The sequence below is a fragment of the Felis catus genome, chromosome B2 (genome assembly GCF_018350175.1).
Source record: "Felis catus isolate Fca126 chromosome B2, F.catus_Fca126_mat1.0, whole genome shotgun sequence".
In the NCBI taxonomy this organism is placed as follows: Eukaryota; Metazoa; Chordata; class Mammalia; order Carnivora; family Felidae; genus Felis; species Felis catus.
This window is the reverse complement of record NC_058372.1, coordinates 149,722,463-149,793,982: the sequence shown is the minus strand read 5'-3', so window position 1 is coordinate 149,793,982 and position 71,520 is coordinate 149,722,463.

The window sequence follows — 71,520 nt, the reverse complement described above, 5'->3', positions numbered from 1 at the left end:
GAAATATATTCCTGGGTTGTGCAGACGGTCTCCACCGTTGCAGACTGCCACGCGCAGTGGGAGGGCCCCCGAGTGTGCGCTCGGATGAGAGGAGGCACCGGCAGAGGCTGGGAAGCAGGCCTGAGTCAGAGCAGACGAGCCATTTACTCCCTAACAAGACATGAAAAAATGTCAGGGTGCGAGCCACGAGACGGAGCCCTCCAGGCAGCCACCCCTGCCTCCCCACTGCTGAACAAAAGATCTTCAAGTCACAGCACGTGATTTCCGTTTAAGGACCCTCATTCGCCCTTGACCCAGGAAATCCGGTGGTGGTTTAGCGATCAGTGAAGGTCAGGTCTGCAAAAATGCCCGCGTCTGGTGACAGCAGCCGTGAGTGAGGCCCGCAGACCACCCCCCCGTCTGTAGCTACATCCTTGCGGTCCTTGTGCAAAGTGATCCCACTAATGGGGCGGACACTCCCGGTGCCCGGTCACGGCTTTTCCCATTTTCTGACCGGTGGGGTCAGGAGTTGGGGCTGCATGTGAGGACACGTGGCCGAGGGGCTGTCGGGCAGAGGGCTCTGCCTCCGCCTTCGGGGCCTCTGCAGACCGGTGCCCCTTCCACAGAGAGGGAGGCCGGGAAGGCAGACTTCATCTTGTGCACGTTGCCCAGAGACTCCGAAGGCGACGCTCCCTGCCCTCCGTGCCCCATGGGGCCCTCCACGCGGCTCCCTGCTCCCGGGCTGTTGGCCTGAGCCCGTGGGGGTTTGCCCAGACTGGCCGTCTTGCCCTTCCACAGAGTGTCGGGTCAGCTCGGGCTCGGTCACGGCGCTGTCTCCCTGGAGCCCGGTGGAAGCAGGACGTAGAGGCCTGGCCCCGTTGCCTATAAAATCTTCACACGCTCGAGAGCCCGGGGCACTGCCTGCTGTCCTTCTGGAAGCGCCTGCACCGCCACCGATGCTGTGGAGACGCCAGCCGCCCCGGTGAGAACCGCCCGCCCCTGCTGGAGGTCGTCAGGGCCCCGGGGGGCGGAGGCCTCAGACACACGGAAGGGCTCCTCGGAGCTGCCGGGCTCATGGGGAAAGGTTCTTCCCCAAGAGGACATGTCTCTGTAACGAGGATTCGTGATGCGGAGGAGGTGCACATTCACACACGCATGTGCACACACGTGAACACACACTCACATGTCGACAAGTGTGGACGCAGGCACACTTACACGTATACAGTCATAGGTCCGCACGCCTGAATGCACACACACACACACACACACACACACACGCACACACATCACGCACGGCTCCACGTTATTTCCCAGATCGGCGACTGCACTTTCCCTGCCCTTGGAAGTACTTACCCTGTGGAGCTGCCTGGAGGCCTCCTTCCCCCTCGGGTCTGACCGTCCTGCAACTGGGGTGACGAGGGACGGACGCAGCGGGGAGGCGGGAAGCCCCCGTGCAACGCCGTGGTCCTTGTGGGCCTGGGGGTGGGACGGAGCAGCCTGTGAGCCTCCCTCCTCCCGGAGCGGCGCCCGGCTCGGGGTAAGTGGTGGGCGTCACACATACTCCTCCCTCCCCCGGCGTTGGCCGTCGTCTGGAAGATCCGGCTTCTGCCCTCAGGAAGGCGACGTTCCAGAGCCGGGACTGGGGCGAGCCTCTCTCGCCAACCAGACTGGACGGCGGAGAGCTTCTCCTGCTGAACGAGACCTCAACACCAAGTTGTTCCTGAAGCTCCCGGCCCACCCACGAAGCCCACCCCTTCTTTGCCACCTCGTCCTGGCGAAGGGGAAGCAAGGAAGCGCCGTGGCCGGGCAGAAACGCCAGCGGGAATCGCGCCGCGTGGATCGGCGGTGAGGGGTGACCTTCGGGAACGGTGATGGGGATGGAGAAAGCCAGGGAATTCACACGTAAAGTTGTCACGCCAACCCGGTAGGGGGAGAGCAGAGAGGGGCTTGAAGCCAGGCCTCCCGAGGAAGCCGGACGTCCAGGCTCGGACCAGAGGTAAAGCACTGAGAAGTCCAGTAACGAAGCAGACAGGTTCTCAGAGGCATGGCGTGAGCGCGGTCGGTCGCTGGCCGTGGCGCGGTCGGTCGCTGGCCGTGGCCAGCGGTCGCATGGCGTGGCCGCGGACGGGCTGGCAGGCGGCGGGCAGGGGCAGGGATGGCTCTGGGGGCCCAGGTGCCCACCCCGAGCTCACGCCCTCCCCACCTCCTGGAGACGGCGCCGTGCTGAGCATCAGACGCAGGTTGGGAGGGCGGAGCAGGCCGGGGGCACACCCCCGACCTGGGGGCCCTGTCACAGTGGTTTCTGCGTGGCCCCTTGGGGTCCCCCGTTCACAGTCATCACATCTGCCCCTTTTACCTGGCGAGCGTGAGCCCTCGGTGAGAGCCAGCGCGGCCCTTGCCTCCGGTTCCCGCCCACCGCTGCAGGGTGGGGTAAAGGGTTTGTGTTTCCTCTGTAAGGACCTCACGTTCCCATTTTCTCGGGTGTTTCCACTTTTTCCGGGTGTGGGGCTAATGTCCCCCACGCACCCATGGGCAGGTGCGTTCTTGAGTTCCCAGACAAGACTCACTTACTACAAAGACGCAGATGTGACTTCTGCTGATTGCTCAGTGGCAGTGACAGTGTGGTTTAGTCCAAACAGGAGGAGCAGTTATTCGGGTTTGGGATTTGGCCCGGATTTGCTTCAACACGCGCTTTATAACCCAGGGCTACTCTCTACCTGCCGTGAGAACTGACCTTCGCTCAGGAGGGCAGTGGCCTGCGGTGTGGGCGTTAGGCTGGTGGCTCCTGGCTGTCTCTGACTCCGGGGTTTTCCGCGTGCACAGCAGAGAGGTGACCGTCCCCTCCTCCCCCGCGGGCCCGCTCTCGCCAGCCACGAATGTTTCCAACTGTATCACGCGCCGCGGACCAGGCGGCCAGCGTGCGTGGACGCCCTCTCAGGACGGAGGGACGGTGCGTGCTCCGTGTGTATCTTGTCGGGCAAGAGCGGCCGGTGGTGTCCCCTTAGCACAGTGACACGCACGCCTGGTTTTCCACGTTCAGAAGCGTCCTGCCAGCAGGGGACACACGCCTGCGCAGGGGTTGTCTCTGGGGCTGGGAGAGGCCCAGAGGCCCCTCCTCCCGAGGGCGGCTCGTCCACGGTGACGGCAGGACACACGTCCCCACCCACGGCGATGCCTGGAGGGAGGGTCCGCGCCGGGCGCCGGAGGAACTCGCGTGGGAGAGTTGTGCCAGAAGGGAACCCCCGCGGTGGACCTTGACCTCCTGGGCAAACAAGACACAAGGCTCTCTTGTCCTCAGTCCCGCCAGGCGGCCTCGTGGACACACCCCCATTGTAAGTTTGCTGCTGCCCAGTGCAAACCGCTGCTGGGCCCCGAAGAGAGGACCTTCCGTCTGGCTGTGGTCAGCGGGAATGCTGGGCTGCACCCCTGAGTCCCTCCCCACCTGGGGCTGCTGCCGAGGGTGCTGGACTCCGTACCCGTCCAAGGTACTGCTCTGAATGATCACTAAGTGTCTTGTTAATCCACCCAGGTATCTAATAAAACAAAATCATTAGGAATTTGCTTTTCCCGGACAACTTTGGAGGGTCTTGGCGGATTTTGAGCAAACTTGTCACCGGGAACACCTTTAGTCTGACACAGCGTGGCCAGGAAATCGTCGTGCTTTACCTTTGCTCTGGGCGCGGGCTGAGCAGTTTGCTCCCACCCAGCTCGAGCTGCGGACCGGCACCGCGGCCCCTCGCTGCCACCGGGGTCCCTCCCGAGCTCCCCTGAAGCCCCTGGAAAGAACTCACCTGCACCGCAAAGACACGGGTGAGGGAGCAGCTCCGACTCCGACTGACGGATCCGCCGAATCCGCGTGCACACGCCTCCGAGCCCGTGGCTCACCCTGTCCCTGGGAACCCGTACCTGGGCCTGAGCCCCGTCTTCTCTACGTGGGGACCCTAGTGCCCTTGCAAGTGTTTCTGAGGATTTGTGTGTTTAAAGGGGGCTGGTGTGGGGGTGGGGGGAGGCAATAGGCTTGTGTTCTAGATGCCTCCTGATCGACCTCCAGCCTCTTGGTTTCTTGGTCCTGGAAACCTGGGCCCGTAGGCTCCACAGGTGACATCTGTTTCCTTGTCCCCCCAGGGCACCCCCAGGGCAGGGCTACACCTGCAGCAGGTGCTCGGTGGGGGTGTGTGTGAGGAGCCGGACCCGCTTCTATTTGCTGCCTTCTCTTTACTTCCCGGCTCCTCCCCCGCTCCCGCACTCCTGCCCCTGGGGTCACCCCCTCTCCACGCCTCTGCCCGGTCCGCGTTGGGGGCTGCTGACTCAGTCTCCCCGGAAGCCGCTGGGGGACGGGGTCCTGCATTCTCGCACGGAGCAGATGGGGTTGGTCTCTGAAGGGGCGCTCCTCCTGGGCCGGCCTGCCCGCTCGTGTGCATGACCCACAGCTGCGTCCCGACTGAAGGTGCCGCGTTTCTCGAGTTCCCCGCAGAAGCACGCAGACAGCTGAATGCCGAGGTCACGGCTTTCCTTCAGGACTTTCTCACATCCTGAGTCTCTCTGGTCAGTGGCCCTGACAGAGCGACGACCTTGCTCTCCTGACGTTCCCGCCGTGCGGGCTTCAGTCGCTGTGACGTCAAACCAACAGGCAGCCCCCCGGGACCCTCCCTCATCCCGGAGACCGTGACCCTGACCCTGACCTCACCCAGGACAGGTTGCTCCGTGGACCCCTGGCACCTGGCCTGGCCGCCAAGCTTGGTGGTCCCATTTCTAACCTGCTCCAGCTCACTAGGACTTTCCCAACGGGGGCCAAGAAGACCACCCACTCCTTACGAGGTCATGTATCAGCGGCTCAGGGCCAGGGTGCTAGGAGGCAGGGGAAAGGAAAGCTGACGTCGCGACGCATCTTGAGGGTCTCCCTCGCTCTCTCTTCCCCGCCGTGTGGAAGGCAGTGTCCCCTAGGACGCTGGCCGAGTCGCCACCGGGACTTCGCTTCTCACTCTGCGTTAGCCTTGCCCAGATCGTTCAGACGGGGTCCCCGGCCTGTTACTTCTGATCCCTCTGCTTCTGCCTGGGGACTTTCTGCCCCGATCGTGGACACGGTCTCCAGAGCTGGTGCGGGGCTCACCGCGGTGGCCTCGCTGATCTACTCGGACCTCTTGGGCTTCCGTGGACACAGCTGGAAACACCAGCTCTGGCGTCCAAAGGGCGCTGTGGGTCAGCGTAGGATACGGCAGGGGCAGGGACTGCGAGGCACCCCTGAGTGGAGCGGTCCCCCCCCTTCGGAGACTGTAGCCCTCAGAAAGAGGAGAGGAGGGGCCCCGGCCTCCGGCTACACTGGCCGACCCCCCTGTCCTCCTGCAGAAGGTGCCAGACCTCAGCAGCAGCATCCCTGTGGTGTCTGCTCTCCTTGGACAGACAGGAGGCGTTTAGGTCACCGGAGAGGACTTCTGGGTTACTCGGGGTGCACTGTGGGGCCGCTCAGAGCAAAGCTGGTTATCCGCCAAGCGAACGGTATGTGAGGCTGACAGAGGGCTCGGCTTAGACTCCGGGCACCTCAAGGTTCCCACAAAGGGCTTTCTGATCCCCACTTCCTGGTGGAGTGACGACTTGCCCGTAGAAGCCGAGGCTCGCTTCATCGGTCCCTGGCAGGCGGGCACTGCTCGTGTCCGAGGTGCACGTACCAGGCCAGGGGGTGGGGCCGTGGTGCTAATTCGTGGTTGGGACACCCTCTGCCAGTCCGCAGACTCGACCACAGAAAGCCTCAGTCCTGTCTGCTCGGTGCTTCTTCAAAAGGAGGCCATTAGAGACTGGTAAAGGGTCAGCTTACAGGAGAATAATCTGGTGGCACACACAAGCCACCTGTGCCTTGTCTGTCGCTGCTCCTGATGTACATCCTGGTACACCGCCCGAGGGCCAGGCTTCCTGCCAAGTAGCGTCAGGCTTTCCTACCCCGCAGGCGCCTTCTTGTTTCATTTCAGGACACAATCATTTTATTCAACATTATCCACAGCGTATGTACTCACAGAGCAACAGCAAAGGACGAGTTTTCTTAATCTCCCAAAGTAATGACACCAAGAAGCCCCAGCTATGGGGTTTTCAGCAGGAAAGGGACACCCCAGGGGCACTGCGTTCAAAAGAAAGTTCCTCCAGCCTCGCGACCCTCCATGAATCTCCAGTCCTTTCTCGCGTCCTCTCTAGCTTTGAATCTGAGGTGCCAGGGATGGGGCAAGGCCCTGCATGTTTCGGATTTTCCATCAAAAACATCTTGCTCCTGGCTGGTGTGGATCACGGGCCCCCTGTGGATCGTGCGTGATTGCCGTCCTCGGTGACCCTGACCCAACAGAAGGTCATCCTGCGTCGCCTCCTGGCCACGGCCCGCCTCTTAGAACCCCGGATGCTGGAGATCCCCAGGCCTGGGGGCAAGGAGCAGTCCCCCCGCCTGGGCCTCAGGGCTCTGGGGGCAGGGGACCACGGGGTGCACAGACCGGCTGGTGGGGCCCAGCCTGTTCTGCTGAGGCCTTGATTCATATGCTAAGGACATAGAATCCGGTTTTAATTGGCGTGAGAGGAGACGATGCAGCTGCCTCAGCCGCCCTGCTCCAAGCATGAATAGCTGTTTAAAAATAATCCCTGCAGGGAGAAGGCTGCGCCCACTCAGTCCAGGGACCCCGGCAGGGACCGGTGGCGGGCAGTGCGGGGCTGCGGGTGGACACAGACACGGGGAGTTCGCTGGCCCGGGGAAGAGTCCTGACGCCCAAACCTGCCACGCGCGGGAGCCTCAGTGTCCTCTGTGCCCAGGATGCCTCTCAGCCGGTGGTTGACGTGGGTCGGTGGGTCTACGCGTGAGGCGGGACACGCACTAGGTGCAAGGCGCTTACCGGCACCTGCTGCTACTGCATTGTGGGCTCCTGCCAGGGGGAAGGGGCTCAGTGGGAACGGGGGGGGGGGTGGCGGGAAGGTGCTCCGGCCTTGCTTCCCCTCTGCCTGGGGCCCCAGCAGGCTCTCCAGACCAGGGGCTCTGCGTCGGCCTGCAGGGGAGAGGGAAGACGTAGGCCTTCAACTCGCAACTTTTCTCCTAGAGACACTGAAGGATGGGGCAGGAGGGATGGGACAGGAGGGCCCTTTACCCGCTCTTCCCAGTTCAGGCCATGCTTGGGCGCGGGGCCAAGTCAAATTAGCTTACCGTCTGTTTACAGGTGGAAAGTGATGGGCGTGGGTGCAGGGGAGACGTGCGGGGAGTCCTGACAGACACTGCTGTGCTCTGTGTGTGTGCGTGTGTGTGAGAGTCTAAGTAACAGGAATCTTGTTCATAAACGGGGCACATAATCTGATTTATCAAACATGTCCTCAGCAGGATTAGAATTTCTCCGCAATCTTTGCTTCGAGGAAAAGTCTGGGAATAACTATAGCGAAAAAGTCACCTCTGGCAGGTGCTCATGAAGGAGAATTACTGAGAGAGTTCTGGGAGGCGAGGGTGGGGGCGCACAGGCGGGCTCGCAGTCCGGAGCAGGTGCACAGCCTGGTCACCAGAGCGCGGGCCTCGCTGTACCCATTGTTTGCATGTTTGCGCAGCTTCGATACGCAGAAGAATTCTCTTTGTTTATTGAGCCACGTTCCTACCAACGTGACGAATGACAGGTGGATGCATTGTGACCACGTCGGTCCGTCAGCGGAGGGTGTGGTCCCGTCATACTTGGGCAGGGCCACGCCATCCCAAGGCCCGGCTGCCCCTTATACTCCTGGTCACGACATGCGACAAGCCGCAAGTTCGGTTTCAGAACAATCAGGGCTGGGCTGGAGCAGCCCCGGTACACGCAGTTGGCAGGGATGTGGTTAAATAGGGCCGCGGGTGCCCGCGCACAGGTGGCGAGGACTTTCAGGTCGCTGGGTCTGGATGTGGTCCCGTGGGACCTCGCGGCGCACGTCGCTGCCGTGAATTATTTGCAGACGGTTCGGGGCAAAGCTGGTCCTCCTGTGATGACGTGGGGGCGAGCCTTTGTGTTTCCGCCTCGGTGAGCAGGCCGCTCTTTGTCCCTCGCTGCCGCCATGGAGCAGGGGGCGTTCGGACGCTGCGTGTCAGCCACCGGAGGGGACAAGAACGGGAAGACACAGGACGCCGGGCCTCGCTTGGCCGCGTGCCGGCCTGAAGGGGTGACGTGGCCCGGCGCTCTCCCAGGGCCCTGCCTGCATTTCGGGACAAGGCCCCAGCCTCCATCTAGGCCACGGTGCCACATCTTAAATGACTTCCTTTGTGCAAAACTCACACACACTGTGAAGCCGTAGGGGGACGGCAGCTCCGAGGCACCGAGGTTGTGTAATAAATACATTTGGAGCCAGAGGGTCCTTATTGTCTGCTTACGGTTTGCAAATGAGGTCCCCAGGGCAGGGGTCACCCACTCAGCAGTAGCAGCTGGCTTGCCAGACCCCAGGCTCCCTGTTTCCTCCCCGTGACCCGCGGCCGCCTCCTCTGCCCATTTCTAGCTGAAATACGGTGAAAACTTGAGCAAAGCCTGCAGTCCTGCGGCCATCGGGACGGCGGGAACATGGGAGACGCGGACCTAGGTGAGCAGGACATAGTCCAAGGATGCTGGTTAGCGGGCAGAAGACATCCCGGGTGCGTCCGGGCAGCGCACGCCGAGTGCTTTCTGTGGACAAAAAAGGGATTGTGCTGGAAACACATAGTGTCCTTGACGGACAAGGGACCCGGCTGTCGGTGAATCCTGGGAGCAGGTACCTGGTGCGGCTCGACGCGCCCCGGGGGAAGGGAGCAGGGCTGGGGGAGGCGCTGGCTCGGTCGGCAGAGGGTCTCAGCTCTGACCGCATGTCAGCATCACCCGGCAGCTTTGTGAACGTCCAGGTCCCATGAATCAGAATCTCCTCGTGGGCCCCGAGCACCAGTGGCTTTCTATTGGTAACCGTCAGGTGGTTCCAGTGGCCGGCCACGTTTGAGAACATTGCCGTGGAGAAGTGTCATCCGATAGAACCTTCCGTCGTCCTGTTCAGTGCTGTCACTCCCTGTGTTGCCTCGTCTGTAAGATGCCCTGAGACGTAGAACGTAGCACTTAATACGCATTTTCCAGAGGGAGGAACACTCTGCCCGCTGTACCCTTTCCCTGAAACATTACAATGTGGAAAAGTACGTGTAAGTGTCAGGGAAATATAATATTTAAATAAAGGTGGATAGCCATGCTTTTCGGTTAGGTGTGGCTTCCAGGCAGAGCCGATACTTGAACGGCCAATCCAGACTGAACATCAAGTTCAAGACTAAGCCACGCGGTGATACCAACGAGATGAAATTAAATGCGGGTTTGGGCGGTGGAGTTCAGAACACCAACTGACAGTGAAGCACAGGACCTGGGGATCCGAACTGATGGAGATTCAGAGGGACCTTGTGCGAGAACCGTGACAGCAAGAGTCTGTGGAATGTTTACTGTTGACAAAGCACTTACGCAAGCGTGAAATATGTGTGTGGGTGTGTATGTGCAATAAAAACACACACACGTATATATATATATCGAACACACACAGACACACACAACTCGTTTAATTCTTCCGAAAGAATAAGCTCAGGCTTGGAGAGAATAAGGAATTTGCTGCAGGTGACACACGGGGCTTTGAACTCGGGCAACACGACTCCACCGCCCGCCCTGGGGTCATTAAAAACACTGCTTAACACTAGTGCAAACATACCTTTCTGTAGGGTCAGTACAAGGCCAACCCTTGTAGAGCAATCGGGCGACATCTGGAGTGTTAGATGGGATCCTCACCTCCTTTTCAAGGAGTGATTCTCAAAGGCCACGGGCCTCATTAAGTAAGGCTTTCCCGGAAAAGGTCCGTAAGCAAATGCGCACAGTATTTTTTTTTTTAATTTTTTTTTCAACGTTTTTATTTATTTTTGGGACAGAGAGAGACAGAGCATGAACGGGGGAGGGGCAGAGAGAGAGGGAGACACAGAATCGGAAACAGGCTCCAGGCTCCGAGCCATCAGCCCAGAGCCTGATGCGGGGCTCGAACTCACGGACCGCGAGATCGTGACCTGGCTGAAGTCGGACGCTTAACCGACTGCGCCACCCAGGCGCCCCAATGCACACAGTATTTAACGGGTGCTTCGCTGCCTCCCCCAAAGTAGCCATGGACCAAGTTCATAACCGTGTTTTACAGGAACATCACTGACTTCAAGTTCATCCTCAGGGGCTGGTCAGGCTGATAAACAGCCTGACGCCACTTCTCAGAAGAAAGGGGGCGGGCACGTCTGATGTAGATCATGGAGAAGAAATGAGAGGGTGCGTAAGAAATCTCCGAACCATTTCCAAAGGTTTCCGCGGTTGTCATACGAAAGACGGAAATTTCACTTTCACCGAAAGGATGAATTTTTTTCCCAATCGCATTTGCCCCCAAATGGATAACTCTAATTGTTTTCTTTCTCTCTCTCTCTTTCTTCCAAGATTTTATGTAAATTCAAGTTACTTAACATACAGGGTAGTCTTGGCTTCAGGAGTAGAATTTAGTGGTTCATCACTCACATATAACACCCAGTGCTCATCCCCACAAGTGCCCTCCTTTAAAAGTAATGTGCATACTTTATTTTTATTATTTAAAAATTTTTTTTAATGTTTATTTATTTTTGAGAGACAGAGAGAGACAGCATGAGTGGGAGAGGGCAGAGAGAGAGAGAGGGAGACCCAGAATATGCAGCAGGCTCCAGGCTCCGAGCTGTCAGCACAGAGCCCAGCGCGGGGCTCAAACTCACGAACCGTGAGATCATGACCTGAGCCGAAGTCAGATGCTCCACCAACTGAGCCACCCTGGCGCCCCATCACCCATCCATCCCCCACCCACCTCCCTCCATCAACCCTCAGTTTGTTTTCTATGATTAAGAGTCTCTTAGGGTTTTTCTCGCTCTCTGTTTTTATCTTATTTTATTTTCCCTTCCCGTCTGCCGTGTTTATATGTTTTGTTTCTTAAACTCCACATATGAGGGAAATCATGTAGTATTTGTTTTTCTCTGATAAGTCTAAGTGTGAGTGATAGGAGCCTGTCCTAAACCCCAAATCTTCTAAATGTCAACAGAGTCAAGTGGAGGCTTGGCATGTGACCCAGGCAGTGTTAGAGGGCGTTCTGATGAAGGCGGAACCTTGGTCCTCTTCTAGGATGCACGCCCTCGTCTCCGGAAGTTCTTTAGATCACGGTTGTAAGCAAACTGAGGCCAGTTTGGGACCAGGGCTCTTTCATGCGTCCCCGCACCACACAGAGTTCAATAAGTCACCTGAGAATGATCCTATTGAGAAATGTACCTGCTGTGTAGACAGGATGCTGTGGGGGAAGAAGTCAGGTGCTGGATCCAGGAAATCTGGGGTTGAATTCAGCCCCATGAGCCCTGGAAATGCAACGGAGGTCTAGTCACTGCATCTCGCTGTACTTGTTCCGCACTGTATGGGGTGTTCAGTGATACCTCCCACCTTATGAAGATTAAAGGAGGTATTCGAAATAAAGTCCTTCAGATAGAGCCGGGAGCAAACTCTACAGCTCAATAAGCTTTTATTACTATTTTATTTAGAATCACAAATGTCTATGTGCCTGTCTGTCCCTCCTGAGCCCTCAGACTGTCCCCGTAGGGAGAGCAAGCCTTCTGCCTCGCCCATCTTGTTTCCATGGTCCTGATATATGGAAGGTATTTCGTTAGGGCTTCTGAGTACATGCAGGAAAAAATGGTTGGATGGATGGATGGATGGATGGATGAAAAGAAGAGAAACTGCCTTGCTGTTTTCCAGGTCCTTTTCCAGTCCAGTCGGAACCTCCGTGTCCGGGATTCTTGCATTTTCTTCTCCATGAAAATCTGAGACAGGGCAGATTCATTTATTTTCATTGTTAATTTTATTCCACTACCTGTAGTATAGGCAGGACGGAACACTCACTGTAACGTAACTCTACCCTCGGGATCTAGGTCTGTAATGCCAGAACACGCCGTGATGCTGGGGCTTCCAGAGGGCTGTATAAACAGACTCTGATCTGAATGTCATGGTTGATTTCCAATAATGGGCTATTCCCTCACTGGCCAGTTGTAAATTAGCTTCTCCGTGTTACATTGGACGCTAACCCCAGAAGAATGGTCAATGCTGAATATCGCCTGTTGAATGGGCTTCCCTTCAGTTACTGAGTGCTTCGAGGCTCTCAGAAGTGAGAGCCAGTACATCGTATCTGCTGAGGCTTGTTTTTCTTCTTCTTCTTCTATTTTTTTTTTTTTTTTTTTTTGAAGTAGAGATGCAGCGTGAGAGCCTCATTCGTGTACGAAGGCTGCATGGCATAGAAGGGAACATGAGATACGGTGAGTGAGAGGGCATTGGAAAGTCTTACGTGGCTTCTCAAGGGATGATGATGATGGTGGTGACGGTGATGACAATAGCAGAGTACGTTGCCTGAAATTTGAATAGCGCGTCACAACTCCACGCTAAATGGCGAACGAGATGCATGCACTCTATGTTAGGCTTCGTGACGGAATGGAGATGGAAAGCCTCTAAAACTCTGGCCAGCGGGCCACGTGTCTGTGAGGTTGTTTTGACCTGCACTGGGATACCTGAGCAGGCCCGTGACTGCCGTGATCCCCCACATCTGGATTTTCTGCGACTTTGAGCAGCAACTTGGATTTTTTACCTCTGAAGAGCAGTGGATGACTGGGCTGATCAACTTGGGATCGTAAATGCCGAGCAGCCTGTCCTTTTGCAGCCACCTCCATGTGGCTCTGGGTCGTTGTCATTGACTTCAGACATGGAGTGCGTTCGTGTGCTCACGGGGACCACAGGACACACGTCCCTTTGTTGCACACAGTTTCTGTAGAGAATGTCTGATGCATTCATGGGGCTACTTAAATGTTTACTAGAAACTCTGCATAGTTCTCTCATTGGATTAGACTCGTGTTTCCGATCCTTCCAGGCCTCCGTGGCAAACTTGGAAGGTTCTTGTACTTTTAGAGGCTGCTTGACCAGGAGGGTGGCCTTCCCCTTTTTCCTGGTCTAGGCAGCTGGCGCAGTTCAGAGCCCCTGGCTTTGCCCGAGGGCGCTAGGATGAGCATTTGCAGCCTGGATCGGAGGGGAGGGTCCCTCACAACAAACCTTTCTTGGGATGTGGCCTGTCTGTGCCCCTGAAGTGGGACCCAGACGCGTCAGGTGCAGTGTTCTGGCTGATCCGGGTACATGAGAGAAAGTACAGGGATCCTGAGTGTGGGGTCTCTGGCGTTCAGCCCCGCAGACGGCACCCCTTGTGTGCGGAGTGCCCTTGGGGGCTGCTGCGTGGCTCCATTTCTTCTGGATGAGAACAGCTCACCCCCAAGGCCTCCTGGGGATCCTTCCTGGCCTGTTCAGAGCTTGGGGTCACGTTTCAGGCTGGAGCCAAGCCAGGGCTGGGGCGAAAGGTCATGGCTCAGGGCCACCTGTGCTTGTGGGTTTCTGCCCTGAGGACAGTGAGCGGGGCGATATGACATTCCTCAGGGCTGGGGGGCCCAGAGCGGGGGAGCCACGTTTCAGCGGGGTGAAGTCCATTGCCCATCTACATGCTGCCCGGTTTGTCCCCGGGGAAGAGCCACAGCAGTAGGTGAGGCTGCAACTCTGAGGGTTTCTTCCATCTCAAGGTGGGGTGAGGGCTGGGGTCCCCAAGGACCGTGGGCTCTAGAACAGGCTCCTCATCTGTGCCTTTTAACAGTACGATTAGAAGGCCATGGGTGCAGAGAGACTGGCGGTTGATCCCGGGGCATGGGAGTGAGTCGTGCATGGTCACGGCCCCGTGGAGCACGTCTGGGTGTTCAGGCATCCCAGAGGCAGCCCCAGGACCTGCGGATCTTAAACCCCTAAGGCATCTGTGGCCGGTGTCTTCACTCCGTCCCTTGGGAGAGGGCCGAGGTCAGCCTCCTGCACCTGGGGCTGTGGTCACTGCGTCTCTTCCTGCCACGTCCACGGGAGAGGGCCACGTCCACGGGAGAGGGCCACGTCCACGGGAGAGAGGGTCATGTCCATTGGCAGACAAGATTAAGGGGAAATGGCCTGGGATTTCTAGCCAGGCAGCCCTCATGGATCAGTCCCTGGTGCACACGTGTCTCAGGCTGGGGGACCCAGACAGCTCGCTGGACCCCGAGTGACGGGACTCCCCGCTGGTACCAGCAAGGGGGCTCAGCGTGCCTTCGCAGCAGTTAGCGAGGCCGGGTGCTGGCTCCTTCGGAGGGGGTGGGGGCCTCCCGGCCTCCTGGTCTATTGTACCGTCAGGCCTGTGCTCAGTGAGGGTGGGTCCCCGGCTCTGCCCGTCCCTGCCTGCCCTTTCTCTGAGCCTCCAGGGTCCTCCCCCGGATGACCCCGCTGCAGGGGAGCAAGCTGTGCGCCGTCCAGCCGAGAGGGAGGGTAGCTCTGCGGGGTCCACGATCTGACTGTGGCCCTCACTCTGCCTCCTTCACAGTTGTCATGACAACACATTCGCTTGAAAACGGTCTCTGGAAAACATGCCATTTTTGAAAAATATGCCCAGGAGAGCGACTTCTCGTCTGACCAAGCTTCAGGCTCCTCCATCCGGCCCGGCGAGGGGACGCGGCAGGGGCAGCTGAGCCCGGGGACAGCGGGGATGTTTGTCCACACTCGGCCTTGTCGGGGCCTCGGGTCAGCCAGACGGTCGTCCGCTTGTGTTTGGAAATTCAGCTGGGCGCGTGCGGCCCCGGGACAGGCGGTCAGCTTCTCCTGATGGACGTCGCGCCTGCTTTCCCTGGGGGCCGCGTGGCCGCAGAGCACTGCTCTCTGTGCCCTTGACTTGCGGCTGCTCCAGGGTCTCCCCGCCTCCCACAAACGCCGAGGCCGGGACCCGGCCCTCCTCCAGGTCTGCGTCATCCTCAGTGCTGTGTGGGCGGCCCCGCGGGACAGCGGGGCTCAGCACACCAGCAAGCCGACCGGAGAAGCCCAGAGCTCCTGCGTTAGGTTTTGCCTGAAGTAGGGGTGGGGAGGGAGGGGTGGGGAAAGGCCACACAAGAAGCACAAACAGAAATGCAGTATTCTGGGAAAGGCTGCGTCTCTGGAACCAGTAAGAAGGGCCAAGTATGCGTGAACAGGACCCAAGAGGCCCTTTCCCCAGGGCTGTGGCTCATGCTGTCCACTCCTTCCGCGCAGAAGCAATAAAGGTGGCTGGGCCTAAACATTCAGTGACGGCGGCAGTCCAGGGGCCGAGGGCAAAAGCGCGCTGGTCTTTGACCAAATCCGCTGAAGCAAGACAGCGATTCACCCCCGGTGGATGAGATAAACAGTTGTTTCCAAAATAAACACGAGGATACGGTTTAAGTCTCCTTCTGCTAAAACAACACCCACCAGTGCCCTTTGCAGCCGCTGAGCAGATGTTTGCATGTTAATCAAGTCACTGAGCATAAAACTCAAGCCCCGCCCCCCGCTCCCAGTCACAACAAGGAGGTCTGGGGAGGGGTCGGAAAGGCCTGAGGGACAATGGCGTCTGCAGTTTCTGTGTCTCTGGTGCTGTGCCCAGTGCGAGTGAGTAAACGCCAGGGCCAGGATGCCATGGAAACAGCAGCGTGCGCACGTGATCCTGGCCAGACACGGGCCCCGAGAGCCTGTTCTAGAACATGCACACATGCTCCTGGCCAGACATGGGCCCTGACACCCTATTCTAGAATATGCACACGTGCTCCTGGCCAGACATGGGCCCCGAGAGCCTGTTCCAGGACATGCACACGTGCTCCTGGCCACACACGGGCCCTGATGGCTGTTCTAGGACATGCACACGTGCTCCTGGCCAGACACAGGCCCTGAGAGCCTGTTCTAGAACATGCACACGTGCTCCTGGCCAGACACGGGCCCCGAGAGCCTGTTCCAGAACATGTGCACATGATTCTGGGGAGACATTGGCCCCGATGGCTGTTCTAGGACATGCGCATGTGCTCCTGGCTAGACACAGGCCCCGATGGTTGTTCTAGGACATGTGCACGTGGTCCTGGCCAGACACAGTCCCTGATGGCTGTTCTAGGACATGCGCACCTGCTCCTGGCCAGACACAGTCCCTGATGGCTGTTCTAGGACATGCACACGTGCTCCTGGCCACACACGGGCCCCGATGGCTGTTCTAGGACATGCGCACGTGCTCCTGGCCAGACACAGGCCCTGAGAGCCTGTTCCAGGACATGTGCACGTGCTCCTGGCCAGACACGGGCCCCGAGAGCCTGTTCCAGGACATGTGCATGTGATCCTGGCCAGACACGGGCCCTGAGAGCCTGTTCTAGAACATGCACACGTGCTCCTGGCCAGACACGGGCCCCGAGAGCCTGTTCCAGAACATGTGCACGTGATTCTGGCAGACACAGGCTCTGAGAGCCTGTTCTAGAACATGCACACGTGCTGCTGGCCAGACACGGGCCCCGAGAGCCTGTTCCAGAACATGTGCACATGATTCTGGCCAGACACAGGCTCTGAAAGCCTGTTCTAGAACATGCGCACCTGCTCCTGGCCAGACACGGGTCCCGAGAGCCTGTTCCAGGACATGTGCATGTGATCCTGGCCAGACAAGGGCTCTGATGGCTGTTCTAGGACATGTGCATGTGATCCTGGCCAGACAAGGACCCTGATGGCTGTTCTAGGACATGCACATGTGCTCCTGGCCAGACACGGGCCCCGATGGTTGTTCTAGGACATGTGCACATGGTCCTGGCCAGACACAGTCCCTGATGGCTATTCTAGGACATGCGCACCTGCTCCTGGCCAGACACGGACCCCGAGAGCCTGTTCCAGGACATGCACACGTGCTCCTGGCCACACATGGGCCCCGATGGCTGTTCTAGAACATGCACACGTGCTCCTGGCCAGACACGGGCCCCGAGAGCCTGTTCCAGAACATGTGCATGTGATCCTGGCCAGACACGGGCCCTAAGAGCCTGTTCTAGAACATGCTCACGTAATCCTGGCCAGACATGGGCCCCGATGGCTATTCTAGGACATGCACACGTGCTCCTGGCCACACACGGGCCCCGATGGCTGTTCTAGGACATGCACACGTGCTCCTGGCCAGACACGGGCCCCGAGAGCCTGTTCCAGGACAGCAGAGCAAGACTCCCGCTTCAGGAGAGGTAGAACTTACTTAGAGATGGAGCTTATCCCAGATGGTGGGCGTGGATGAGAGGAAGCAATGCCATCGCTCCACGGGCGGCAGGGACCGTGCAGGACTTGACAGAGGGAGTAGGCGGGCCCAGGGCCTGCCCAGCGTGCGTGGGTGCCTGTGGTTACTCTGCTGTGGGAAGGTGCACACGACACCGAGTTCCCGCTGTGACGTTCTCACATGTGCCCCTGGGCGGCCCTAAGTCCATTCATGCGGCCGTGCAGCTGTCCCTCCACAGAACGTTTCCTTCCTCCCGAAGTGAAACGCTGTCACCCGTGAGTACTGACTCCCCTTCCCCCTCCCCAGCCCTGACCCGCACTATTCTTTCCGTGTCTCCAGCCCTGACTCCTCCGGGTCCTTCATCTGAGTGGAGTCAGACAGCATTTGTCCCTTTGTGTCTGGCTTATTTGTTCTGGAACAATGTCCTCAAGGTTCAGGCTGCAGAATATCAGTGTGTGGATGGTCCTAGGGTGATTAAAAAAAATTGTTTTTTTAATTTTTATTAATGTTTGTTTATTTTTGAGAGAGAGACAGAGCATGAGCAGGGGGTGGGGCAGAGAGAGAGGAAAACACAGAATCTGAAGCCGACTCCAGGCTCCGAGCTGTCAGCACAGAGCCCGATGTGGGGCTCGAACTCACGGACCGTGAGATCGTGACCTGAGCGGAAGTCGGACGCTTAACTGACTGAGCTCCCCAGGCACCCCGCGATGATATTTGGATACCAGCCTGGGTCCTCCAGTCTCTGGCGTTGCTTTGTCCCTGACCGGCAAGACCTAAGAGCAGAGCACGATGGGGACAGTGGCCCTGGAGAGGAGGAGCCCTTTGAGCCGAGACCTGTGTGGTGACCAGGAACTGGTGTGACGGTCCAGAGGATGAGACCCTCAGGAGGGACCCGAGGGGCCGGTGTGACAATCCAGGGGACGTGACTCTTAGGAGGGACCCGTAGGCACAGCTGCATGAGGCAGGAACACTGTGTTGTGCTCAAGCAAGGACGTGTGGTGTGGACGTGCTGTGTGGGGCGGGACCGGGGGAGCGGGCGGCGAGGGCAGCGGCCTACCCCGAGGGGATCGGAAACCCTCGCTGTCAAGCAGGGGAATGACAGCATCTGATCCGTATTTCCAGACTCTGGTCGCTGCACGGTGAGTATTCTGTGCACGGAGAGCAGCGACAGGGCAGTGTGGTCGTCCAGCAGATGATGGAGTTCGGGCGTGGCCGCGGTGTGGGGCAGAGGAGAGGGGCTGGGCACCCGGGAGTGGAGGTCAGGCTTGGGCCAGAGAAGGGGTGCAGGGTGCCCGCGGGCTCTAACCCAAGTCGGAAGGAGCGAGAGGACAACTGGGGGGGCGGGGCGGGGGTTGGCTGCTGGCGAAACACGCCTGTCGGGTGGGGTTAGGAGTCCAACTTCTGCAGACGCGTCAGGGAGGCAGTGTGGAGGCCACGAGAGAGGTGTGGACCGCAGGGGTGGTTTGGGACGAAATCAGCCCGCAGACGGCACGGGAGCCATGACGTGGACGGGGCCTCGAGAAGCCCACGGGGGTGGAGGGTGTGGGACAGGGGAGGTCTGAGTCTCTGATCAGGCTCCCGGAAGAAGCAGTATGGCTTTGACAAGGCCGAGGACCTGGTGGGGCCTGGTGGCCCATCCACGGCCCTGGGTGCTCGCCGTGGCCACGCCCGTGCGGCCTGAGATGAACCGAAGGACGTGGGCTCCAGCAGGTGCCCCGTGAACCGTTTTCACTTGAGCCGCTCCGGCCTGTCAGTGGGGCCGTGTTGTCTCATCCTTCGGGAATGCGGTAGGAATTTGGAGTGTTCAAGCCACCGTTTTAGAAAAAGCCCTTTGTTAATCAGGAAGCTGGCACTTTTCCGGCCAGGCCCTGGGAAGGCGGGCGGAGGCGCCCGGCCGTGCAGGGGGGAGACCGAAAAGCAGGTGGAGGTGAAGGGCAGAAGCCTCCCCCACGCCGGGTGGCTCTGGGATCAGGGCTCACAAGCAGCTCACAGAACTGAGACCGAGTCCCCCCGGGGGTAGCAACCGCAGAACCTCAGCCTATGACCCCGCATGACGTCAGTGGGGGCTCCAGGCCCAGAGCGGCATCGTAGGTCAGCTGCGGGGTCAGAGGGCACCGTGGGTGCCAAAGGGCCAGGGAAGACTGCGTTTTGCCCTCTGTCAGATGGCGGCTGGGATGCTCCTGGCGGGCGGGCCCCGCGCGGAGAAGGAGGACGTGGCACGGCCAGGCCGAGGGTCACCCTGTCCTGTCCGTGTTTGCTGGTCCTCGCTGCTCCCAGCACCACCCACCGGCGCTCCGCCCAGGGGTCATTCCCCCCACCCCCGGGGCTCCCTGCTATAGTCAGCACCTGACCCTGGGTGCTCCCCACCGGAGTCCACGCAGAGGACGCAGGAGAGAGTCAGCCCTTTGCCTGGGAGGTCCCGTGACCAAGACGAGGTCGTCAAGCCGGAGAGAGTAGAGAAGGGGCATGGGAAGCTGTGGAACCCACACCTTCCCCTGCAGGGCGCTGCGGGAGGGGGCCTGATGGACCCGCATCCCTGCCGGACCCCCGGGCCTCCTCGGGCCCCAGGCTGGGAGGCACCATGGGAGGATCAGAGCGGCGGCAGCTTCAGAACCGCCCCCAAACCACCCATCACCTCGCGAGGCCACACACTCGTCGGGACGATCGGGACTCAGCTCAAAAACGTTTGCAGACTCTTTTGAAATTTCCCCCAGCGTTTGTCTTCTTTCGGCCGTGGGGCCAGGGCACTGCGTCCTAGACACGAGTCGCCTTCTTTCCCGCCACCCTCCCGCCGCACTGTGACTCCGAAAATGGGTTTCCCTTCTACAAACGGGCAGAGGTTATTTGGAACATTTTGGGTAAAGTGAATGATGACGCCGGACTATGTAATTTTGGGGGAAAATCCGGAAATTTGGGGGTTACTTGTGTCTCACGGCCGCCCTGAAGGCAGGCCCAGAAAGGGGATTCCAAAGCGTTTCGAGCTTCGGAAACACGACTGGCGCCCATGAGCCACTCCCTGAGGCGAGCATTTGAAAAGAAGGCATTTGCTTGGACGTAGAAGGTGCGAGAGCTGATTAGACAAACACGGCCGCGGTCCCTGTGGACAGCCCCACACCCACGACCGCAGAAATACGCTCCTCTCTGAAATTTTAATAAAGCGTCGCGGCCAGCAGCCGGCGAGCCCTGGCCCAGGCACGCTGGGAGAAAAGTCAATAGGTGTGCTTCTGTCTCTGGAAGATTTCCAAGGCCAGACAATGGCTCCTTCACCCGAGGTCCTCGAAACTGGGGTAGGATTTCTCCCTGCTCTGATACCAGGAAATGTATTTTTAGATATGGGGAAGAGCGTGTGGGAGGAGGGGGGAGCTGGGAGTGCCGGCGACTGTTGAACAGCTGGCTCTCAGATACGTGCCTGTGTGTGTGCACGTGTGTGTGCCTGTGTGTGCGTGTGTGTGCCTGTTTTTGTATGCATTCCTGTGTCTGTGTGGGCACCTTTGTGGGCCTGTCTATGTCTGTGTATGTGTGCACCTGTGTGTGCCTGCCTGTGTCTCTGTGTGTGTGTGTGTGTGTGTGCGTAAGATAAACCTTTCTGGCGAAGGGATGTGAAGCGCAGGTACAAGCCATGAAATACCCAGTACCCTTTACCGCGTGGTCACCGATTCCCCGGATGCGTTGTGACTCCCGCCCGGCTCTGGCGTCTGCAGGCAGCCTGGGGGTGCGGCTCCCCCAGGATGTGACAGACGGAGCTGCCTGCCGGGCTCGCGTCACCCAATAAATGCACCGCTGTCGTAGGTGACACGTGGCCCACTTTCAGATTGTTTTTCGGGCTCGCCTGTGGCACAAACTGCGTTGGTTACAGCGAAAGCCCGCTCCGCTCTAACATTACCGACGTCAGAATTTTCGGGGTTTATGGGAATCTGCCGCCGCATCAAGGCTGTCGAGCTCACCCCTGGCCCTGGTTTGGGCAGCTGAGGGAGGCACGTGTGGGTGGCCCGCGAAATGTGGGGACAAACTTGGGACAGCCAGGAAGAGATTTGCTTTGTCGTTCCCCATCTCGTTTACCTCTCGGTGATTCAGTGAAAGAGAAAATTCGTGTTCTTGCCGTTTACAGAGAAGAGAGATCTCGTCGGGACGGAGCTCCCTGGGAGCACGTTGCTCTCCACTTTAATGAATATTCCTACCAGAACCAGCTCGTCTCCCATTTGCTCTAATCCTTCTGTATCAAAGAAAATCCTACGGCACTCAGAATGAGAAAGGAATTTCAATATTTCTCTTTCCACGCCACCCAAATTCATCTGACTAGCAGACCGTTTCACGAGTTTAGAATATGCCCTGAGCGCATACGGTTATTTTAAGCCTCTGCCTTCTCTTTCTCTGTAGACGCTTCGTCCTGGTTAAAACTGGGAAGTCTCAGGGTACCACAGTTCGCTTCTGACGCTTAGTGAGAATTCGTTAGTTACGAAATCTGGTCCCTTGCAACGCGTGGGCGTTCGTCACCTTCGTGCTTAAGGTCCACGACGACTCGGGGTAAAGAGCCACACACGTGCATACACACGTGTGTGCGTGTCCACATGTATGTGTGTTCGTGCGCATCTATGTGGCTTCGCGTGCGTGTGATCACGTGTGTGCCCCGCCTTCGCACATATGTGCTCACACGCGCGCTTTTGTGTTCGCACGTGTGTATGGTGCCTTCGCGTGTGTGTTCACACACATACGTGCATCTGGGCCCGTTTGCCAGGCTGCTGTGTCCTGGAAATCTCGCGCCCAGGAGCGAGGAGAGGGTCCCTGCTTGGAGTCCCGGGCCCTTTCCCATGGGAAGCGGGGGGGGGGGGGGGCGGGCTGGTCAGGAATCGGGTATGTTCCAGGGCTCAGTCGTGTGTTGGGGTCGGGTGTGGCTGCAGTTGGTGCTCACGCACGCACACGCGCACACACACACACTGACAGATAAGCGGCCCGGGGCTGCCGTGTTGGGGAAGAAACGAAGAGGGTGGGGGGTTGTGCGTCCCCCCTGCAGGGAGGCCCCGAGGATGTTTCCCACCGGCTTACAATCCACACCACCGTCCTCGGCTGCAAGGGAGCTGCGACGGCGGCCTTCCTCCCCAGGGAGCCGCGGGCTCCACTCAAACACTGTCACCGGGTGGTCCTGTTACTGAGGAAGAAGGGGGCCCCGCCGGGACCTGAAATCCTGGCTGACTGCTGTCCTTCCCCTGCTCCTCGGCCAACCCTCCCCCGAGGCCCCCACGCACGGTCCTGATGTCCCTGCCCTTCCGTGGCCACACTTTCCATTCCCCGTGCTCCAACCCAAATACTTTCCCATATGTATTTCCACTCGCTGGAGGTCCCCCCCCACCCCAGTTTAAACGTGTGGTTTCTAAAGGGAACCTACTGAGGTGGATCGGAGGTTCGGTATCTGAGACCCTGATGCAACTATGCTGATTACCATTAATTACAGGTGACTGGATTGTTTAGCAGAATTGTTCTCCTATTTTCCTTTATCCATTTTGTAAAACGTGTCAAAGACTCCCACTTTCTAGGTCTGTGTTTAACATAAGCACGAACGGCAGTGAAGACCAGTGGTGCATCTGGGCCCCTGGGGGGCTCGGTCAGTTCAGCGTCTGACACTGGGTTTCGGCTCAGGTCGTGACCTCACGGTTCGTGGGTTCAAGCCCATGCTGGGCTCTGGGCAGACGGTGTGGAGCCTGCTTGGGATTCTCTGTGTCTCCCTCTTTCTCTCTCAAAATAAACATTCGAAAAAATAATGGCGCATCACATAATATTTTGCGTTTCCTATTTAAAAACAACCATAACCAAGATGAAAATCCGACCAGAAAAGAGTTTCAATAATGGAAAAGTTCACATAGAATAAACATTATTCTCATTGTGTGAAAGATTCGAAATAACCTGTCTTTGTAATCACTTATTTTTTTTTTTACTACAAATTGTCTACTGTTTATTTATTTTTGAGAGAGAGAGAGAGACAGAGCATGAGTGGGGGAGGGGCAGAGAGAGAGGGAGACACGGAATCCGAAGCAGCTCCAGGCTCCGAGCCGTCAGCCCAGAGCCCGACGTGGGGCTCGAACCCATGAACCGTCAGATCATGACCTGAGCCGAAGTCGGACGCTCAACCGCCTGGGTCACCCAGGCGCCCCATGTAATCACTTATTTCTAAATAATCAGAAACAATAGCTGCAAAGGTATTGCTAAGGGAAATGAAACCGTCTGAATTAAGGTTACGGGGTAAACACCACTGACTATAATTAGGCCCTGGTGTTTTATTTTCGAATTGCACCTTCGCGCTGCAACATAGTCCGTCTCAAGGTCCGTGGGGTCCCGCTCAGCTTTAAGAATGCCCGAGCGTCGCAGTTGGTCCTTCTCAGTCTCGAGCAAAAACACTCTTTTTAGCTACTCGTTGGCAGACATTCTAGCTTTTCACACTATCTTTATTATATAGAATTATTTCTGCTCTGAGCAGAGGAAAGTGTCGGCAATGACGGTCAGAACGGAACGAAATGTCTTGAAGCAGAATGAGTGTTCAGAAAGGAAGACACGCGGACAGGAGCCGGGCCGTGCCCACAGGGCAAAGGCAGCTTTGGGATGAAGACATGCCTAAGGAGGGTATCGACGGACTTTCTGGAACAAAGACAGTGGCTGGTTGAAAGTATCTGAACGTTTCTTGCTTGGCTGTGTCTGATGCAAGGCGTTCTACTTGCTGGTTGTGGGGAACACGGGCCGTGTCTGCAAACTTCAAGGTCACTGGTTCCTCCCTCCCACTGTTTATTTATGTATTTATTTTTCAAAGCGTTTATTTATTTATTGAGAGAGAGAGAGAGAGAGAGAGAGCGCGGGCACATGCAAGTGGGGGAGGGGCAGAGAGAAAGAGAGACAGAATCCCACGCAGGGTCCATACCATCAGCACAGAGCCCGATGTGGGGCTTGAACTCACAGACTGTGAGATCAGGAGCTGAGCCAAGATCGAGAGTTGCAGGCTTAACCGACCGAGCCTCCCAAGGCCCCTTCCCTCCCACTATTAAAATAATAATGTAAACACGACGTCCTGGCCCAGTTTCTCCTCCTCTCACTTAATGATTCCATCTCCGCTTAGTAAGTCAAGCCAGGCACCTCTCACTGTTCTTGTTTCTGACTCCTACCTGCAGAGTTAATTGACAGTTTATCCATCCATCCACCCACCCATTCAACGCTCCGTCTGTCCATCTGTCCATCCATCTGACCATCTATCTGTTCGTTCATCTATCTGTCTGCCCACCTATCCACCCGCAGGCACTTTTCGGCACCTACTATGTGCAGCTGTGGTCGGTATTGGGGCGCACCTGTGAACAGAAGCCGATGTCCCCGATGACCCACACGGTGTGCCGTCTGGTGCAGGAGGCAGCCAATCCCATAGTCACACGTAGTAATACTCAATTATGAGCTGTGGAAGGCATTTGGAAGGGAAGGAACACAGCTCTGTGTCACATGTAACAGGAGGTCTAACTTTGCCCCGCTCCTTGGAGGAAAGGACGGGGCACCTGGGGGGTGATGGCTGAGTGAGAGTGTCCCAGACCAAGAATTAGGTGACCAGATGTTACCGCACGAAGGAGTGTGATAAGGGACCTGAAATACGTTCCGTGTGGTCGGAGAGCAGAGAGCAAGGCGCGGAGACATTTGAGATGTGACCGGAAGGGCAAACGGGTGAGATCAGTCAAGGCCGTGGAGACCCTGTTAAAACTGTGTTTTATCCTAAGAACAAAACCCAACGGGTCCCTCCTAGCCAATCCTTGCCAAGAGCGGAACGGTAACTGTAACAGTGAGGACATTTTTGCTTTATTTTACAGAAAACCTGAATTGGTAGGAAGACAAAGCGGGTGAGAGTACTGGCCCGTGTCACCAAATAAACTTGAGGGAGGCTCGATCCAGGCTGAAACACTGTGACCTGCTTTGTGTCCCCAGCTCCGGGCTCTGGTTCCTGGAGTGGGTTCTGTTATCAGACAGGCTCTCCCTTCCTGATGGAGGCAGGAGGCGGGAGGCTTGTTCCAAAATGGCCATCTGGGTACAGCTCTGTTTTCTTGGCCAGTGGGAAAGAAAGTCTGTTTCCTTGAGAGGTTTTTAAAAGTCTCAGAATTTGGTTTAAATAATCTTGATTGGTTTGTCTTGGGATACGTTCCTACCTTGAAAGAATCCCTGTGGCCATTGCAATTTGGTGTCTGGGGCCGTCCCGCCCAAGAGCGCGGCTGGGCGTCTGGGTCAGAGTTAGGAAGGGACGCCCCGTCGTCACTCTGGCTGGAGCACCCCACGTGGTTTGGAAGACAGCAGGGCCATGTGCAGTCAGGAGGGGGGTCGGTGTCCTGGAGGAGGCGCGATGGGCAAGGAGCTTGGACGAGAGGGGCGGCAGTCAGATGGAGAGAAATGGGTGAATCCAGGGGCACCCGGGGGATACCAAGCACATGCCGAGCACGGACCGGTGATGCGGCTTCGGAGTCCGCCTGGCGTGGCTTATAGAACTGGCTCATGGCGGACCAGCACAGAGAACCCAGAAGGTGACTGTAAGGGGGGGCGGAGCGTATTACTTTTGTCTTGAGCAGGTTGAATTTGAGTTGTGAGGTCCCAGTGGAAATACCGAGCAGCTCTCGCAGGAACGGATCCTGAGCGCATCCAGGAGGCGTGGCTGGAGGCGAGATTTCTCCCGGAGGGGGTACAGGGTGTGAACAGGAGGATTAGTGGGAACCAGCTTTAGGAATTCCAGCATTTAATAGACAGGCAAAGGGAGGTGACTCAGGGAGGAAGCAAACAGTGGGTGGCCAGAGAGGTCTCTGAGGTCAAAGGGAGAGAGTGAGGAGGGGCGCCAGATCCTCGTCCCTGTGCGGCACACGTCCCCATGGTGTTTCATAAGTGCGTCGTTGCTCAGAGTCGCCGTCTGGACAATTCCGCCTTTCCGCGTGGCCATGGCCCCTTCGCTGCTCGCTCAGCCTCCCGCCACGGCGGCACCGTTGCCTTCTGGGCCCAGACCTGTGGGCTGTTGCCATTATCCCTTTCCTTCCCGCCGTCGGTCATGGCTCCGCCTTGCTGCTCTCTCCCGTCACTGCCGCCAAGCCTCTTAAATTAGGAAGCCCACGCGGGGGTGGGGGGATTTTGCTTCTGTTCCTGGAGATTTGCATCTCCCAGACCTGGAGCTAATCGAGCTTTCTGTGCCGTGCTTCCTTCTCTCCCGTTTGTGGGTCTGGTTTTCCCAGTCTCCACGTTATTTCCTATCTGCTCTGGGCAGCCCTTCTGGCTGTTCCGACACAGTACAGATGACACTGCTCATCCTACTTAGGACGGTTGGTGTTTCCTCTGAGCTGCAGCTTAAGCGCGGGGTGTTTCCTGTTTTTCCTCTTTCATGTAGTCTGAAGTCATGGAGTGCGTGGTGGGCGGGGGGCGGCGGGCGTCCTCCATTGTCCCGGCGGTTGTTGTGTGTGTGTGGGGGGGGGTGGCCATCATGAGGTCCTTCCCCCAATTTTCCCATCCCACCTCAACTTCCGCTCTCCCCCTCGAGTGAGAGGTTCGATGAGCCCTTCTCCCCACTGCCCTCCACCCGGTGAAACTCGTGAGCTGCCGGTTAACTTGGGGACGTCTGAACATCGGCATTCGTATCCTGGCCCTTGTGCACGCGTATGTGCACTTTCCAGGGGAGGGGTGGGTAGCTCTTATCCAGTTCGGAGAGGGCCAGACCTCACCCCGTGTTTTCACACTGACCTTGACGGTAGCATGACGGTCCACCAAGGTGACGGGCGACGTTCCTGCGGCTTGACCTTCGCCCTCTTCTCCACCTCGCTTTCTACTCCTTTCCATCTAGCGTTATGCACGTGGGCGACGCCCATCACTCGCAGCCCGGCCTACACGCGTGCGTGTGTGCGTGCACGCACGTGCTCCCCCACGTCTCCACGGCTTTGCTCAGACTGCGTCCTCCCCCAGGAACTGGTTTTCTCTCCTGACACAGGGATTTTACTGCACGCTTGGTTGCTTGTGCTGATTTCTCAGGCCAGAAGAACATCTTCTCCGCCTTCCTGGCTGTGCGCTCACGTGCTTTACGGACACATTTTCTCTCCCCGGAAAGTGTTGACAGTCACCTGCTGTAGTGAGGAGCCTTCACACGTTGGCCAACTTGTATGTTTCCAAATAATGAAAAATGCCAAATACTTCATGATGCCTTTGCAATGATAAGTTTTAAGAGGCAGGGAGCTCTTTCTTCCTTTTGTCCCTCTGTCTTCCTCCCTCACTTCTTCCTTTTCTCCTTGCTTCCTTCCTTTCTTTTTTCTTTCCCTTTTTAAAAAAAATTTTTTTTTTCAACATTTATTTATTTTTGGGACAGAGAGAGACAGAGCATGAACGGGGGAGGGGCAGAGAGAGAGGGAGACACAGAATCGGAAACAGGCTCCAGGCTCCGAGCCATCAGCCCAGAGCCTGACGCAGGGCTGGAACTCACGGAGCGCGAGATCGTGACCTGGCTGAAGTCGGACGCCTAACCGACTGTGCCACCCAGGCGCCCCATTTTCTTTCCCTTTTTTAACAACAGCGCCTGTTCCCCAGCAACTGTGCCTACCGTGCGCGTGCAGAGGCGGCTGGCGGGAGAAGGGAGCACAGAGAAGGCTGGGAGGGGTCGTCACTACGTGTGTATAGACGGGAGCTTGAGTGTCACATTTTGTCTCTGCAGCACCCGATGCTTCTTAAAGTGTCACCAAGCACGCGAGTTCACGCCCCGCTGTGCAGGAGCCGTTTGAGTATAGTTAATTATATCCCTTCAGTGCATGATAATTTTTTGTACAAATATTATATTCTTCTGAGTTCTTATCCTTCTCTTCTTATGTAATCTATAGTAGATTCCAGAACAGGCAGAAGTGTCATCCAAAATGTGTGGCCTGTGTTAGTTCGGCACGTGTGCTTAATTTACTCGTGTGAACTTTACTACAATTAGGTAACCTAAACTAATACATAAGATTGTAAAGAGACTAAATACAACTTCAAATGCAGCCGGATGCATTTGATGGCCCTGTAATCTTGATAGGGATACCTGTCCTCACTGGAAGGCTCTCCACGCTACGGATTATGTTAGCTTTGGACATATTACCTCTCTTGCTGGTTTGGGTGAGGAGTGGGTGAGGGAACTGAGCCACGGAGAGTTCGATAATGCGCCGACTGTCACAGACACACTGCATTTGAACCTAAATCCCCTGGTCTCAGAGCCCAAGCCCCGAACCTCTATTCAGAAAGCCCTCATTACCCGCTTAATGTGAATTTGCTTAACGTTGGCACCCAAAATTTAAAATAAATAATATAAACAGTTTGGGCTTGGGACATCCTCTTGAAAAATAAAACCAGAAGAGAGGCAAGTACATTTATTTTTCTCACATCATTAGCAAACTTTAGGTTTTCACTGCAATTGTGACTAATCCTTCTTTTATTTTTGAAAAAAAATTTTTTTGAAAAATGTTTTAATGTTTTATTTATTCTTGAGAGAGAGCGCGAGAGAGAGAGAGTGCACACAAGTGGGGGAAGGGCAAAGTGAGAGAGGGGCACAGAATCGGAAGCAGGCTCCCGGCTCTGAGCTGTCAGCGTAGAGCCCGACACGGGGCTCGAACTCACCAGCCGTGAGATCGTGACCTGAGCCGAAGTCAGAGGCTTTACCGACTGAGCCACCCAGGTGCCCCGTGACTAATCCTTCTTAAAATCGAGGAAAGGATCAAATGCTACGTGGGGGGGTTCTGGTGTGACTTCTCTGGGTGGAATATGATTGGAGGCATGACCGTAGAGAAGGCGAGTTTCGTGGATGTGCACATCCAGTTTCCCAGAGGCCCCTCTGATCGTCAAAAGCTTCCTCTTAATTTGTGCTTGCTCTGGGGTCTCTGTTCGTGTCTCTTCAGCCAGCAGCTGAAGATGCTGTCCACATACTTGTGTGGGACATGAATGGCTCTCACATTCTTTTTGCCGATTCCGTGGGGTAATGCCCCTGCGTGGACACGCTCGACGTTCGGTGATGGGTGGAGAGCTTCTGCACCAGACAGAGAGACCTCCGGGGATGGACGGACAGATCTCCGGTGACAGACGGAGCGGCTTCAGCAGATGCCCCCACCTTGGGGCAGCATGCGGCACCCCCCCCACCCCAGACTTTGGGTTTGGTCACGTGACTTGTTTTGGCCACTGGAACGGGTGTGGTCATGGTGTCCTCACAAGCTTTAAATGTGCTGTGTGTTTGGCTTGCCCAGCAGCCCCTGCCGTCCCAGTGTGGTGGACACCGTGTGGTGGACACTCGAGGCACAGCTCTTTGTCAAGATAAATTCTTCGACTTGGCCAACGTGTCTCCAAAGCAGCCGAGTCCCTGGTCTAACCCTTCCTCCCTCTGCCCCACGAGGACAAGTTGAACCGTCCAGTCCCTGGGAGACAAAGACGGAGATGGGAAGGGAGAGGCGGACGAGGTGCGGGTGGGACCCTGCTCCGGGTGCTGGTGGCTGTGGCGTCTGTGTCCTTTCCCGGAAGACCAGTGACCTTCACGGAGGTCATCGCGGAAAGGCTGGGGTGCCCTCCTCTTCCACGAATTCAGGAGCTAAATGAAAAATAAGCCAATGAAAAGTCTGAATCGCTCCAAGACAGTGGCCCCGAAGCAAGCCGTGTGTGCACATTGGGGTGGCAGGGCCACTGCTGGCCACTGAACATCCACCGGTCCCCCAAATAGGGCCCAAGAAAAGAGCAGTGACGGATGGGCCCGTTCGAATTTTGGCAAAACCACACCCTCCGTGGGGGCTTCGTTAACATCTCTTCCCCACGCCACCTGGAAGACCGTGACCGTTTCCTGAGCTCTTTGTGACGTGATCACAAAACAGAAGGGGTCGAGGCGTCACGGCTTGCCTGAACAAACTCAGTCAAAATGGGCATTTTTTCTCTAAATTATTTTGTAGCTATTGTTTATTGAATTACTGGTGAATTATGGGGCGATGTAAGAGCCTGGACCGAAAATGCCTGGGAATCACTGTAGGGACAGGGGGGATAGAAACATCAGGTGGGTGTGGGACCCCCTTGACTTGAGGGGACAGTCTAGCCACGTGGGGGTCTTCACCAGCTGGTTCTGCCAGTGTGTCAACAATGTTGTGAACATTTTCTTTTTTTTTTTAAAAATTTTAAATGTTTATTTCTGAGACAGAGAGAGACAGACTGTGAGCGGGGGAGGGGCAGAGAGAGAGGGAGACACAGAATCCGAAGCAGGCTCCAGGCTCCGAGCTGTCAGCACAGAGCCAGATGCGGGGCTCGAACTCACAAACCGTGAGGTCATGGCCTGAGCCGAACTCGGACGCTCAACCGACTGAGCCACCCAGGCGTCCCAAGTTGTGAACATTTTCTGACCCAAAGGAACGTTCGACTTGAAATCCAGGGAAAATATTTAAATACCCATATGGATAATTCTGATTATTCATCCGATCAAATTCTCTAACGTTCGTAGTTGGCTTACGGGAAGTTACGCGTACATGATCTGGAGGCAATGAAACAGTATTGAGATTTATTGATCAAACAGCCCTGACGAAATTGTGGTTCGATGCTAAAGTTTTCTGTGATAGAAAAATGGATGATGACCCAAATATCTGGAAAGTGAGATATCGAAAAACCTTATAGCAACCTTAACACATTCTTGTAATTGTCCTGCCCCTTTGCTGACTTTTCTCTGTGAATTATGTGGACTCTCTCTCAGATGCAGATGTTCCACCTGTATTTACTGTTTTCTTTTAAAATTTATTCTAGAAAAATACAATATGACGGTGAACGACTGTGTTATCACCACCCAGCTCAACAAACAGCAGGTGGCCGGCCCTGGGGAACCTTTCCCCCAGCCCCTCCCTGGTCCTGGTCCTCAGGATAGTTATTTCTGGCTTTTCTCTAGAACATCCTGCATATGCTGTGCGTCCTGACCCATCTGGTCCCGTCTATAATGGGAGACCTGCTCTGTGCATTTCGGGGACGTGCTTCTGTTATTCGGTGTTATGCTTTTGTAATTCATCTGTTTTCTGCTTGTGGGTGCGATTGGCTCATGTTCATTGGTACACATATATCTTCTTCTCATAGAACATGTGTCTGTCAGCATTCCTTTGGGTCGAGTTTAGAATTCCCTTTTGGTTCTGCTTCGGTTCCACTTGCTTGGATGCTCGGATGCTGCCTTTAGGGCATCGTACGGACCCGCGCACTTTGGAACCAACCCTGGGGAGTTTGAACTGGGGCAGAAAAAAGGACAAAGAAGAGAGCATGGTGATCTCTAACAATCTTGGGGGGAGTTCTGTAGGCTGGGCAGACTGTTAATAAGATAATATTCACCAGGGCATCTCAAAACGAGTGGAAAAATGAAAACTAACGTGTTCTCGTACTTGAGCGAAGTTAACAAGACCCAGATGGGTTGGGGTGGGCCAGGGCCGGGCTGTCCCCCTCGCGGGCTGGTGGCTGGTCCCCCTGCTCCCGAGTGTCCACTGCATTGGTGTGGAGTGGCCTGTCCTTACGTGGCAGTGCTAGGAGCAGACGAGGCCGGTGGCGACCACGCCACGTTAGTGCCGTGATCCCCAGACAGCGAGGCCGTTGTTTCTCATTTCCTTCTTTCGAAGTTACGTGAGCGTGTCTCCGTGTGCACGCCAGAATAGCTCTTGAAAGACGTGTCAGAAGCTGGTTCCACTGGTTGTGTCCAGAGAAGGAAATTGCACTGGGACCCCTCCGTAGCTCGAATTTTTTTTTAACGTTTATTTATCTTTGAGAGAAAGAGACAGAGCGTGTGAGGCAAATGGGGAGAGAGAGAGGGAGACACAGTCCGCAACGGGCTCCAGGCTCCGAGCTGCCCGCACAGAGTAGCTCTAAAGTTTGAACCATGTTAGTTAAAAAAAAAAAAAATTCCATTAGTGGCACCTGGGTGGCTCAGTTGGTTAAACCACGGACTTCGGCTCAGGTCACGATCTCAGGTTTCTCGGGTTCGAGCCTCACGTCAGGCTGTGCGCTGACAGTGCGGAACCTGCTTGGGGTTCTCTCTCTCCCTCTCTCTCTCTCCCTCTCTCTCTCTGCCTCTCCCCTGCTCGTGCTTTCTCTTTCTCTCACTGTCAAAATAAATAAATAAACTTAAAAAAATTCAAATAAAAAATTGTTGGCAGAGGAACAAGGCTTATGCTTCACGCACCGTAAGCATGGGATATCTTTATAATCAGAAACATAACCCCACAGTTCACTTGGGAAAAAACGGAATTCATCCTACCTGGCCAGAGATCATTCTACTTTGAGCAGCGGGTGTTTTATTTGTTTGGGGACCTATGAGGCTGCCTCAGGAAGGGGCTCGGGGAGCCAGGGCTCCTGGGACATGGGGGAAAGAGAACAGACCCCAGAGGAAACCAGGACCCCCCTCCCTCCCAGAGGGACACACACCACACAGGACATGGGCTTCAGAGTCTGAAGGCCTTGCTGCAAATAAAAAACGCTGAGAGAACATTTTTGTGGCTTCAAATAACTGTGATGCATGATAATTTTTCCTGTTATTTAGGGCTGTGATGAAAAGCTATGAATAACTTGAAGTGTGAAGTTTTTAAGCGACGTTGATGCCCAGTCCCAGCGCAGGTGACGCTTAGGACACATTTCAGGGTCTGAGAAGGAGGCGGGGAAAGAGCGGTGGTGGAGGTGAGCCCGAGCCCTGGCCCTGCTCCCTGGGGCTTGGCCAGGATGCTGCCAGCGGTGAGGCTCTCCGGGCAGCCTGGGCGGGACTGGCCCTGGCCGGGGAGAGGCCTGGGGTGGGGGTGTGGGCAGGAGGGCTCCTGAGGGGCTTTGGCCCCCAGCCCAGCAGGTCCACAGACCCCATCCCGATCCCTGGAGTTTCCACCCCCTGCCCCCTTCCTCTCTTCCCTCTAGAGACCTACGCCTTTGTCACGTTTGACCTCATGCCGCGGAGGCAGGGCGCAAAGCCCTCTGTCCTGACCTGCTCGCAACCTGGGTCTCAGTGGAGAGGAGACGATGCTCCCTCCCGAGTTCCATTTCTGTCCTGGTGCAGACACCCCTTCCCGCCCTTTGGGAGGTGCCTCTTCCTTTGCAGAGAGGTCAGAGCAATTACAAGAGTCTCCCGAAGTGACCCAGTCTGCTAGCCCAGCGGACGCCCCGCATCCGGATCTCCCCGCCCTGGCGGTGCACAAGGTAAGCAGCTCGAAGGACTGAGACATGGGACTTAAGATGTGTGTGTTTAATATATACCACAGAGATGTGTACGATACAACTGTATTAGCTATCTGGTACATACTTCAGGTAATACACAAAATGGGATTTTAATATAAACACATGCTATATATTCAATACACATACACGATACAAATATGCTGCGTGTGTGTGTGTGTGTGTGTGTGCGTGTGTATCATACAAAACAGGAGCTGGAGGCTTGCCCTTGGAGTGAACCGTCCACTTGGAAAGGAAGGTCTAATTCTTATTTTCTGGCTAAAGTTGCTTACAAGTGGCCTAAATTGGTCCCCTGGGGGCCCATCAGATCAAATCATAACCTGTTAATTTTTGATTCCTAGCAAGAAGGTTGAGCTGGGAGCTCCCTGGTAAGGTGGTTTGTGATCAGGGAACAGGAATCCCATCCAAATGCAGGGGCTTCCTGAGAGCGGCAGGGGAGGGGGGTCCTGTGCACAGGGACATGAACCTGGGCTGTGGTGCAGGCCTGGGCTTGGGAGCGTCTTGTTCTTTTAGGCAGAACCTCACAGCGGGAAGCAAAAGTGGAAGCTTCCCACGGGGTGCTGGGACTCTCGCTATCTGTTGTGACGCTGTGAACTGAGCTGCGTGACCAGCGGTGTAATCCGGGGGCTCCCGGGGGGTCTGACGGGCACCGCGTTCAGGTCCATTCATTTCGGCCGCGTGGACACATTCACGTTTGCGAAGCATCGGAAAGCGCCTGACCTCAAGACGAGAGAGATGAATTTTCAGACAGGCTGAAGGGTTTGGTGAAGAAGCCTCATCACCAGACATTACACACCAGCCCCCACATAGCAGGTCAGCTTTGTTGTTCCTTCCGGGGTGTTTCACATCCAATGTAGCCAACTGTCCTCGATAAGTGTGTCTAATGCACCACTTTACAAGAGGCTGGGGCCGTCTCCTGGAGCCCACCCCCCACCTGGATACTCAGACGAGGCAGCTCCGAGCAGCATCTCAGTGGGCATCGAGGGTGGGAGATACCGTGGAGTCCCAGGTGGGGAAGAGAGTAACTCTGTTTCCTACATTCTGAGGCTGACGTCACGATAAAAGTCTGTGGTGCGGGACTCTGGGAACCGTGTCATTCTGCTTGATCTATACAAATACTGTTCGATCACACTGTCGTTAACAGAAAAGGACAAGAAGTCTCAGCCTTAAGTGATGTTGATTTAAAAAAAAACACTTTTGGGGGCGCCTGGGTGGCTCAGTTGGCTAAGCGTCCGACTTCGGCTCGGGTCATGATCTTGTGGTTCGTGATTTCGAGCCTTGCGTGGGGCTCTGTGCTGACAGCTCAGAGCCTGGAGCCTGCCTCTGATTCTGTGTCTCCCTCTCTCTCTGCCCCTCCCCTGCTCATGCTCTGTCTCTGTCTCAAAAATAAATAAACGTTAAAAAAAATAATAAAAACCACTTTCTAGATACATACATGTATCAATTTCAAAACAAAAAATTCAAGTCCTACCAATCGTTGAATATTTATTACATGGTAGCAAACTTCTCATTTAATCCTAACATAAATCGGTTATGCTATTTCCATTTCTAAGTCGAGACGATCAAGGTTCAGAGTGTGACTGTATTAGAACAAATCTAGTAGCATCAGAACAAGGATTCGAACTCTGGTTATTCTGACCCCAAATCCTATACTGTTAAGAGTCATCGAACAGGAATTCCCCCTCCCCGCACCCAATTCTCATCCACCAAGACAGCTACCGTCAACATTTTATTGAACTTCCTTCCAGTTTCTTCCTGTACACACACACACACACACACACACACACACACACACGCTCAGTCTTATGTAGATACCTTCAGACAATTCATGCCTTCCTACAACTGGTTTTTCTCACTCAACCACCTATCCTGGAGATCTAAACACGTCTGTTTTGCAATGTAGCGTCGAGGGTTTGGTGTGGGAAACGTTTTAAGAGCTTGGTTTCATCACCTAGAGAGATAAGCTCTAATTTCCTGGCACCTGCTGTGTCATGACCATTGCTTGGGAACATTACAGCTTTTCGAGACTGTTCTTAGCCAGTTGTGAAAGTTTCACAGTGCTTCTCAGTGTGCAGTGACCCCACGCAATTGCAGAAAGACAGCTGAGCCTAGGGTGTGCAGCGGTTTCAATAAAAGGCAAAGCATTATCGACCAACCATGCAAAAGGAGACGCTCTTTTTTGAAGAAGTTTACGCAACTAACACATACTCTCCCTCTAAGTTGCTGACACTGGAGACCGGCCTGCAGGTCCATTTCCAGTGTCTCTGCGACAGCCTGATTTAAGAACTCATGGAGCTCTCTCCCCTGCAGCCATGAGGGCTGGTGCCGGGAGGCTGAGTGCGCTCAAGACGCTGGTATTTCGTGCTGATAAGGTTAGACTAAAGTATTTCATTAGCTCCTGGGGGCGTGTGTCATAAGCTACATGCCGTTTGTTGTTGGAGATTCTGTAAGCCTCCCGGGACCTGGTGGCCAGTCCTGGTGACAAGCAGCACTTTGCACACCCCTCCTTCTGAGGAGCCCACGTGGGTCAGCACTGATCTCATGTGCACCTTCCCTGTGATAAGACCTCCCCGCCACGCGTGTCCTGTGGAGGCACCGGAATCCGTGTTGGAGCCAGGGTGGTGGTGAGGGGGGTTCCTCACTTTGCTGGCTTTGCTTCCCCTCGGTCAGTCGGCCTCACTCCTCATCTAAACACCAAAGCTCTTTTGTAGACATCTCTTAGGCACCCTGCTTTGTAGAATCCGACTTGTGGAAGAGATCTCATTTGCGGGGTAAGGCAAAGTTTATTTTTATGTGTCCCATATGGTCTGTGAGACCCTTGGGACAGGGATTATGGATTACTTATTTCTGTCTCTTCAGGGCCTAGAAAAGTGACGAATACACACAGGCACTGCTTAGTTGATAATGAATGAATGAATGAATGAATGAATGGAGAAGGCCAGTGTGCTTAAGGAAGAATTTAATCAGGGCTGGTGTGTGTGTGTGTGTGCGTGTGTGTGCATGCCATGGAGGCCTTCTGGGAGACATCGTGTGGGAGGGTGCTGTGTGGTCTACTGGCCGCACATGGCACACGGGCCCAGCACACAGGAAGAGCGACTAGTTTCAGTCTCCCATGGGGCTTGGGACCGTGGAGATGGAAAATTCTCCTTTACTCCGATGTCTATGACTGTTTGCACTTGAAAATCGGTTGAGTCTTTTCTTGCACTGGCTTGCTGAGCCGAGCCAATGGGCTGACAACGAAGCCATATTGCAGGGACATTGGGAACAATAGCTAATGGGGAGTGATTGCCTGTAATGACACTCTTCGGAAGCGTCCAGATGATTAAATGCTAAAGGAAGAGAGGATAATCGTTGGAATTTCAATGAACCACTCTCTTCATGTTATTGGAGGAAGGAGCCATCTAATTTTGCACCCGTCCCAGGCTCCCAGCTCCATGACCCATTAGAGGCTCATCAGGGGATCGGGTCTCAGGAACCCTGTGCTGCTATATTCTGTCACCGGGTTGGTGCCTGGGGTCCGTGTCCATGTGTCTGTGTACCGTACTTCTGAGTTGGCGGACTGATCCTTTAAGTTATGAATTAATGCTTTAGGGGATCTGGACGCTTACGGAAAATGTGAAGGAACTTTCAGTAACCGTCTGTTGAGGAGAGGGTCTAAGGAGTCCATGATGGTGGTGATCTCGTCCAGATTCAACAAGCATTTACTGGGCAGGTAGTCGGAGAGGAACACCTTCCGTGCCCTGGGCCTGTGACACCCCGGATCTACCCTCATCACAGGTCGCTGCGTCAGAGCCCTAGGGCTACACGTCACTGGCCTCCGGTCCCAGGTACAGTGGGTTCCACGGGGACACCGTTCCCCTTCCAGGCCCGAGGCTGCCAGCCCCCTGCAGGAGCCGGGCCTCAAGTGGACAGGGGGAGGCTTTGGCTGTTCCTAGACTCTGGTGACCTCAGCATAGCATCACCCGTCGTGTGGGATCATCACTCTTCTGGTGAAGGAGAGTTTCGATTACATGTGAAAACACTTGGGAAGTTCAAGTTGTGCCAGGCAGAGGGGCTGCAAATGGGGCAGAGATGCCAAGCCTGGACTCACGTGGGCATCCGGACACTCCCAGACGCCTGGGAAGCTGGGCCTCCCCCACTGCCTTCACAGGAAGGCAGTGGTGCTTCCGGAAGGCACCAGGCCTGGGGCGGGAGGGGGCCCCGGTACCACGGCTGGGCCCATCTGTAGATTTCAAACTTTATTTGCATTTAGCGCAAGTATGATTTTTATCTGTTTCCAACACTGGCTTTTTGACAGCATGTAATGTATCCTCCGTTCCGAGATACGCACTGACAGACGTTGACGAGTGAGACGTCGGTGCTTCAGACTATTTGTCTGCAATCAAACTTCAGACAGAAACACGCATCGTGAGTGCTGCTTGGGGCTCTTTGTGCCTCCCCCCTCTCCCGGCACAGTTGGGAGCGTCCTGGGGCCTGGAGGGAGAAACCCCGAGCAAGGTTCCGGACACAGAGCACCCGCGAGTGGTGGGGTCGCTGGGGAGCCAAGCGCTGGGGGCTCCGCCGTGCTCCGGTGGTGGTCCGAGTCCGAGGCGGTGTGGGCGCTGTGCCCACCGCTACCTGTCGGCAAAGCCCCGGGGGAACAGAAGCGAAATCTAAGACGAGCTAAAAGAATCCAGTCCCATCGCCCTTGCTTATGAAGCCGAGACTTGTGACAGTGTCTGAGCTCCTCTGACAAAACTGTTCTGCAAAACCAGCACACCAACCAACAAAATCACATTTTTTCCCCTTTCAGACGAATGATCTGAAACACCAATGCCTCACAACAAATGCTGTCAAGGTGTGTCTTTGAACAGAGAATATAGTCTACACTGCCAAAGCCCAGAGTCAAAAGTAGATAAGATCACCATCTCCATGAAATGCAAATAACGTTTTGAATCTGCAAATAACCTTTAAAACTTACTTCACTTACAAACCAACCTTGAACCCTTTCAAAGTCTCAACACGTACACTTTATTTAAAAAATAATATACAGATGGGGCGCCTGGGTGGCCCGGATGGTTGAGCTTATGACTTCAGCTCAGGTCATGATCTCACAGTTTGTGGGTTCGAGCCCCGCATCGGGCTCTGCGCCTGGAACCTGCTTGGGATTCTGTGTCTCCCTCTCTCTCTGCCCCTCCCCTGCTTGTATTCTCTCTCTCTGTCTCTCAAAAATAAATAAACACTAAAAAAAATTTGTTTTAATAATATACAGTTTTTTAAAAAAAAGTTCTTTCCTACACGGTAAAAATTTCTCAATAATACAACTCGTTTCTTCTCAGGTCCCATCCACACCTTACATCGTGTAGACCGAGCCCATAGTGCTCCCTACTTGCTTGAAGCAAAGCTTCTCCGTTACCAGCGTGTGGGTCTGCAATGGCCTCTCTTCCCACTCGGTCTCGTTTCTGACATCCTGTCCTCCAGCCTCCTGGGCTGTGCCCAAGCAGAGACCTTTGAGCAGACTACTCCCAATGCATAAATGAGGGACAGGTGGGAGGTGGCTTTGCACTGACAAGCCATCACACTCAAATAGAGATCATCAAGGGGGGGGGGGGCTTAAGGGACGCGCCGCCTCGAGGTGAGACCTCTGCATGGGACAGCCTGACAGAGAAGGTCATCTGCCGCGTGTGCTGTCCTTAACAAGTGTCCATCTCCAAAGAAGTGGGTATTTTCTCAGGTTTATCTGATTGGCCATTTCTGTCTTCATCACTATTTTGAAGAGAAGATTATATTCAGCCACCTCTCTGGCGGGTGGGGGGGTCTTCTAGTAATTATCCCATGAGATCAGTTAACTTTTCTCTCATTCTGTCCCTGCCCGATGCTCTCCTGCTGCTCTGGGAGAGACACTCCTGGCGTGTCCAGTCCGTGGGGTCCCCTCACTTGCTTTCGTATCAGTCCGAGAAAATGAATCTAATTCTCAAGTCTTTGTTTATTGACTGCTTGAATTTCTTTTTTTTTTTTTTAGCAGTGCCTTTGTGAATTAATTTCTCTTGTATCTCTGGATTTCAAGAAAAAAAAAAAAAAGACTCCGGAGTGTCATTTTTGACATTGACTTTGTCTGAAATGGCAACGCGTAGTTGTGTCATCACAAAGCCTCTGCATCTAAGAGCTCCAGAGATCACAGGAAAATCCTTGAAATTAATGTGCGTGGTTGACCTCCCACCGAGACAAAACCGTTTATTTTCAATAAAGCAATCTTTTCTCTTTTCTTTTCTTTTTTCTTTTCTTTTCACATTGTGAGCATTTTTTTCCTACCGGCGTTTCTAACCAGTAACATGCAAATGAAGATTGTATCAGTCATAGACAACATGAATATTTATTGGCTTCGCGTCATGTGCTTGGCATCGGGCGGGGCCAAGCAGCGGCCGGCCTTCCTCTCTCTCCCGTGAATTCTCAGCCCACAGGGTGGCAAGACACCAACCCTCCTGGGACCGGGATCCGACACCCAAGGGTGGTCAGTGGCGGGGGTCCGCTTCCCCACAAAGCAGACTCTGAGCCTTACACGCTGAACCTCCCGGTCGCACAGCCTCCGCCCCGTCCAGCTGGCTGTCCCCACGCAGCCCCCTTGCCCGACACCGGGTCTGTCCCCTCACCTTCCCCAGAGCTCCCGGGAGCCACATGCGCTCACGCGGCAGGTGCTAAGAGCTTCCTGCTGGCCTCTCGGCGTCCTCTTGGAGAGACCCAGCCAGAGAAAGATGCTGAACGTGGGACTCGGGAGGCCAGGCTGGCCCCGCACGACAACTGCACGGCAGGAGATGGAAGGCCCGGGAAGCTAGGGCTGGGCTGGTTTTGGTGGGAAGCAGAAGGCGATCCATTGTTATCCACGAAATGCTCGCGCCTTCAGGAGACCTAAATTTACGGGGTGTCAGGTAACAAGACGAAAGAGCAAATCCGTTCCAGTAGAGCGGGACCTCGAAGGAAGTGAAGGGGGTAGAGGCCCAGGGCAGGGTTAGTTTTAAAGCCACCGGGTCTGTGCAGCTTTAAAAAACCTCAAACTTGACGTGTGTAATTGCTCGTGTCCCCCCCCCCCCCAGGTTCCCAGCCCTGTGCCTGGGAAGTCACCTCATTTGTAGGGTTTCGGTGGACACGGTCAAGTTAAGATGAGGCCTTTAGGGTGGCCCTAACCCCGTGTGACTGAGTCCTTATGAGAAGAGGAAATGCCATGTGAGGGCGGGGCCCGCAAAGTGCCCTGGGAGGACGGGCGAGCCAGGCAGCCTCGGGGAGAGGCCTGGATGGCCACACTCTCCCCTCGGCCCTTCCGGAGGGCGCAGCCCGGCCCACACCCGGACCTTTGGCCTCCAGGAATGGGCGGGAATCGGTTTCTGTTGTTTTAAGCCACCCAGTCTGTGGCCCTTTGTCAGGGCAGCCCCAGGACACCAATCCAGTCGCCTCACAGCAAGTGACAGTGACGTCCTGGACGGAAGTGAACCTGAACTGGCTGCTGCTTGCGAGGGTAACTCAGCTGTCGATGTTTTTCATCATCAGCTGTGAGAATAGTTAGAACCCCAAAGAGCATCACACGGCCCCTGAGTGCGGACCACGAAAGAACTGAAATCTGTTTTGTTTGGAGTTTCCCGCTGACACCCGAGTTCAAAAATCACAGGTTCTGGAATGAGCTCATTTGCTCTCAGCAGACTCTCATTAGCTGAGTCCACGCCAGCGGCGGGGAGCCCCATCCGTCCCCCGCCCTCTCCAGAACGACCCACAGCCGCCGTGAGCTCTCGGCCCAACAAGTGTGTTTTGCCCCCTGGCTCTCTCTCAGTCACCTTCCCTGCTTTAGGACCAGGCCATCTGGGCCGAAAGACAGTTTTCTGATGGGAAGCGTGGCCCGTCCAGAGGTCCCTCCGGCCAGCCTCCTTTCAGCTGTGCCGGGGCTCCCGGCAGAGGCGGGGAGGCAGAGTGTCCCCAGGAGCTCGGCCCCGACCTTCCTGAATCACATTAATGGGCCCGTCCCGCCCATGAACGCGAACTTGGGGGATCTGATGCCAGCTTTCTGGTTCCCGGACTTGCAGGGCTGGGTCTTGGATAAAAGGTCTACGCGCACAACTGCCTCGAAGCAGGTGCGTCCTGCGTTTCCAGGCGGACGCTGATGTCAACCTGGGGCCAGGCCCACCCGCCCTGGACCGTGTGCCAGACGGGGCAGCCCGGATGAATGCACGCTCTGTGCGCCCGAGCTCGGGGCTCGGGGAGCGGGGGGAACCCGATCCCCTTTGTGACAGGTCCAGGGGAAGGTCAGCTGCTGACGGCCCTCTTCTCAGACTGGGTTTCTCTTGGCCTTTCCCCACCCCTGGTCTGTAAGCAGACACCAAGGACACAAAAAGGTTAGCTTTTCCACTCGTTTTTCACTTGGAAGGCACTGGGAAGCTAGAGTTTGAAGAGGAAAACAAATATTTGTTTTTAAAGAGCGCTCCCGCCCTGGGGAAATTTCTCCAGGTCTGACACCATTAACTCACTCCCTTCTCAAGTACTAGGCACTTTCACTGAGTACTTACCGTGCATCAACACGGTGGTAGATGCTTTTCTTCTATTTTATCATTTATATGCACAAAAGTTCCATCAGGTAGATTTTTATTAGCATCATTTAACAGATGAAAAGACAGATTCAGAAAGGTGTAGTGCAATGTGGCAGGCGGTAGGACTAACTGCCCACAGGACTGAGGGTCTGGGGTGGGGGGGGAGGGAGAGACAGAGACAGGAGAGATAAAGGGAGAGGCAGAGATAGGGGAGAGGCAGAGACAGAGACAGGAGAGAGAAAGGGAGAGGCAGAGACAGGGGAGAGGCAGAGACAGGGAGGGAGGAAGAGACAGAGACAGGAGAGAGAAAGGGAGAGGCAGAGACAGGGAGGGAGGAAGAGAAAGAGACAGGAGACAGAAAGGGAGAGGCAGAGACAAGGGAGAGGCAGAGACAGGGAGGGAGGACGGGGACAGAGCAGGGGGAGGGCTGATGGTGGTGTGGCGAGGACAGGGTGGGGAAGGTCGATCCGTGGGAGGACTCCCTGTGTGCAGGGCCTCCGGAGCTTGCGGACAGGGCGAGTTCACAGCGGGGGGAGGAAGGGTTGGAGACCTTGGCCGCCGCCCCTGAAGGAAGCACCCCTGAGTGCCAGCACCACCCGGCACTTAATTAGCAAAAGGCTTAGCTTTTCTCTTATTGTGCTGCTTGCTTTTGCCAGCTTTTCAATAGTTAGGATGCGTCGCGTTGTGATTTCTTCTCTGTTCTAAAAGTCTTTTCTCATTTGTACTTCACTCGGTGCCCAGATTTTTATTTTTTTTCCTGAAGAGCGTCCCCCGGCTGTCTTGTTTAGGACCCTCAGAGCCAGGAGCACAGGAGAGTGTGTCTGGCTGGGGGGGTGGGGGAGACCCTGGGGGGGCCTCAGGGGTGGGGGTTGGGGATCCTGGGAGTGGGGCCCCGGGGGGGGTGGAGACCTAGGCCCCGCAGTGTCCCAGGTGGGGGGGCGGGGGGGCAGGCAGAGTGTGACCTTGGGGCCTCGTGGCCACAGCATGAGCCGTGAAGAGTTTTAAGAGCAGAAAGAAAAATAAAGGTTTTTAGCAGCTGCTCTGAGTGGAATTTTGGGGAGTGGCAGAGCCGTGGAGTAGGAATTTTAGGGAGTGCTGGTGTGGGCGGTTTGGGCGGAGGAGGAGGAAAGCGGGAAGTCGGGAAAGACAAAAATCCACAACTCACGCACTTTAAACTCTTCCTGGCAGCTACATTTGGTACCTTGAAAGCGACTTGAAAAAGCTGGAGCCACGTGGGACCCGGCTCGATGGCCAGGGCCGCGGTCCTTCCCCTTCCAAGTGTCCCCACGCCCTTCCCCGCGCAGGGCCCTCGCCACCGGGCCCTCCGGGGAACACGCCTGGTCCCTCCTGGCGTCACCCAGGGCACCCCTGCCGCCCGCTGCCTCAGTCCCGGCCCCGGCCGAGTTCCCGGAGATGAGAGCTGGACCCACACCGCGTCCTGCCAGACTGATGCAGCTTCCGGAACATTCTTGCGCTTTCCACTCCCTGCCCCTTTGTTCTTTCTGCTGTTTCTTCCTGCGAGTCCTCCCCTCTTTACCAGCCGACACCCCATGTGGCCTGGGGGGCACAGGAGCCTCCTGGCCCCTCTGTCTACAGGAAGACGAGTGTCCAGCGGGACCAGTAACAGGTCTCTGTGTGTGGGAGGGGGGACCCCTCACTGACGGTCACACCTGCCCGTGACCCCAGCGCCCTGCCGGAGCCTGCCTCACGGGGGCTGCTCTCCGGAAGGGCCTTCCTTCTCTCGTCTTCACGTCCACGCATGCCAGGGCTCGGAGACGTCGTGTTCCTGTGTTACACGCGAGGCTGCAGACGGCGTCCCTCGGGGTCCCTCGGCTGGGGCACCATGTCTCTCCGCCTCGAGAAGGACACCTGCATCGGTGCGGAGGGCCTCCTGCCCGTGTCCCCGACGCTCACCGCAGACATGCTACAGCGTAGCCCCTTCTGTCCTCCCGCAAATGCCTCGGACAGCTCGGAGGCTGGAGGTACCCCCCCCTCTGGCCGACGTCAGTAACCGGCCCGCGTGTGACCTCAGGCCCCACTGGTACCGAATGCGGGTCACCTGCACCGTGGGAACAGTGGCCAAGAGGCTGCGTGTCTCCCTCTCGGGGTGAGATGTCCAGGGAGCTGGAAGTGGGCCTGTCCCCCCCCCCCCCGGGGCTGCCTCCTGGAGCCCAGCCGCCCCCCTCCCGAGTCCCCCTCTAGGGGGCCCAGCATGACAGGCCTGCCCAGCCCCAGCCTCCCTCCTCCTCTGGGCCACGTGAGCCCTCCCGTGGACTCCACCTTCATGCGTGCAGGGAATCGGTGGGTGGAGCCTGGGTGGCTGCGGGGTCCTTCAGTCTCAGCCACCAAGAGACATCTCCAGACGGAAGCTGTCCCCAGGGCACCCCCAGCTCTCGGGTGTGGCCGTGAGGGGACATCAGAGCTGTCACTCACTGGCTGTCAGCACTTTCCCCCCGAGGTGACAGTGGATTGGGACCAGCAGAGCAGGGAGGGGCCCAGAGTGGACCCGGGGCTCCCTCTGCTGCCTCGCCCCTCCTCGGGGGGCTCCTGGGGGTGCGTTAGCAGCTGTGGGCAGTTTGCTACTGGGAAACAAAACGTTATTCATTCACCTGCCCCCCGAGCCTCCCATGGGGGGTGGGACGCTTTTGGTGGCACAGGTATGGGACCCAGCTCAGACTGCTCCAAGGGAACGAAGGAGACGCCCCTGCTGGCGTCCCTCGACGTCCCTCGATGCCCCGGGAGAGCCTCTCGAGGGCGAGCCCGGCCCGCCCTGGGCCCGCCGGACCGCCTGCCTCCCCCGGCCCGCGGCTCTGCACCCGGTGGGTTGTCCTGGCCGGGAGCAAGGACGGGGAGGGGCCTCACGACAGAGGGCACAGCGGGTTCCGGCCAGGCCCCTGCTTCCTCCGCGGAGGCCCCCAAGGTCAGACAGGAAGGCCGAGGCCCACACCTGCTGGCACGCCCTTCTCGGAGGCGGGTCTGGAGCCTCGCCCCGCAGCACCCGCGGGCTGCCGTGCGTGACACCCAAACGGGCGCTCAGGGCCGCTTGCCGACACCGGTGTGGGCACAGGGGCCAGTGACATTGCCGAGGGCAGCGCACGACAAGGTCTGGTGGTCCGTGCGCCCCTGGGAGCAGCTCTGAGCCAGACCACCCGGCCCGGAGGTGGTCCCCACGCACAGCGTCCCCACGCACAGCGTCCTCTGACCCTGTCGTCTCCCCCGGGACCTTGGCAGATCGACCCCGCTCGTGAGGCCGTGGGCGTGTGGCGCCCTCTCTAGGGGCTCTGCGGGTGCCTGAGATGCGCCAGCCTCTCCTTCCCGGCCGCGCATCGCCCCCCCCCCCCCCCCCCCCGGCCCACCTTTGGGGCCCGTCACCGTCCCCAGGGCCCTCCCGCCTGGAGCCTGTGGCCCGTGGCCCTACGGGCTTTATGGGCACCGGGCGGAGGAGGAGAGAGGAAAACCCCAGGCAGACGCTGCCCTCCCTGCCCTGCGTGTGTGGTCTGTCCCACTCCCCCCTCACTGTCTGTGGGCACCGCGAGCTTACAGACACGTTGTGCGCACGTGTGACACACACGGATGTAAATTGCACACGTTCCTGACTTTCGCCTGTTTTCTAAACCGGTCGGAGGCTTTTCTTCTGTGTAACTGAGGGCCTGTTAAGGTGTTTCCTCAGCTAAAGACCATTCTCCTTCTTGGAAACTTCTGCTCTGCTTCCCCCCCCCCCCAAACCACAGACAAGAAAAGGTTACATTCAGCTTTTTTTAAAGGGGGTTTTCTGGCGTTTCCCTCAAGCGTCAATGGAGTTCTTGTGACTTGGGGCACTTAGATTCGGAGACGTTGAAGCTCCAGGGGGAAGGGGACGTGCTAGTGTGATGTGCAGAGCCCTGAGGGACTGAAGGAGGGTGAGAGGAGGGAGGGGGATGGGAGGGAGGAAGGAAGGAGGAGGGAGGGGAGGGAGGGAGGAAAGAAGGAGGAGGGAGGGGAGGGAGGGAGGAAAGAAGGAGGAGGGAGGGGAGGGAGGAGGGGAGAGGGAGGACCTTGCTGTCTGCTCCACATCCCATTCGTGAAAGGCCTGCCCTCCTGACCTGCTCAAACCATCTGAATGTTGGAGGGAGGCAGGTGTGCCGCTCAGGCCCCGGGCTGTTTGCCACGGCTCTTCTGGAGGGTACCGAAGACACAGGCTGCCCAGCACCCCTTCTCCCCCTGCCCTCTCTCCCCTCACACTTGGGGACCAGCCATCAGGAGCGGATGGTAAGAGGCCGCTGCAGGGGTGGGTTCGGGGCTGGAACCCGGGCTCCCTGCAGGGCCGGCTGCAAGGGACAGAGAGCCAGGGCTGGTGCACGCAGGAAAGAGCATCTTCCGGACGTCCGGCTCCTCGCGTGGGGGCACCGGCCAGTGCCCCGGAGCCTCAGGTCTGGAGGGGGGATTTGGAGGTCCTTCCGCTCACTTTTGTCTGATCCCCTGAAGAGCGTTCCCGCCGAGTGGACTTTGGCCATCGAGGGATGAAATGCTGGTCACCACTGGCGTCAACCCTTTCCACCTTCGAGCACCTTTCCTCCCTGACCGCGTGAGAGTTGGAGCGTTCTTGTCTCCTGGATGGAGGGGGCATTCTGTGCTCCTCAGAAAAGTCAGTTTCTGAACTCGGAAATACGTGAAGACGCTCGCGATAAAACCGGGACACTAAAATGTTGGGGGGGTTGCTGCACTGACATCGTGTGTTCCCACTTGAGCTGGCCCTCTGGCCCCTCGCCCAGCACACGCCCCCTGCACACAGCCTCTCCCCAAATGTGGGAACGAGCAACACAGCCTAAGACGCTTCTCTGCTGCAGGCGGGGCGCCCTGTCTCCCTGACGCTCCCTCGTCAAATGCATCCACCCCTATGGATTCTGCTCACAGCCCTCGCTGCCCTTGGCAGACACGGAGAAGCGTGGGCTCACAGCTACCGGGGAGTACCTCCTGCCATGCGATCAGAAGGGGGAGGCAATGGCTTTTCGTGTTCTGCCCTGCAAACCAGGAAAAGCCGCCTTTAGGTAGCTCAGAGCCACGTGTCGGTGAGGACAGAAACGACCTCACTGTCCAACACCCTCCAGTCTTCCGCATTCGTGGATGTTATGTTTATCTTCCCATCATATTATCATCTACGGGCTTTTTGGGACGAAGTTTATATCAGTTTCTCTGACGATTTGTCCCATGGTGTCTACCTACCTGTCAAGATCATAGCTCCTTAAGCGCCCAGATTGTCCCCAATTCACCTTGGTGTTCCCGGGAGAACGCCTCGCAAGGGTTAACACTTAGCCACGGGATGTGTGAAGAAACAGTGCCTGAACCTCGTTTGGTTCTTACCGACTTAGAAAGAGGAGGGATTCTTCGCAGACTTCTCCCCCGAGCCTGGCTTGTTTCGGCAGCGGCCACAGCGAGGTCACCTCAGTTGTCTTGTCTGTGAGATGAAGGGGTTGTCTTGGTGGCCCGCGAGGTTCCTTCCACTTGTAATAGTCCACGGACTGTGGTTCCCGGGCGCCACTGTCCCTTAGGGATGAGAGCACGTGGAGAGAGACATCGGTGGCCACGTGCCCCCACACACCTGCTGCCTTGGGAACTGCTCTGTGGTCAGAGATCCCCACGGGGCAGGGCTTCCTGGGAAGACGCCCCAGAGCTGTGTGTTTCTCCAGAGGCCACAAAGCAAGTCCTCTTTGGTGAACGTTCCGGTGGAGTTTCCAGGCCCACCCTTGAGTAGTAAAATTCACACACAAACCTGAGAAAACGGATAAAAACGTCGTCAGCCATTTAAAACTTTCTGAGTTACATATTCCCAGAAAGATAATATTTTGCTGATCTTTTTAAAGAAAAGAAAAATATTTTGCTGATCTTTTTAAAGAAAAGAAAAAATACATATGTACACATGTACCACAGGGCGTGCTCTGCAGGGTTCCAGAGAGATCTGGGGAGGAGGGTACACTGCGCGTCAAATCGAGGTTGGAGTCTGACGACTGTCTCAGACTGGACATTCGCATTTCTGGGTTGAGACAGTGTCATGATTTAAAGCTATTGCAGGACTGTATTACCTAAGAGGGAGCAGAGAATTCACGAGTTCGTCATCGGGGGCGGGGGGCGCCTGTCCCCACTGAATGATGTCTGAAGGGACAGCAGGAAGGTGGCATTCACAGAACGTGCCTGTTGAATGTGGTATTCTTAACATGCGTCCACTCTGTGCGAGCCCGTAATGTACTTGCCAAGAAACACCCTTCGTCCCCGCAGTGGCTTATAAGGAAGTCGTTTGATCTTCATTTTACAAATCTAGAAACTAAGTCCCCAAAAGATTGTCTCTTCCCGAAGAGGGAAGTTGATATTTGAAAAAAAAATTTTTTTTAATGTTTATTTATTTATTTAATGCCTTTATTTATTTTTGAAGGAGAGAGAGAGAGACACAGAGCATGAGTGGGGGGGGGAGCAGAGAGAGAGGGAGACACAGAATCCGAATCGGAAGCAGGCTCCAGGCTCCGAGCTGTCGGCACAGAGCCCCACACGGGGCTCGAACCCAGGAACCGCGAGATCGTGACCTGAGCCGAAGTCAGAAGCTTGACCAGCTGAGCCACCAGGTGCCCCAGAAGTTGACATTTATCTACTGCCTGCTGCACACTAGGATCTGTGTGTGATCTCATTTCGTGTCTAAAGTTACTTTAGACCTGGGTATTACTATTTCACTTGCATGGATGAAAAATCAAAGGTTCAGGCAAATTACATCACTTGACCAGGTTATAGTGCCAAGGAATGCTAGAACTCGGGTTTGCTCTGGCTTTCCATGGAAAGATAATCTTTCTAATATGCCTGAGAATGCCTTAACCATATATTTCTTATCTGAAGTGTGGTGGAGAGTTTTAGAAATGAGAAATACTCAGTGAATATTTTCTATGGGACAAGTGTCAGAAGAGGAGAAAAACTATAATTCTAGGTGTCTCATTACGTTTTCTTTCATGGGATTGTGCAGCTTTGGGGGCACTGAGCTGCACGGTCTTCTAGCTGTCATTCAGTGGCTTGGTGCAATAGACAGGGAGGGTCAGAAGACCCCTTAGATACTGTGGCCAGAGGCTAGATGGTGTGGAGCTCAAAGGAGAATTCAGCATAAAAGGAAAGCGTCACTACAGTTTGAGAATTCTGCAAATGAAAGAGAGTGTCAGAAATGTTTATGGCCGCCATAGTGTGAATCTTTGAAAATAGGGTATAGTAATTATGTATATGTCTTCAAGGTTTGGGGCGAATTTTTTAAAATTGGAACTTCCTGCAGGAACTAGGCTACTTGGGACCCCAGGTGTATGCGGGTCACCTGGCAAAGCTTTGGAGACAAGACCACATCAAGGAATTCACCTTAGTGTTATAGCAAGAAGGAACCCAACATGAAGATCTGGGATCTTGGATAGGAAAAGAACAATTCCCTTTTTCTTTTCTGCTTTTTCTTCCTAGATTCTAAATGTGTGGTTTAGAAGGATCACGTCGGTCTTGTTTATAATGCCATTTACAGCATCTACAATAATTCCTGCTCATAGGGGGGTCTCAGCAAATATATGATTATGGGAAAGCCAGTGAATAATTTAATGAAAACATGAATGATGGATGAAGAACGCGTGAATGCTCCATTCTTGACCCTTTTAAAAGAGGAGCTCTGAAAAGTAGCCGTTTGAAGATATCCGTACATCTTTTCTAAAGCTGTAGTCACACGTCGCATTCATGAAAGTCTCATTTGCCACCATTTGTGTCTACAATTTAACAACAACGACAACAAAATGACCCAACTGAAAAGTGAGCAAAACGCGTGAATGGACATTTCTCCAAAGGAGATATACAAATACCCGACGAGCATATGCGAAGATATTCAGCATCACCAGTTACCAGGGAGATGCACGTCGAAACCACACTGAGCAAGCACCTCACACCTGGTGTGATAGCCACCATCAAAAGAACAGAAAATAGCATTGGAGTTGGAATCCTTGCTCACTGTAACACGTCAAATGGCGTGGCCATTACGGAGAACGGTTTTGACGTTTCTTGAAAAGTTAAAAATAGAATTGGTGTCGTAGAAGTCCCACCTCTGGGTCTATATTCAAAAGAATTTAAAGCAGCATCTTGGAAGTATTTGCATACCCGCCATCGTCACGGCATTGTTCACGATAGCCGAGAGGTAGAAGCAATCCGAGTGTTCATCGGCTGATAAACGGAGAAACGAAATGAGATATATACATACACTAGAATATTACTCAGCCTTAAAAAAAGGGGGGGTCGGAATTTTGTCACATGCTATAACATTGATGAACCTGGAAGACATTATACTAAGCACAATAAGCCGGTTAGAAAAGGACATACGCTGTATGGTTCCACTCATATGAAATATCTGAAGGAGTCAAAATCAGAGACACTAAAAGAAGAAAGGTGGTTACGAAGGCGGGGGTGGGGAGAAAGGAGGCAAATTCCTGTTTAATGGCCTCCTTTCAGTTTCAGCGTTGCAAGGTGAAAAAGTTCTAGAGATCTGCTGTACAACAATGTGAATACACTTAGCATCGTTGAACTGCACACTTAAAAGTGGCTGAGATGGTAAATTTAACGTGGTCTTTTTATATTATTCGTAATATAAAGCTAGGTCAAGAAAAGATAAAAAATCTGAATAGCTTAATATCTATTAAATAAATAAAATCCGTAACGATAAACCTTTTCACAAAGAAAACTCCAGGCCCTCGTGGCTTCACTTTATTCGTCTATGTTCCATCAGATTTCTGAGGAAAAGTAAAACCAATTCCACAATCCATTTAAGAAAATTAAGGAGGAAGGAGGAGGGGCGCCTGGGTGGCTCAGTCTGTTAAGCGTCCGACTTCGGCTCGGGTCATGATCTCACAGTCCGTGGGTTCGAGTCCCGCATCAGGCTCCGTGCTGACAGCTCAGAGCTTGGAGACTGCTTCAGATTCTGTGTCTCCTTCTCTCTGCACCTCCCCTGCTCATTCCCCCCTCGCCGCACCGTCTTTCTCTCTCAAAAATAAACATTAACAAATTTTTTTTTAAAAGAGGAGGAAGGAGGATTTTCCAATCCATTTTATGAGGTCAGCATAACACTGATAAGCATATGAAAAAATTCCAAGAACATATCCCTCACGAACATATTTGTAAAAATATTTAGAAAATATTAGATAATAAAATTCAGCAGTATAAAAAAAGGATAATGCTACCATGTCCAAATGCAATTATTCCCAGGAGTTCGTGACTGATGTGACATTCAAAAATCAATCGATGAACTGGAAATGAACAAAATGACCCCAGCTAGTTGATGATAAACAAATCTGGCATATCCACAAAGTGAAGGACTAACTCAGCAATGACAGGAACGTACACAACAATATGGATACATTTCAAACGCATCGTGAGAAGCCAAAGTAGCCAATCTCTGTGCGCTGTACGATTCAATGCCCGTGATGGGTGGAAAACAGAAAAGCTAGAGAAGAGAACACAGATGAGTGGTTGCTAGAGACAGCAGGAGGCAGAAGGGGCTGATTCCAACGGAGTAAGGAGGGCATTTCTTTGGGGTGAGGTAACTGCTCGCTCTGGATTGCAGTAGCCATCACAAGTCTGTCAAAATCATAGACCTTCGCACCAAAAGCAGCGTGAGTTTTACTCTATGTACATTGCTCCTCAATAAAAAATGTACACAATGTATTTCACTGTTTAACAAGATAAAGTAGAAAAACCATACCATTATCTCAATGGATGCAAAAAAGAAAGACATCTGAAATCCTTCAACATCCATTCGTGACAAAAACTCGGAACGAACTAAAAATAAATAAAACATGTCTAACCTATCAAAGGACATCCATAATGAATATCCCATTTAATGATAGAAGACTTCATTCTTTTTTGCTAAGACTGGAGCAAGGCAAGAATGTTTGCCCTCAACACTTCCACTTAACATTATCCTGGAAATAGTAGTCCATGCAAAAGTCAAGAAGTGGCAGGGATATAGAAATAAGTAAAACTGACTTTTTTTTTTCCCTCTGATGAGATGATCCTGTACGTAAAAAAGCCGACTGAATCCACACACACAAAATTAGAATCAATGAATGAAATTAATAATGTCATAGAACACAAGACCAAGATACAAAAATTTAATTTATTTCTAAACGCGTGCAATGAACAAATGTATAGGAATACACACTTGGAACATAAAAAAGAAAATATTTCTATTTTATAAGAGTATCAAAAACATAAAATACTTTGGAATAAATATAATCAAAGATGTATAAAACTTACACTGGGAAAACTATAAAACACTGCTAGCAGAAGTTAAAGAAAACCTACGTAAATGGAGAGATAACTATATTCATGGATTGAAAGAATCAATGATGCTATGATGTCAGTTCTACCCAGATTTACCTGTATAACCGATGCAATCTAATCAAAGCAACAGGAAGGGTTTTTGTTGTTGTTGTTGTTGTTTGTTTGTTTTGTGGATTGATAAATCGGTTCTGTATTATTAAAAAAACACAAAGTACCTAGAATGGCCAAAACAAATTTGATAAAGAACAAAGTCAGAGGACTCACATTACCTGATTTAAAGATTGACTGTTAAATGGCTACAGTCAAACAGTATATTATTAGCATACAGAGAGGCATAGATTAAGGGAAGAGAATAAATGCTTTAAAAATACACCTACATGTATGTGGCTAATACAGTTTCAGTAAAGGTGTCCAGGTATTTCCATGGGGATCAGATAGTCTCTTTCCAACCTCTCCCATTGGAACAACCAGATCTCCACACGTCTCCTTGGCCCTCATCTCACACCAAACACAAAGATTAACTTGAAATGAATCACAAGCCTAAATATAAAATTTCAAACTGTAAAAGCTCTAAAGAAAATAATTTTTTTTTTTTTTTTGCCAATTAAAGAGACCCAAACTTCCTTGGAACACAAAACTCACCAAACTTAGAAGAAAAGAATTGGTAAATTCGACTTCATCAAAACTAAAAATTTACTCTTCAAAAGGCACTGTCCAGATGACAGGTCACGGATTTGGAGAAAATATTGGCAATACATCTGTCCGACAAAAGGATCTGTGACGCAAATACATCAAAACTCCGACCAATCGGTAATCAAATAAGATGAATAACCCTATAATAAAGAGACTAAAGATTTGAGCAGAAACTTCACAAGAAGGTCTATGAAGGGCCCCTATGCACACGAAAGGGAGCTGACATCACTAGCTATCAGGGAAATGAAAGTTGAAACCACAAGCAAATGCTGCCTCACACTCACTGGAAGGACTAAAATAAAAGAGGTAGGCGATTCCACATGTTGGTAGAGATGGGACTGTTGGAACTCCCACGCTACTGTTGAGCATATAGAATATCACAACCACTTTGGGAAAGGGATGATTGGCTTCTTACGAAGCTAAACATACCAGCAACCCCGCTCCCGGTTGGTTACGCAAGAGAAATGAAAACACGTCCGTACAAACTTTGCCAACAAACGTTAATAGCAACTGTATTTATAATACTTCCAAACTGGAAACAGCCCAACTGTCCAAGAACAGAGCAACACACAAATGTATTGTAGTACACCCACACCATGAAAACGTGCTCAGCAATAAAGACAAGGCGACCACTGACATCACGAGATGACTCAATCTCACAAACGTTTTGCCGCACAAACCAAGCCGGACGCAAAAGAGGAACTACTCGCTGTGTGATTCCGGGAACGTGATTCCAGAGCAGGCGGAACTAACCCCCAGCGGGACAAGTGAGCCCAGGGGTGAAGGATGGTTCTGAGGGCAAGGAAGATGGAGAAACTTTCCAGGATATCCTGATCGTGGTGGTTGCGCAGGTGAAGCCCTTGCCCACACCTGTCACGCTCCACACTTAACACGAGTGCGTTTTGTTGTGTAAAACTATACGTTAATCGAGACGACCAGGAAAAGAAGAGGTGCGGAACGTCATTTGGTCTTCGTGTGTTGGCGTGTCAACAGATGCCATTCTGTCCTCCTGTCCGTAGGAGGAGGCCATCTTCCAGGCAGATGCTCTAGGTACTTTTAAGAACAGTGGCTAGGCTTATCCCAGTTTTTAAGGTTATTAAATAAAATATAAACATCGTTTCTTTATACAGAGAAGAGGAACGCTGACCTTTGCTATCGGCATCTCAGCAGCGACCGTCCGCTGACGTTCACCAGAGCCAGAGAGAGAAGGCTGACCGTCATTATGTGCCCTCAGCTTTGTCTGCCACCAAGGGGGAAGTGCTCAGGGCAGTTGTGTCCGCTCCTAGCTGTTGATACGCAAGGACAAAGCCACTACAAAGTGTGTGTGTGTCATGAAATAAAATGAAATGCGGCGAGTTCGTGTGTCAGGCTGGGACCAGGCGGCTTCTCAGAACACGCCCCGTGTCGTACAATTACGTCAGCACAAAGTCTGCAGTTTCGTGTGGACAACATACAGTTACGTTTTTCTTAATTTGTGATCTTAGCACCTTCTATTTTTTAGAATTTAATTTCAGAAAGAGTGAAAGACACGTTGGAAAACCCCTTCTCCCTGGCGGCACATTCCTCTGTTAGCTCATGACCTTAGAAGATCGTCCTCCGCCTGCATTTGAGAGACGATCTGAAACGAGGTATTGAAAAGTTCTGACATCTGGGAAGTGGGGGTGCCACGCGTGTGGGAACACCTCCACCTGCCATCCCCGGGACAGACTTACAGACGCGGCACCTGGAAAGGCCGTGCCCGCCACGGAGCAAACCCCCAGCGCCTGTCGCGCAGAGGGGGGTGCTCTCCACGAGTGCGCAGGCTCCTGCCCCTTCCCGGGCATCACAGGAAAACCGATGGTTTGCGAGTACCGTCTCTACTGTGCAAATGCCACGTTTCCCCTTAATTCTCCTCCGCCCGCTTCCAGGCTGAGAAAAGGATTCCCACCCGCCTCTTCACGGGGTGCGAAACGGTGCGCTCGGGAGACAGAATGTGTACGGGCAAGACGTGACCACTCCTGTGCAGGCCTCCCCGTGCCTCGGTCTCCCCCGCGGTCTGGCACGGCCTCCCCAGCCCAGCTTCTGGATTTCTCCACCAGACATTTGAGGAGTCCATGAAATCTGAGAGACGATCAGCTTGAAGCCTTTTGTTTGATTGCCCGGCATTCCTTGTGCGAGAGCACAGTGAGATTTGGACAGTGAAACGGGACAAAGCCGGGCAGCGACCGCGCGCTCAGGGACCCGAGTTGGGTCTGGAGAACCCTGGCGGCCCGCTGGTGGAGACGGCCCAGGAGCCAGGCCAGCGCGACCCGGGGCAGGGAGAGAGGGCGCTCCGGGTGGAGTCACCGCGGGAGCAGAGGCCCAGAGGTACAGGGTATGTTTGGGGAATAAATGCGTTTATGACCTCCTGGGGAGCTGGCTGGAAAGTCCGCCTGCAAAGCTGTTTTGCTCTCCGGAGGGAAACCAGATCCTTTAAGGTTTCTGTAGTTTTGTTTTTACAAAAAAAAGAAAATAAATACAACTATTATCGTTCCTGCCCTTCCCGAGAATGTGAGGCCCAGCTGCTTAAACATTCAGGGTTTGTTTGAGGAATCCTGTTGAACACGGAGAATTGTTATTATTTTTTAAACAGCTGCTGATTTCAGAAACAAGCGGTACGTGGTCTTTCTACATCCAGCCGAATACGGCTCGTCAAGCCCGGGGAGACCCACGGGAGGGGGAAGGTCTGAACGTGTCTCCTCCACGTGCAGGCCCCTTCCCCCTGCTCTCTGTGCGTCTGTCTGTCTCACGGACGGGATGTCCGTGGGTGGGGGCCTGACCCCTAACCTCTGCTGCTCTTCAGATGACCAAGCCTTGACGTGTGCATCTATCTCAAAATAATAATAATAATAATAATAATAATAACGCAAAACCCATGAATCAGCTTATTAGAGAATTCTTTTAGGACAGAAACGTGCTCAGTCTCCCGAAGAAAGAAAGAACGCGGCTCCCCTGTCTGTGCTCTTACCAGCCGGGATGAACTGCTACAACCGTTTCTGGAAAGAAATATTGCCACAAACGGCATGCCAAGATGAGAAACACCATCGATCCCCCTTGTCGGACTTTACCGCACAGAGTAAGAGCTACGACCTGAGCACCAGAACACAGACGTGGTTATTTTCAGAACTACAAAGCAGCCAAAAAAGGTAATCAACCTGGATGTTCGTCGACGGGGTCAGAAGTGAAGAAATGATTCCAAGTCCTACAACAGAATCTTATGCATCTGCTGAAAATAATGAATTAGTGATCCCCAGATGGATCCGAGGGGTGCCCGTGGTTCAGTGAAACAAAGCAGGGTCTGTAGGAACATGTGTCTATCGTCATGCTTAACGGTGGGGTCCGAACAGCGGTTGCCCCAGAGGAATAACATGGTACGGGGGTGGGGGGGTGGTAAGAAGGAATATTATGGATGATTTTCATTAAACGCATTTTCTGTTTTTTCTTACTTGTTACAACCAACATGAATTACTTATAATGTGAAGAAAAAAAAAAGAAAGAAAAAGCCAAATGATTTAGCAAAAGTCAGTGACAACAGTAACGACACAGAAGATCGAGAGCCCCGGGGGAGGTGTGGCAGTCTGTCGGGGGTCCGGCCGGCTTTCCAGGCCCGGGGGAGCAAACACAGCGTGGCCCTCGGCGTCCCCGCTGCGACCATTCTGGTCTGCTGTTGACAGGTTGACAGGTGCCGTTCATCCACGAACACGGGAATGCAGCCAGCCCGGGGACGGAGGCTGTGCTCCGATAAAACTTTATTTCTGAACGCTGAAATCGGAGTCTCTTTTACAAGTTTTCAGTGTCAAGAAATATTACTCTTCTTTTGATTTTTTCAACCTCTTCAAAGTGTAAAACACTCCAGGCCAGTTGGGTCAGGAAATCAAATGGGATCGGCATGTTCCACCTAGAAGGACGCGGCTGTCCCATCCCCGCGGTTGGATGACACCGGGGGGGGGGGGGCAGGTTTAAATAAGAAACACAAGTGTTTCACTGGGCTGAGAGGCCCGAAGAGACAAACGCTGAGTTACGGGCACTCTGCGCTCTGTGCCTCCCTCCTTATCATTTGAAACAGAAGCCTAAAAAACCGTAAACACCGTTCCTCACTTGTGCCTGGACCTGCCGAGCCTTGGGCCAGATCCGCCCCGCAGGCCGTGGGTGCCAAGCCTTGTTCTGGGCCCTCCTTGTAGTTCAGAGGGGCAGAGAAAGAGGAACAGCCTCTTGCCCCGGGCCACCTGCACACAGGCCGGGACTCGGGGAGGCAGCAGCTTCGGGGGCTGCCTGCATCTCGCAGGGACGTTAGCTCCGCTCACAACTGCTGCTCTCCCACGGCTTCCGGCCCAGTGTGTGTCTGGAGCCAGGACCCATTGGGACAGAGCTGCCGCAGGCTCAGAGATCCCTCCCAACCCTCCCGAGAGCAGGAGGGGTCTCTGGGGCCTGATGTCCAGCCGGGTCCCAGGGCCATTGTTTTGAACAGGCGTGGGTGACTTCCCACGAGGGCTCACAGCTCCTGGCTGATACGAACTCCGTTTCCATCAGCCGTGACCCAGATGTGATGTGCTCTCAGAGTCGCATCTTGTACGAGGAAAGCTGGGAAGGCGTCTCCCTCCCGCACGTGCACGTCTAGGGAGAGGCGGGGCGGAGGGCAGGCAGAGGTGGGGTAGGAGACCTACAACGCAGACCTAGGCACCCATGCCCTGGGCCGTGAACGTGAGCCGTGGGGGTCACCGCCCTTCTGACTCAGACCATGAGGGACTGGAGACCATGGCACCTGTCTCTAATGGGCCCTCTGACACGACTTTATTCCCGCGTCTCTGCAAAGGGCGAGTGGGAAAGTGATCCTTCTGCTCAGACCACGTATTTTGCACAAAGATGACAGCCTTCAGGAGACCTCTGCGGAGCGCGGTGAAGTGAACCGTCGTGGGCGCTGGAGAGCGGTGAGCTGGCACCACGCGTTCCGGGGGGAGCGAGAAGGACGCGCCCATCAGAGCCCGCCGTCCAGCGAGGAGGGGACCTGGGGTGGTCGGCCGTGTGGGAATCGCCACGGCGACGCTGTCGCCAGGGCGCTTTCTCGAAGGAAACAAGACGACGGTGCGCTTGGCAGGCAGCTTCGAAGCACGTTCATTTTGCCTGAACGTTGTCTGATTATTGACAAAATGTGCTCAGAAGGCAGATCTGTTCTGAAACGCAGACCAAAACCCAAACTGCAGACAGGAGGACGTGGGGGGTGGGGCGCTGCCGGGCTCTCCTGGGGGAGCCGGGCTGGGAGGAGGGGGCTGGGTGGCGCTTGTCGGGGCAGACAGCCATGAGCCCACCGTCGGCGTGGCTCCGAGCACGACAGCACGCTGGCCTCCTGTGCGGGCAGCAACAAGTCGGCCTCAGGGGCACAGGCTGCAGGGCCCAGCAGTCCTGGCTTCAAGGTCGTCTGGGTGAGGACGGAACGCCTGACCTGGGGTCTGGCCCAAACTGGCAGCCAGGATTTGTACTTGATTTCGAGTGCAGCACGTCTAACTCTGCCGACAAAGGTCGGCTGTGTTTTCTCTCTCTTTTTTAATATTTTTTTTTAACTTTTTAAAAAACATTTATTTATTATTGAGAGACAGAGACAGACAGAGCAGGAGCAGGGGAGGGGCCAAGAGAGAGGGAGACAGAATCCAAAGCAGGCTCCAGGCTCTGAGCTCTCAGCACAGAGCTCGACGAGGGGCTGGAACCCACGGCCCATGAGATCATGACCTGAGCCAAAGTTGGACGCTAACCGACTGAGCCACCCAGGCACCCCAAGTTTATTTAAATTTAAAGAGAGAGAGAGAGAGAGAGAGAGAGAGCATGAGCAGGGGAGGGGCAGAGAGAGCGAGAGGCACAGAATCCAAAGCAGTCTCCAGGCTCCGAGCTGTCAGCACAGAGCCCGACGTTGGGCCCGAACTCACAAACCACGAGATCATGATCTGAGCCGAAGCCAGACACTCAACCGACTGAGCCACCCAGGCACTCCAAGTTTATTTAAATTTAAAGAGAGAGAGAGAGAGAGAGAGAGAGAGTGGGGGAGGAGCAGAGAGAGGGGGAGACACGGAATCCAAAGCAGGCTCTGGGCTCTGCTGTCACCACAGAGCTGGACTTGGGGCTCCAACCCCAATGGCTCCAAGGACCCAGTTCACCCAGCGCTTCCTCTTGGCTCAGCTGGTTGGCCCACCTGTGGACCTGTCCTGACCGGGGTTTCTACCAGACCCCAGCCAGACACACCAGGCTCTGAATCTCTTTTTCTTCCATTCCAACCTACACCTGTTCCTAAATTTGACCTTGACCCAGGTCTTGACCCTGACTTTGGCCCTAGTCCAGGCCTTGACACTGGTCCTGATCCCAATCCCGGCCCTGACCTGGCCTTGACTCTGATCCCAACCCTGACTTGGCCCTGACCTAACCCTGATCCTAACCCTGGCCCTGACCCTCACCCCTGCCCTGGCCCTGACCTTGGTCCCGCCCTGATCTGGCTCTGACCCTAGGCCTGGCCCTGATCCTGGTCCCAGCCCTGACCCCACCCCCGATGGTGGTCAGCATGGCCTGAGAGCCCACAGGAAGCAAGCCGAGTCCTGCTCATTGTGACACAACAATGCCCTCAGGCTCGGGGACCAGTCTAGCATCATCCACCCCCAGGTCAGGGGGACGCTGGAACCCAAGGGCCATTCGTCTGTAACCGACACCAGCCTTGGGTTTGGAAACCCAGACTCGCTCAGGCCTCGCTTCTCCCTTAGAGGTTGTAGCCCCCCTTCCTCGGCCGGGCCTGAGGGCCCTGCAGTGGGGGGCTGTGAGCATGGGCTGCAGGCAAGGCACGTGTGCAGTGCCGAGGACAACACAAAGACAGCCTGTGACCGTGCCGACCTCCGGGATGGGCACACCGGTGACCCTCAGTGGCTCCCCAGGCCCGTTCCTGATCAACTGTGGATGCACCACGTCATGTCCTTCCCCAGATGTGTGGGTGCACACGTCATGTAACGAGCACACAAACTCACTAACGCTTTGTCATCACATGTTTCCTCAATCGCCAGACATTAAAGCCGCTCTAAGGACCAGCCGGGGCTTACGAGGTGACTCGAGAGAGCAAGGCGGATGTGGGGTGGTCCGTGGCAGGCCGGCCACTTCTTCTTCGTCCCCGTCTCTGGGAGTCAGTCCCGTGGGTGTGGACCCCCCGCATGACCAGGGTGCCGGTAGGCGGGATGCAGAACGCTCTTGCCTCCTGGAAGGTCCTCACAGCGCGCTGGCTCTGAACGTCCTCCTGGTCTGGTGGCTCATGCGAGGGGACCGCTCATGTTGCTGGAAGAGATGGGCACTCACCGGGCCGGACCGCTGTGGCTGTGGTCCCTTGGCCCGCAGTAGATCCGAGGTGGGATTCCTCTGATCTTGGTCGGCATCCTTAAATCCAGTCTCGTTTAGTTTGGTCTTCCCCTGGTCCTAGCACAGCCATCACAAGAAAAGGAGCCGTGGGTCAGAGAGGACCACAGGCATCGACAGGGGGGATAACTGAAGAGCAGATTGGCTTTAGAGAAATGACCAAGGCAGGCACACTGCCACCTGCTTACAGGACAAGCCTGAGCCACTACCGAACGGGCAGGAAAACGACCAATAGTCTTATGGGGCTGCGGGTACAGTAGAAAGCATGTTTTTTAAAATGCATATTGGATGATCCAGAGACATAATGTATTTCTAGCCGTTTTAGTCAGGATAAGCTAGATATGCTGTGGTAACAAATACACCCCACATCTTAGTGGCATATCACGACAGAAGTTTCTGTATGCTTTTATGTAGATCATGAATCTGTCCAGCGGAAGTCAGTGGGGACCCCCTGGCAGGGCTCCCTATTGACACGTCACCTAGGGCATTAGGAAGTCCTGCTAGAGATCACGGTGAGCGTAGGAATTCACGGTCTTTCCTCTGCCCCATTTTTAGAAATTAAGCTTTTTAACTTCCACAGCCTCCCCCACAGAAGGACGGGGATGTGGCCATTGCATCGGGCTGTGAAGGTTTCTATCTGGGAGTGACAGACATCACCTCCAGTCAAATTCACACTGACATCCGGGTAGGAAGAGCAGCCTCGCCGTGGCTGGAAGGACGAGACACCTGCTGCGCATGAATGGTCCTAACGAGCAGCCTACTGATTCTGTGAAGGAGACAAACAGGTTTGAAGATGGTTTGAGACATAGATAAGCAAATATAAGAAATATACCTGTAGTGACTATCTCTTAGCATTCATGTCATTGCAAGTGATTTCCATATTCTCTTAAACTCTCCGTACTTTATGTACTTTTATAAGGGACATTATTTTATAATTGAAACTGAACTTGTTTTTTGAAAAGCCCAAAGAGTGTTACAGACAGGGAATTTGAGTAGTTGTGAGTAGGGTTCACACCAGATAATATCTAATATATCTACCCTTGTTACAAGTAACATCAGGATGAGCCTTCCTGTAGGAGCCGTGTCCCTCGCAAAGATCCCACGGTCATCGGCTGGGCATTGGGTTCGGCTCAACAGTGAGGGCCTGGCCTCCCCTTCCAGAAGCGTGTGCGGTGAGCCTCCGCTCAACACCTGCAATCATGCTGTTGATTACAAAATAATAACACAATAAGAGAGAAATCACTTAAACGTTTATTTTTTAACTCCTGGCAACGGGGGTGAGCGCTGAAGGAAGTCAACGTGCATTTCAAGGGTACGTGCGTAGTTGAAACTAGGCCAATACAGATCTGTTTTCTGGCAGACGAAAAAGGGAAAAGTGTGATTTGTTAATTCTCTTCTCTTGCTGGGAATGCAGGAAATGCATTAATCTTTCCGTTTCCCAACCCCCAGGAGGTTTACTGAGGTCCCTCCTTCTGCCCCCACAGTGGAGGTAATCCTTCTACGTTGATGGAGACTGTTGAGTGGTGAGATTATTAACGGTGGCTTTTGCTTGTATTTCAATACAGCTTTGCCATGAAAAGAAGGAAATAAAAAGCCGCTCTCTGTTAAAGGAAGAAAAGTGTTGAGCTATGGATTGGGCGAGCTGAAGGTGCGGAGGCTGGTTGGTTCCAGCAGGTGGGGTCCCAGATGCCTTCCGTCTCCCCAGGGCGTGACCCCAAGGAGCCCACCCCTCCTGAGACAGACTTTCTTTGGGAAGTGGTCACAATTGTTTTGTTGTGAGTAATTTCAGGCCGGCAGAAAAGTATGGAAGGTAAGGTGAATAATACAAAATATAATACATAATAACTATGTAATATATCGTAATATGAACAACTAGGATTCTGGACTTGTTCATTCCTGCTTGAATTCTTCAAATTTCTCTTTTAGAAATTGTGATGCTAGGGCTCCGGGGTGGTTCGGTTGCTTAAGTGTCTGACTCTTGATCTCGCTCAGGTCGTGATCTCACGGTTGGTGAGGTCGAACCCCACGTTGGGCTCTGTCCTGACGTGTAGAGCCTGCTTGGGATTCTCTCTCTCCCTTTCTCTCTGCCCCTTTCCTGCTCTTTCTCTCTCTCTTTCTCTCTCAAAACATATACAAATGAACTTAAAAAAAAACCAGAAATTGTGATGCTAAATTATTATCAGATGCAAATAATTTTAGACTTTACATGTCATTGTGAATATAATAATGCCCTGTTTATACTTAATAGTGTCCACTGCTTTAAACTCTGTATTTTCTATGGTTTTATTTTTTCTGATAATGATATAGCTAGACTGGCTTTCTTACTTATCATTTAGCTGATACATGTTTTTGAGATTTTTATTTCCAAACTGTGTTTTCATGTTTTCGAGCATTTATTGTAAACAGTGTGTAGCTATATTTGTTGTTCTTCGTCCTTTAAAAAAACAAATCCAAGGTGAGAGTCTCTGTCTTATAACTGATGAGCATAGAACATTTACATTTTTCATTACTAAAAACTTGGATTTATTTCTATCATCCTACTTGCGATTTAGATTTAATCCTCCTTTGCGTTTTGTCTCCTTCCCTTCTTTGATCTCTCTTTTCTAATTTGCTTGGTTGGCTTTTCTATTTTTCTTTTGATTTCTGCACTGCCTTGGAGATATATTTCCTATAAGAACTGAAAAACTGTTTACTCTTAAAATAGTAACATAATTTTATTTTTTTTAATGTTTATTTATTTTTGAGAGAGAGAGAGACAGAGTTGGACCAGGGAGGTACAGAGAAAGAAGGAGACAGAATCCGAAACAGGCTCCAGGCCCTGAGCTGTCAGCTCAGAGCCCGACATGGGGCTCGAACTCAAGGACCACAAGATCATGACCTAAGCCAAAGTCGGCCGCTTAACCGACTGAGCCCCCCAGGCACCTCAACATGCATTTCAAAGTTAACCAAGTTAAGGGCTATCGATATCTCTCTCTGTCTCTCCAGTGATGAAGGGCCACAGGTCTCTCCCACACCTCTGGCTCACATCTGCAGACTGCTGTCTGTTTTTCATAGCCCCAAATGCTCATCTTCATTTCATCACCACTCTTGAAAGATGGTTTGGTGGGACATAGAATTCTATGGTGACACTCATATACTTTCAATTCTTTTAATAAATTATTCTGACACTGTCATCGTGAATGAAGCATACACTGTCTCATTGATTGATTGCTTTTGCCACAAGACCCAGAGTTATTATCCTTAGGTTACTTTCATACAATTTTCAGATTAAAAGGGTCCAGTGTCAGTGTTGTTGTGTTTTCTTTTCTTTTCTTTTTTTTTTTTTCAACGTTTATTTATTTTTGGGACAGAAAGAGACAGAGCATGAACGGGGGAGGGGCAGAGAGAGGGAGACACAGAATCGGAAACAGGCTCCAGGCTCCGAGCCATCAGCCCAGAGCCCGACGCGGGGCTCAAACTCCCGGACCGCGAGATCGTGACCTGGCTGAAGTCGGACGCTTAACCGACTGCGCCACCCAGGCGCCCCTATGTGTTTTATTTTCAAACATTGATTATTACAAAACAGCAAAAATGTATTTAGAAATTAGAAAACAAAAGAGGAAAGATAAGAAAATGAAAATACTATATTCCTACCACCCTGAGGTCACCATTACTATACCTCTCAGCATATACATTCTGTCTTCTTCTGTTGTCCTTTCTAGCTCTTGACTGGTATTCCCAGTGTCCATTCTCTCTTTTTTATTAATTAAATTGAGATCATAATGTTTATTGACAATTATTACACTATTAATTGTTACGTTGTATAGTATGACGGTTATAACGTAAGTTATATTATGTTCGTATCTGTGTTCTTGTGCAATGATATGATACTTGATATATTTATTATAATGTATAATATAATTGTTACAATAATGTACTGATATATAATAAAAAAATGAAATAATACAGCATACCAAATGTGATGTGTTTATCATGTACATGAGAACTATTCTCGGGTAATTATCTCCACTTTTCCACAAAATTGCATTTTCATCTGGCCATACACGGTGTCCCTTTCATGTTTTCCCATTGCTCCGAATTTGCAGCTGGTGTCTTTAAACCAGGACCTCATCCAGAGCCAGACACTGCATCTGTCTGGTCGTTATACCCTTAAAACTCTATTAATCTGACACAGTCCCCATTAATTTACTCCCAAAGCCTGTCCAGGATACACCAAAAATACACACGTGCTTGTTGAGGGTTTGTCAAATCAGGGGACACAAAATATCTTGATCGCATAGAACGGATTAAGAAGATGATCGATGTTTCCACCGTAAAGTTATTCTTTGTCGAATGTAATTTTCCGCAAATTTCAAACACGGCTCCTGCAAATATAAAGTGAGTAAGCGACAAAGATTTATTTCCCTCGTGAATAAGGGAACAAGGGGCCTGGTGATCTCGGTTCAAAGGATTCTAGGGAAGACACAAGTGTTTATAGTCGCCGAAGGAGATAACGTGACAGTGAGCTTCCCACAGGAGAGACAGCACAGGCGAGGGTCCTGTAGGATGCGGAAGCCGTAAGCTTTGGGGGCACCTCTCCACCAGACCAAGTTCATTGGCATTGCCGAGAGAGGGATCCTTTGCACTGAATCTCTGTACCCTAACATCTGTCCTAACCAATAGCAAATTGTGAGTCAGGGAAGACACACCCGCTCCGGGAATGAGATTCCCCGGGGTGGGCACGGGACACAACGCCAGCCCAGCGTGACCAATGGGACACGTGGTGGTGCTTCGCCCGCATTCTAGGTCTGGGCATTTTCCCCTAAGACCCCTCCCCACCGCCACCTGACTAGGAAGGGGTGTGTGGTGTTACTTTGGCGCCCTCTGGACTCCTGGTTCCTTCGATCACAAGCCTAATGGCTTTAGCAACAATGGGCCACCCTTGCTTGGACCCGTCATTTCGATCGTGTTATAGAAAGCTGACTTTCTAATTCCACGCTTCTTTTTACACGATCAGCTGGCATTTCTCTTATGAAGAACATTCCCTCATTAAGTGTGGCTGTCGGTCACTCATGCCAACTAGTCAAAAGCCGAACCCCAGTCCCAGGTGACAACAGGCCTGTGCTGACGCGTTTCCAGAGGAGTCCTTTTCCCCTCAGCGGAGCCCGTGGAAAGAGATAAGCTCACTTGTCATTCCCTTTTGCCAAAAAGGGATGTTTCTCAGTGTACGTTTTTACTGAGGGGAACCCTTTGGGGGGGTCTCGTCTTTGTGTTAGGGTTTTGGTTTCAATCCCCAACCTCCCAGAGAATCCAAGAGCCTGGTTCTCTGGCACCAACGTCCCCCGGGACTGTGGTCAGCCCTCCCTCTGGTTTCTGGGGATTTTCTCGTTGGTTCTGACCTCTGTGGATTTTGCTCCCTGCATATTTCAAAAGATAATTGGCACACCGTATTCCACGTTTCTAGCTGCAAATACGTAGCACGTTCGGCCTATTTTATCCACAATAGCGTTGGGAATGAAAATCACCGCTCAGATTTTTCAGATATTTTTCCCCGTCTTCAAATCACACCGGATAAATTGCCTCTCAGTGTCCTGACGAGCCCCGCGGGCAGGTGACCTAGATTCTCTCATCTTCCCTGCGAGACGGAGTCCTGCCGCATAATACTGCCACGTTGGGGGGCATCCTACAATTATGATTATATACGGGCATCGACACCTATACTTACAGATAGAATTCAGCCGGGCTGTAATTACAGCAAGTATCTACTGAGCTCTTCCCCCTTGGTGAAGCTGTACTTCCATTATCATACGTGATCCTCCCAATCCGATGAGGTAGGCGTTGCTCTTCTCAGTTTATAAAAGAAATAAAGCACCCAAATGTAGTCTGCTTTTCCAAGAACGCCCCTCCGATGAACGTCACCGCTGGGCTGGTGGCCAGGTCTGTCGAGCCACAAAAACCTCACTTCAATCAGCTACGGCAGGAAAGACCCAAGTATAAATATGGTTGTGGCTGGTGTCGGAGGCACACGCGACTGAAATCTGACACGGACTCGTAACAGGCTTTACACCTTGTTTCATCGAACCCTTCTTGTGCAAAGCTCCCTGAGATAGACGGACGCCTCCTATGTCGTGAATGAAGAGGCTGGGCACAGAGCTTCACTGTGACCCACGGCCAGATGGCCGGCATCTCCACAGCTATTTCCACCATCTCTTGTTCAAGTCCGCTGTCCGCTGGAAAACAGACCCCAATGTGGGGCGGGTTGGACTTCGTTCAGGAGCCCTTACCTCCCCAGTGGGCTCCGGGACAGGGCCTCGGGGCAAAATGTGCTCCTACTAGCAGCCCGTGGCCCGCGAGTGCTGCGTCCCTCCCTGGACTCAAGCGGTACATGAATGTCGTGTCCTTGGCAGCCAGTGGTTGCCAGGGAGACACTCTGTGGTTTGAGAAGGTTGGGAGCTTCTGCTGTCTGAGCTCCGGGATGCACCGATGGACCTACGAGAGCAGCTCAGGCAGCCACGGTCAAGTTACATGGCTTGCTTTCCTTTTTCTTCTTCTTCTTCTTCTACTTCTTCTTCTTTTCTCATTTTTGCTTAGAGTGGGCAGAAAATTACCTAGAATCAGTGAAAAGCACTGGTCTACAATATTGGGTTGGTTTTAGAACCACGGATTCTTCAGTCCAAGGAAATTGGACCGACCCCTTCTGTGGTCTGTCTGGGACCTCTTTTTTCCTTCTTAGGCAATGATATCGGGAGAGGAGGCGGGCGAGACGTGGGGCTGGCGGACACTGTGGGAAGAAAACTATGTCTGTTCTGGTCAGGAGTGATCAGTTACACAAAAATCTGGTCTGAAGAGGGAAGTGGGGAACCCCCTAGGTGCTCCTGAAGGATCTCCCTACGCCAGAAACCGTCTCCCTAAAACACACGACGCATTTTGCAGCACCTTACTTTCAATCTGAAAGTGGTGGGCACTGACCTTTCTCCGGGGACTTTTTGAGACCTCTACTTGTCGCTGAGTCTGGGAATGCGGATGACATTTAAGAATTGTCTCTCTCTCCCAGCGCATGCAAGCCGGACCATCAGGTTTGACCTTAGAATAGCCGATGTGTATAAAACAGATGTCTCCTGCTTCCTTTGTTTATGGCTTTGAGTTAGTAGGGTTTTTCTGTAGATAAGTCATTTGAGGAAGGACAGGCAAAGGCAAAAGGAAGCATCCAGGGTGATCTTATCAGGCATATTGTCAAGTATCACCTGGGGTGATTGACAGTTAGCTCCGCGGCACCGGATACCCAGATACGGTCTCTTAGCAACCACGACTTCCAGGGTGACCAGCAGGATGAAAAGGACTTTCATCTCGAATACTCAAGCCTGAATTTACCCTGAAGTCAACGGCAAGTGAATATATTTAGCAATAGAATGTCTAAAAACAGTCCGAGCGATTAAAGACCACTTCACACCCCCAGCTCTCCTTTTCCAAGGGGACACTCCCTCAGTGGCACAGGCGGTAAGAGCCACGCACAGAAGTTCGCTTATTAACTCTCCGCAGAAGGACTTTTCACGGAGGAGGGTCAAGGAAGCCACAGGCACATGTACTAATCTGAGACATCAGTGCCTCCAAATGACCATCCCACGGTCAAGAGAAGATGCTTACTGAACATCAGCAAGATAGTAAAAGAGAGTTCACGTTAAGGTTTTAAAGACAAATTTTTTTCAGGGCAATTTTGAACTCACAGCATCGTTGGGAGGAAGGCACAGTCATTTCCCATATGCTGCCCACCCGCCTGCAGGGAGAGCCTCCCCGGTTATCAACACCCCCACCAGAGTGGTGCGCTCAATACACTTGAGGAACCCTGACACTGACACATCGCAATCACCCAAAGTCCCTAGTCGGCCGTAGGGCTCATTCTTCCTGTGCATTCTGCGGGTCTGGACAAATGCCTGGCGATATCTATCCACCATTATGGTGTCAGACAGACTAGTCTCACCGCCCTGGAAATCTCCCAAGCTCGGCCTCTTCCTCCCTCCCACCTAACTCCAGAACCGCTCATCTTTCTATTGTCTCTGTAGTTTCGTCTCTTCCAGAATGTCACATGGTTGGAATCATACCGAATGCCGACTCTTCAGATTGGGTTCTTTCACTTCGTGAGATGCGTTGAATGTGCCTCCCTGTCTTTTCATGGCCTGATAGCTCATTTCTTCTCAGCGCTGAACGAATAGGTTTGTCTTCTAAAGTGGCTGGGCCATTTTGCATTCCCAGCAGGAGTGAGTGAGAGGCTCTGCTGTTCTCTACCCTCACCAGCATTTGGTGCCCTGAGTGTCCTGGGTTTTGGCTGTCTAACAGGCGTCTAGTGGTGTCTCACTTTTGTTTTCTGGTTTTTGTTTTTTTAGAGAGAGAGACAGAGGGCACAAGCGAGCAAGGGGCAGAGAGAGAGAGGGAGAGGGAGAGAGGGAAGTGGGCCTCACCCGAAGCGGGGCTCAAGCTCACCCAGTGTGGGACTCAGACTCACAAACCTTGAGATCATGACCTGAGCTGAAGTCAGCTGCTTAATGACTGAGCCCCTTAGGCGCCCCCACTTTTGTTTTAATTTACGTTTTCCTAATGGCACATGACCTGTTCATAGGCTTATTTTGCATCTGCATTATCTTAAAAAAAATTTTTTTTAAGTCTATGTATTTATTTTGAGAGAGAGAAAGTGCTCAGGGGAGGGGGCAGAGAAAGAGAGAGAGAGAGAGAGAGAGAAAGAGAGTGAATCCCAAGCAGGCTCCTTGCTGACAGTGTGGAACCTGATGCGGGGCTTGATCTCACAAACCACGAGACCATGACCTGAGCTAAAACCAAGAGTCAGAGGCTTAACCGACTGAGCCACCCAGGCACCCCTCCACCTGTATTATCTTTAGTAAGGTGCATGTTAAGATCTTTGACCCATTTTTTTTAATGTTTATTTATTTTTGAGAGACAGAGAGAGACAGAGCACAAGCAGGGGAGGGGCAGAGAGAGAGGGAGACACAGAATCCAAAGCAGGCTCTGGGCTCTGAGCTCTCAGCACAGAGCCCGACACAGGGCTCGAACCCACCAACCATGAGATCCGGACTTGAGCTGAAGTCGGACGCTTAACTGACCAAGCCCCCCAGGTGCCCCTAGCCCATTTTTCAATTGGGTTGTTTGTTTTCTTACTGTTGAGTTTTAAGTGTTCTTGGTATATTTTGGATAGAAGTCCTTCATCCAATGTGCCTTTTGCAAATATTCCCCCCCCCTCCCGTCTGTGGCTTGTTTTCTCGTTCTTTTGACATTATACTTCACAGAGCAGAAGGTCTTAATTTAATGAAACGGACGAGCTTGTCCGTTATTTATTTCATGGATTATGCTTTTGGTTTTGTATCTAACAAGTCATTGCCACACTGAGGTCATCTAGATTTTCTACTACGTTATCTTCTAGGAGTTTTATTGTTTTGTGTTTTACATGCAGGTCTGTGATCCATTTTAAGTTACTTTTTGCAAAGGGTGTCAGGCCTGTGTCTAGATTCCTTTTTTTTTTTTTTTTTTTTTGCATGTGGTTGACCTGTTGTTCCAGCACCATTTATTGAAAACAACTCTGTGCCCGTTCGCTCCTTTGTCAAAGATGGTTGTGTATATTTATGTGAGTCTATTTCAGGACTTTACTCTGTTCTGTTGACATATTTGTCTATTCTCTCACCAATACCTTCTTGATTACCGCAAGTTCACAGTTCTCCTAACTTTGTTCTTCTATATCGTGTTGGCTATTCTGAATCTTTGGCCTTTCCATACAAATTTTAGAATTAGCTTGTTGGTATCCACAAGTGGCTTGCCAGGATTCTGAATGGGATTGCTTTGAATCTATAGATCAGTATGGGAAGAACGGACATCTTGCCAATCTGTGTTTTCCTTTCCATGAACATAGAACATCTCTCCGCGTAATTAGTTCTTTTTTTATTTCTTTCATCAGAGTGTTGTAGTTTTCCTCATACAGATATTGCCCATAGTTTGCTAGATTTATACTTAAGTATGTCATTGTTTGTGTGTTAATGTAAATGGTACTATGTTTTAAATTTAAAATTTTACTTGTTCGTTGCTAGTATATAGGAAAGTGATTGACTTGTGTATTAGCCTTGTGTCCTGCAACCTTGCGAGGGTTGCTGATTCGTTCTAGGAGTTTGTTGTTTCTTTTGGATTTGCTACATAAATGATTATACCATCTGCAAACAAAGACAGCTTTATTTTTTTCTTCCCAATCTGTATACCTTTTATTTCCTTTTCTTGCCTATCACATAGGCAAAGCCTTATAGTACAATGTTGAAAAGAAGGCCACGCAACAGGCACATGAAAAGATGCTCAACGTCACTCCTCATCAGGGAAATACAAATCAAAACCACACTGAGATATCACCTCACGCCAGTCAGAGTGGCTAAAATGAACAAATCAGAAGACCATAGATGCTGGAGAGGATGTGGAGAAACGGAACCCTCTTGCACTGTTGGTGGGAATGCAAACTGGTGCAGTTGCTCTGGAGAACAGTGTGGAGGCTCCTCAAAAAATTAAAAATAGATCTACCCTATGACCCAGCAATAGCACTGCTGGGAATTCACCCAAGGGATACAGGAGTGCTGATGCATAGGGGCACATGTACCCCAGTGTTTAGAGCAGTGCTTTCAACAGTAGCCAAATTATGGAAAGAGCCTAAATGTCCATCAACTGATGAATGGATAAAGAAATTGTGGTTTATATGCACAATGGAATACTACTTGGCAACGAGAAAGAATGAAATGTGGCCTTTTGTGGCAACGTGGATGGAACCGGAGAGTGTTATGCTAAGTGAAATAAGCCATACAGAGAAAGACAGATACCATATGTTTTCACTCCTATGTGGATCCTGAGAAACTTAACAGAAGACCATGGGGGAGGGGAAAGAAAAAAAAGTTACAGAGAAGGAAGGAGGCAAACCATAAGAGACTCTTAACAACTGAGAATAAACTGAGGGTTGATGAGAGGTGGGAGGGAGGGGACAGTGGGTGATGGGCATTGAGGAGGGCACCTGTTGGGATGATCACTGGGTGTTGTATGGAAACCAATATGGCAATAAATTTCATATTAAAAAAATAAAAATAAAGTGGTTCAATGAAATATGAAAAAAAAAAAGAAAAGAAAGAAAGGCCACAATTTGTTTTTCTACTCAGCAACTGATGGACATTCCAGTGTTTTCTAGTTTTTGCCTGTTACGAATAAAACTCCTTTAGATATTTATAGACAAAACTTGGATGGACATATGTTCCATTTCCCATGGATAATTGCCGAGATG